This window comes from Ambystoma mexicanum, chromosome 5q (assembly GCF_040938575.1).
Source record: "Ambystoma mexicanum isolate Mex_15411 chromosome 5q, UKY_AmexF1_1, whole genome shotgun sequence".
Lineage (NCBI taxonomy): Eukaryota > Metazoa > Chordata > Amphibia > Caudata > Ambystomatidae > Ambystoma > Ambystoma mexicanum.
Genome location: NC_090933.1, coordinates 914,240,615 through 914,312,703, shown reverse-complemented (window position 1 = coordinate 914,312,703; position 72,089 = coordinate 914,240,615).

Genomic DNA, 72,089 nt, shown 5'->3' with positions numbered 1-72,089 from the left:
TTGTCGGACACCACCTTGGATAGTGCTCTCCATGCATATACACAACTCCATCAATTATGGCCCCTGCCTGACAAGCACTGTCAGACATCGGACCTTCCGTGGCATCCAGCCTGACTTCAAAATGGAGGCCTAGTGTCCCATTCTGGGCGGCCATTTTGGAAACACACTCGTGATCCTGGCGCCATGATAACTATAAACAGAAGGATCTGGCGAGCCACAGCGTCGAAACCTCTCGCGCGCGGCTCGCCAGACCCAGACTGATGCTGCAGGTAATTTTCTTGTGCCTACACAGTAGGCGGTGTCCCCGATCAACGGGAGACGGCTCTTTCGAGATGACCGCGCGGACGGGATTGTGTCAGACCGCATCCCGCCCGCGAGTTATGTTTGCAATTGTGAGCGGGCACGCCATAGGCGGCCACTCCAGCATAGCATTCAACTGCAATCTTTGGTTATGTAAATCAATGAATAGATACTTACATGTACCGAAGCGATTGTGTATATGCACAATCCATATGGCATTAACACTGTCCTTTCTGGCCCCTAGGTCCCAGGCCGCCATTATCCCTCCGTGCGCAAATGAGCAACATGGACAGGGTAAGACTCCCCCTCCATTTTTAGATTTTTTGTGCAGTGTCTTATGTAATCATCACACCATAGGTTCTAAATTGTGACCTCTTTCTCCCTATCCCCTCCTGTCATCCTTACAGGGAGAGGTATATTATTAATGCAGACAATGCTGCACCAGTAATGAAGAGGGCTTTTACCTACTGGCCCATATTTCGAGCCCTGATGAATGTGGCCTAATCACCCCTTACCACAGAAACCGGTCGGCTATGAAATGACCTGACCCAAGAATATAACAACACTAACTGGAGTCAGTGCATTTGGTTCATGGATCACCAATTTAAACAACCCTGAGGATCCCTTGTCTAGTGAAAAAACTAAGAGAAAAAATTGATTGAAAAATTCATTGACAAAGCTATCAAAGAACAGTCCATCAGTCTTCACTTGTTTTTAACACTCTGCACCTGCTTAATAGAGAAAACCCATTAAAAAAATGTGTTTTTCTTTTCATCTAAGAAGCAGCAAACGCATGACCCAGCATGGTCTAATATGTGTTTTTTAGCACGACACTGTGCATGAACATTCGCTTGTGAATTAAACTAGAGACACGTTTGCTCCCTTGCAACTCTCTCTTTTAACAAAGAAACTGTGTTTCGTAAGTGTGAATGCAGTTAATTAATGTCAATGACACACACCTGAGAGGTACTGGCAGGTATTTAAAACCCCCTCAGGTGTGGGTTAGTGGAAGCAGTTGGAGGCGTAGTAGTAGTAGGAGCTGTGAGCGGCAATTGTTGAATGCAGTAAACGCTGCGACCACGACCGATCTGTACACAGAGCCGCGTCCTGAGAAGGTCATCAGAGCAGAAGCTCTGAGCTGCAGAGGCAGCGCAGCAGGAAACAGTGCCGTGACAGACCGTTTTTTCAGAGAGACAGAGAGAGACTCTCTGAAATGCTTGTTCGCTCCGGGTGGCTGGTGAGTACTGTAGTTTCAAAGGGGCAGAGCAAGGTCCTTTTCCAAGCGGCACAGACCGCTGAATAGCAACCAAAGTGGGCAGGAGCCCTTGCAGCAAGAGAAGAAGCAGCAGCGTTTTGCACGGAGGTAAGAAAAGAAATAGGTGAGTTTGCCTATGCGATCGCCAATCTTAAATCAGAATTCTGAATACCGAACTGATATAAAGGAGCCAAATAGGCAGAGCAGAAACATTGTGAACACCAGGAAAGGTTATGGTTATTGTAACAATGATCAAGTGAATTACAAATATAAAAAGCCAAAATAAGACTTGAACAAGTCAACCAGAACTATCATTGCCAAAGCCAAGAGGGAGTGATATAAAAGAAAGCTAACCATAACCCCCATTACCAAGCCAAGAGAAAGTGGTTCTTAAGCAGGCTCCTTTTTACCAGCAATGCAGAGGAAGAGCAATACAACGACAGAATGGTTCTAAACAATGTTGCTGAAGACCAAGATGGGCAAAGGTGATAAATGAAGATTGCTTACAGTGGTTTATTGAAAAAAAGGGGAAACAAGAGTGGCAGGAAGGCTGCCCTTGTGGTAGAGTAGAAAGTATTCAGAAGGAGTGGAGCATAACCTGCATTGCATGGGGCAATCACAAGTGTGTAACAAACAGCATCTGTGTGGTTCTTGTTTCCCTGAAGAGATTCCTAAATTTGATGCCTTGAAGCAAGAGACATTTATAATTTATTGGAAGCTTACATTTACCACAGAAGTACTTGTAGGTAGTAGTTTACTCTGGCCTGGCAGGAGAATACGCCACTATGTCCTGGCAGGGGAGTGCATCAGGTTAGAGGTTCAGTTTGTTCTTGTGTTCTGTTCTGGCTGGACAGTGTACCAGAGCAGACAACCTTGTAGTAGTAGGCCTGGCATGGGTGTAGACCAGGTGGAAGTCGAGGAAGTATAGTGGTGTGGTGATAACATGTTGTAAAGAAGAAATTGCAGAATCACTAAGATGGTTGTATGAATTGCTACATAAACATCCTGGCAAACATCTATTACTGAAGCAAGTATCGTATGAAATGCTGCAGAACTATCCAACATTGATGATACAAGTGTTTTGTGACCTGTTGCAGGAAACTCTTAACAAAGGCTTTTTTTGATTCTAATGAAACAAGAAAGTGTTCTTGGTTTAGGAGAAGAAGTTGCTTCGAGTTCTTTTGTCAAAAGTGAAAAGAGGAAAACCTAGTTGAATACTTTTGAGCTGTTGGTTGAGATCAAGTTGGAACAAGTGGAATTATATTGGAACTTTTGTTGTCAAGTTGGAACCAAAAGAACTGAGTTAGAACTTTATTATAAGACATGATTTGGTTGGTATTTGGACCTGTTGAATAGAATCCTGCTTGAATCTGGGGAAGGGGTATTCACCCATATTGGAAGGAGAAACATCTATCAGATTGTGAAGCTAACTGCTAAATGTGTCATTTTGATTTGCCATATATTACCTTATTGAATTGTTGTATGTATAAGTGTGAGGGACAGACACCTTTTGTTAGAGTTTTTTCCTTTAGTTTATCTTAGGCAGGGAAATCGGTTTTATGTTCCTTCATCCTTAGTTTTGTTTCTGCTGCATTTTTTGCTGAAAATGTTTGCCTGAAAAATCTCATAGAATTTTTTGTTTTTCCCAGCCCCATCATGTATTCCCTATTCTCCACCCCACCCTACCTGTTATAATCAATCCTTTACACCCCTCCCCACCTTATTAAATGATTTATTTCAGGCAAAAATGTACAGCAAGGAATTCAGCGAAAAAGAACCATGCGATGAAAGAACATCATACCAGGGAAATCCTCGTCAGGGTATGGAGAGCGAGACGTTCATCCAACCTTTTAAGTTAATAAAATGACATCTTTTGAAAAATCTTCACAAAGTTGCCCCCCTCACATTTCGGAACCCTGACAACGGCGATGAACTACTAACAGAATGTTGTTACGATTTAGAAACATACTATTAGCTGTCGCATGAGGTTCCAAAATTGTAATCTTCTAAGTTAAATATTTAGTTTCTCATTGATCTTCCAAGGTTTGATGCAGTGTATTGGTTGTAACTTTAGCTGGTATACTTATCGCCCTACTGAAGGGTGGACCGTCAAGATTATCAGCCTCGTTTGTTGGGTAAGCTTCTGATGAATATAACTTTTGATTTTCCAATGGTCATGCCATGTTGTCAATTTTAGGGGCGGATACTTTGTTTTTGTTTTACACAACCATGAGTCCAAAGATTTAAACGGAGGATTCTTGGGTGCACGCTTCATGTCCACTGCCATTATGTCAACTGGAACTATCTCAAAGTGAGTAGAAGCTCTGCGGCAAACTGAATCGATGAAAAGTTTCAGCAAGTGATTGAGAGGATTGCCAAGGACGGCTTGTTTTTATAGACAATAAATCGCTTTCATTATTAATCAGTTTCTTTCTTTTTCCTCGTCTTTTCCGCTGCACATGTTTTAGTCTACTTCATTGCATTGTGCCAAAGGCATGTGAATTTGTAGAAATATGCCTACTCCCACCATCAACCTCAAGAGCAGGCTCTATTTGATATGGCATTGGAGGTTAATTCGTATTGTATACACTTATGACAGAGTGTTGTTCATTAGCACCCTCCAAGTTATTATGATCTTTTTGTTCTTCAAATGCAGACGTTCCTGCTCTATTACCAGCTGGCAAAACTATGTCCACAAGACATAAACGACTGTTCTTAATTACTTGCTGTTCTATAGATAAGGTATTACTTAAAGCAAATAGAGCTTTCAAAATAACGATAATTTCGCCTCACATTATCAGAAACTTCGGCTTGCTGTTCCTCACTCTTTGCTTGAGGCACACTTGTAGCTTCTCTTTTCAAAACTTAGGCAAAGATTTATCAGATAATTATTATCAATTGGATCAAGAGCAGAAATGTCAGCATGAGTCAGGATAGTGGAGGCACCTGCATCACTTAGCTCTTCTAAAGACTTTTCCTGATCAGTTTTGCACGTGTGATTTCAAAAATGCTGTAATTTTCCCCTGAGCATTATTATCCATATCTCTCTTTTCATTTACACTATGCATAATGCTAACCACAGCCGATTTAGTCTGTATCACGTGCCTTTTATTTTTCTTAATGTATTAGTAGCCAGTGCTAGCCAGTGCACGATTACAAGCTGCACGAACCATTCTCTGATCTGAGAAGGCCCTCGTCGGTGCTTCTACCTTTGTACTCGTGGGGTCAACAGTCGTGACGTCTTCTTGCATTCCTGCAGTTTTGAGCCTTCGGGGGTGTCCCTGGACCACCCAGTGGACTGACCAGCTCTGAATTGGGCTCCAGAAGCATTGCAATTCTGCATTTTTGCCCAGAACATCGGTAGCTCGTCCTACAAGTCGCCTTCCTTACAAGTTTCAACTTTCCGACATCAAGGTATCCTGTCCTGGAAGACCGTCTTTGTTTGCGACTGTAGGGACGCTTGATGTTGCCCATATACAGTGAATGTTGCTAGATCCGGTTCCCCTCTGTCTGGTAGAGCATCCAGAAGAGGCCTCAATCGGTGCCTGCTGCATTTCTTCTTTAGAAAGTGTTGCACTCAGCTCCTGGACCTGACCAGAATCTTCGTTGCACCCGCAACTACTGGGCATTTTCTACTGGATCCAATGGCCGGAAAGAAATGCTCCAGCGACTCCCAGTCGGCCTGCCAAGTCACTTGGGAAAACCGAAGAAAGGGCGGTGGGCGGTAATCGCAATACTTACAGCTGCCCCTATCTCCTCTATTTTAAAAGTTTGTGAAGAACTTTGGTTTATTCCTTTCTCTTGTTTTTGAACTGTTTACTTAAAAATCTTTTTTAAACAATAGAAAAGTACATTACTTAACTTTAAAAGCCTTTAAAAGCATTGAGAAGTCTTCTGGAACATTGTTCACCACCAAAGGAACATTTCCTAACTTTGTCCCCTCTCTTAAAGGAACTTTGTGAAAGTGATGTGTCTGTTGTGATTGTGATGTGTGTTGGCAGGTTGACAAAGGGCTTTCCTTTGAACAAATTTCCTTTGTCCACCACTGATGCACCAAAACCACTAGATCGTCCCAATTGCTTTGTGCCTGCGACCATTGTTTCACAAAAAATTCCAGTATTGGACGCATATGTAGCCATGCATGTGATGCAATAAAGGTGCATGATGACATCATACCAAGAAGGCACATTACCTTCCTTTGGTCCAAATCTGCCCAGCGTTTTTCTCACTACGGCGGTATCCAGTCAAATTTTCAAAAACATATTTTCGAATGACCATTATGTCGAAAATATTTTGCCGACATTATTTTTTTTGAGTTTCGTTAGTAAAAAAAGTGTAAATAAAAAAAAGAGGTTTGGCGGGAACCCCCGGATTTAAAAAATAAAATTAAAAAAAAAACATTCGAAAAAAATAATTCTGCAAATTTGGTGTCCAGAAAATGGCGTTCGAAAATAGGGGTTTTGAAAATATCACTATAAACCCACTACGGCAGTTCAGAAATTGCAACTTTTTTGTATAGGAAACATAATGGGCTGAAAACTGTTGTGCTTTGTTTTCTTAATATCTTTTTCATTTTAAAACATATTGTTCCCAAAGTTTGCAGTTCTGGGGCGAGGGAGCGTCATGACAAAATTTCCATTTGGAAGATTTCATCCAACTCCATCCATCAAGTCAAAAGTTATTAGCAATAGAATTTGGGGAAAAATTGGCTGCTTTGTCATTTCCGGAAAGCCTCTGAGCCTCTCTGCTGCAAAGCACAGTGGGAGATATAGCTATAATTTAGGGAGTAGAGGGCACCTCCGTCCCCATCAAATATGTTTTAAACTACTGGCTGGAATAACTCGAGACCTCTCCTGGAGATCTAGTCAACGCTTCTTGGCCAAGTTGTTTTTTATTTGGTCAAATTCTGTCCAGTGGTTTTTGACCAGCGCTCTGCTGAAATTTTGACTTTTTCTCTATGGGAAAATGAATCGGAGTAGGCCGAAAACAGTGTTTCTTTGCTTTCTTAATAACTTTTTAATTTTTTAACAAATCTTTCCCAAAATATCCAATCTGGCGGGGTTGTGGGGTCTTGACATACTCTTTGTTTGCAAAATATCAGCTAAATTCGTCATGTAAGTTAAAGGTTATTAGCAATTAAATTTTCGGGTTTCCTTTGGAACTTGATACTCACTTGCCCTGCACTACCCAGAACACAAGCCCCATTCCGGGAATCATGCCCCCACCACCCAGGGCACATGCCCCATACCTGGCATCCTGCTCCCCACTACATAGAGCACAGGCCCCATACCTGAACGCGCCTTGAAACACTTGTGTATGGGTGCGTTATAAATACCATATCATATATCATATCAACCTACCCTAGAGACGCCACTGGTTGAGGGTCCTGAGTATCAAGACTTAGGAAGTTATGAGTTATTGATGTCAGTTAACTTGTGCCGAAAGATACGCACTGTTCCTTTTGACCCTCACTCCCTCAAAGTCCCGAAAGTCCATTCGGCTTAAACCGTCTCTGGAAATACAACTACGCGTTCTGATGAGGATTCTTTCTTTCAGTTATCATACCCGTTTCACTTCATTCAGCTGCACACGAGTCAGAAGGACCCTGCACCATATTTAAACATTTTGTGGTTGTCTCCCGTGCATTTTACTGCTTCCTTAAGGCTTATGTGCAGGACAGTAGAGGGCCTTTCTGGGTTCGCTGTGGTAAGAAAGCACTGGTACATTTTTATTGCATTACCCTTGATGTCGTTCACGCATTCCAACGGGCGGCTGTCTTAATTTAAACCATGGTATTAATGTTTCTCATCATTTGGGTTTGTTTGTACTTGTGAGTCAAATGCGTGCTTTTTTTAAGAGACGATGGGAAACAGCAAATTGCTTAAAGACAAGCCGTGTTGGGGAGCAATGGAGCGTGACATGCACACATGTCTGTGCTACTTGCCCATCTGTCAGATTCTGTTTTGTGTGTCTTGTCAGAATCTGGCAGTGTTTACTGTGCTCTGAGAGCTGGTGGTCTCAGATAGCAAATGTCCCTGGCTGAGGCAGACTTACACAGAAATTCACATCCCCATGGAGAGATTCAATGTGCAATGTGCATTTATGCATGTATGCCAAACGTTACTGACAACTTTATAATGTACCTCGAGGATGGGGGTGGGGCGAGCCTTATGGCAACCTTTCACCACGGTGATGTCATTGGAAGTGACACCCGAGAAGGGATTTCACAAGAATTGACATCACAGGCATGTGCATCTGCATCAAGTGCATGTGGGAAGCACAGGCTAGACCTGGGTTTATGTGTGTTCTTGCATATCTAATATGTGTTGGGATTGAAGGTTTACATTAGTCATAACCACTGGCATTGTTGTAAGCAATATTCTATACCATAACCTTTTAAGCCTGTCTGCACGAGTACAGAAAGGGTACCAGCCCTTTGTAAACCAGTCGTGGGTCCACCAAAATTGGGAACAGTGCAGTCGGAAATGCTAGATCATTTGACCTGTCCATTCGGGTCTGCTAGGGCATGCACCACTACACACAAAACACAAGCCACCTGAGACACGTGTCGCCCTTGTGGATCCAATCAGTGAGGCACAGCTTGATTTGATTGGTGTAGAAAGTATGGGCTACATGTCTGAGCGTACAATCTCTCACTTAGAGATACAAACTAAAAATAAAACGTGAGTGAATTCATCAAAACATCTGACATTTGCACAGCATTCCATAGCACTGCATGCACACATCAGGATTGGTCCTGCCGACAGTGTGAGCAGTCTGGCACAAACCTCAAGAACACAAGGCATGCCTGTGGTTGCTTGTGTTCCCTTGCAGAGGCACATGTCCTAAGCAAGTTAAATCCAACTCCTCTTTTTGGTGGCAGGATCCAGTCTGATTTGCATAAGACTGGTCGTATTCTGTAATGGCACACGGGGCGGGGGGAGGGAATAATAAATGTTGGGCCACACTGCTCAGAGGAGTAAGAAAATAGGTTATAATTAATCCAAAACCTTTCTTCTATCACTTTTTGATTTAACTCTGCTTTCCTCTCAGAATTGCATTTCGTATGTACCAACCTTATTTTTCTCGCCAATCCTTAGATGGGTAAAACCAAAAAAGAGATGTTTTTAATATAATTTGTAAGGTACATCTGGTTGGTGCATCTGGTTAAATAATTTGTGGGCAAGATGAAGATCACACGTTTGTATCCTATATGAGCTGGCAAAGCATTTAATCGTTTCAGGCTGATAAAATGAGTGAAATTGAGTTGCTGCAAGCCTGTCTGTGGAGGAGGAGTGGCAAGAACAGCTGTTAATATGTTTAAGCCTTGGGGGAGTTTTCTTGAGTGCTCCAGTAGGACCAAGTAGGAGAAGCTGTGCCACTGAGATGTCCTGGATGGCAATAAAGAGGGTAGAAAAAAAAGCAAAGTGTGGCTGGTGGAAAGCCTCAGGTCTACGTCTAGACCCTTGTGCCCCAGTGTTGGGGTTCTCTCAGTTACCATGTTAGCGATTGCTGTGAGCCCCCAACCCCCACAGACTCAGCCGGAGACGTCTGCAATGTTCGGGCTCCCCGGTCGCACTCCCGTGGCCGTGAATGCCCCCTTTATTTATAGTGCACGCGGCGGCGTACAACGTCACGCCGCCGCGTGCTCTTCCCTTAAAGGGGCAGCACTACACTCCTCCTTTTTCATGGGGACAAACAAATGTTCATTAACAATTCCAACGAACACAACAACACATCAAACAGTGCAAATGAAAACATATCCTTCCACGGCACCCCTTTAATCACAGCTGCCCTGGATCACCTTGACGACTACAACGACCCGCGGGCCGTTCAGGATACTTGTCCTACCACGTAGTCGGTGAGACAAGCAGGTTTCCCTCACCGTGTCCTCAGGGGTACCTCCTGCTTGCCTCCAGCACGTGCGATCCGTCAGCAGGCGTTCCCTCTGCTGGAGATGAAGGGAGGGGTCCAGCGCCTCCACCATCGTCAGGTACCTCCATGCTGTCCTGCTCCTGGGGTGAGTCAGTCCTTGTGTCACCTAGTCTCTTAAAGAAACTCACGTTCCTGGTGACAGACGATTTGCCACTGGATGCCGTCACCATTGGCCCTTTGACGGCTACCAATCCAGCAGTTCCGGTTCATACAGGAGGCACAGCTTTCCGTGGGGGTGCCTATTTCGTATCACTACCTCATCCCCAGGGGCAAGGTGTTGTGGGCGGAGCCCTCTCCTCGCATTCTCTTGTTTCGTGCGCAGCCGGCGATCATGCTCCAACTGCTGGTCGTCGGTAACCCCAGGCTCCTTCTCGACAACCTCGGGCAACCGTCCCCAGGGGCACCGTTTGAACAGGGCTTCGGCCGGTGCCACCCCCGTCGATGTATGGAGAGTGGCCCGGTATACTCTCAGAAACTGGTACAGCGCTCTTCGCAGGCATCGTCCTTGGCCTTGCGCTATGCGGAATGTCGTATTCAGAGTCTGCATAAGCCTTTCCGCCTCACCGTTGGCTCTTGGCCAGAGCGGGGTGATCTTCCGATGTTGCACCCCATACCCGTCCATCAATTCTGCGAAGCTCTCACCCTGAAAAGGCGCCCCGTTGTCCGAGCACACAGTATGGGGAAAACCATGAGAGGCGAAGACTTTCTCGAGTGCCACGACCACATGTTCAAAGGCCACAGAGTCCACAAACTCAACCTCATGATATCGGGAGTACTCATCCACCACCACCAGGAAGTGTGTAACCTGTGTGGTGGACCCAAAGTCTGCATGTACCACCTCCCAGAGGTGCGTCCCTCTGAGCATGGTCTCAATGGCAGGTTCTCATTGTGTGGGGGACGCCGCATGGCACCAGACGCATGCGGCCACGTGGTTATCGACCCGCGGCTCCAACTCAGGGAACCACACCTTGAGGCGTAGTCGGGCCTTTGTCTTCGCGGCCCCTTGGTGACCCTGATGGGCCAGACTTATCACCTCCTGGATCTTGGCTTGGGGTATGATGATCCGGTCACCCCTCAACAGGAGGCCTGTGGATGAGAATGACAATTCTTCCCTCACCTTCCAGTTGTTCCAGCACCTCTTTTGCTTCTTGGGTCCATCCCACCAGGGATTCAAGCACGGTTCTCCATGACCCCTGTTGCATCGCCGTCTTCAAGATGCGAAAGCATTCATCCCGAGCCGCTACTGCCTCCAGTTCCTCTAGGGGCATGGCATTCGGGCTGGCTGCTTCCACCATCTGCATGTGGTCTTCTGCTTCATCTGCACATGCTTCCGGTGCCTCTTCGCTGCCGTTCCCCGGGTGACTGGCCAAATAGTCTGCCGCATTGTTGGTGCCGGGTCTGTACACTAGGGAGACCCCGTACTCGAGGAGTGCGAGCATCTACCGTTCAATTCTCGCTGGTGGTTTGGATGAGGATCCTGCCAGGATGGGAAGCAGCAGCTTGTAGTCCGTCACAACCATCATCGGCCAGCCTAGGACGTACAGCCTGAAATGCCTGCACCCCTAGAGGACGGCGAGGGCCTCCCGCTCGATCTGGGAGTAGCGCTGCTCGGTGTCAGACAGCGCCTTCCTGGGATATGCCATTGGGCGAACGCTGTCATCCAGGCTGATTTGCGTCAGTACGGCCCCCAGTCCAAATGGGCTTGTATCCTCAATTATCTCCGACAGGAGTGTTGGGTCGAAGAATGCCATGGTGTTTTCGGCCGTGAGGGCGCCTTTGATATCTTCAAACGCTGCCTGCTTGAGAGGGCCCCACTGCCACACTGTCTATTTCTTAGTGAGGGCCCTTAGAGGCTCCGACCTAGATGCTAAGTTCTTGATGAACCGACCACAGTATGTCACCATTCCAAGAAAACTCCTCACCTCCGATACATTCTCCGGTGGTCGGGCCTATTTGATGTCCTTTATCTTCCTGGGGTCTGGTGACACACCTCCTTCCTTGAACATGAATCCAAAGAATTCAATGTTCGGCCGCAAGAATTCACACTTTTCCCAGCGGAGCGTGAGGCCCAGTGTCTGCAGCCTCTTAAAAGTCCTGGGCAGCTTGCGTAAATGGTCCACCTCAGTCTTGGCGAACACCAGGATGTCATCACTGATGTTCAAGGCTCCATCCAGGTCAGCCACGGCACCTCTGATGATATTTTGAAATACCTCGGCTACCGACGATACCCCAAAACTGAGTCTCTTGTACCTATACAGGCCTCTGTGTGTGGTGGAGGTCGTTATGTACCTCGACTCTGGATGCAGGATGACCTGGTGGTATCCGGCCCTGAGGTCTAGCTTCGAAAAGAAACAAGCTCCCTGCAGTTCCGCAATGATGTTGTCGATTGTTGGCGTCAGGTGTCGTTCCCTCCTGATGGCCTTGTTGGGAAACCTCATGTCGACGCATATCCTTACTGAGTCGGGTTGTTTCGGTTTCCTCGCCACCACTCTCGGTGACACCCATGGTGTGGGACCTTCGACCTTTTCAATAATGTTCAAGATGACTAAATTGTCCAGCTCTTTGTCCACCAGTTCTCTCAGATGAAAAGGCACTCTCCGATGTTTGAAAGCTATGGGCTGCACAGACTCATCTATGTACAGCCTCACTGGATCACCGGCCATTAGTCCGATTCCTTGGAACAGGGCAGAGTATTTGTCCAATAGGTCATGTATGTCTTCCATGTATACGGAGTAAGCGAAGTTACAATTCCTAGGACCTCTGCCGCGGCGCAGCTTAGTAGCGTGTTCGTGCTCACTGATGTTACGTAGAACCTCGCCGTGATTTTTGATCCAGCGTGTTCTACATTGGCCACAAATGCGCCATCCAACGGGATCTGCTCCGACCCTTCCGAATGTGTAGATGCGAGCCCTGGGGGTGACTAGTTTTGGTGGTGTGTCCATCGCACCGTAGTGTCCACGGGCCATCACGTCGACAGACGCACCCGTGTCCACCAGCACCGGGACAGTGGATTTGTTCACCACAACCACGCACCTTGGTTGCCGTCTGCTTTTCGACTTGAGGGCCTACACACTTGACACGAAGAAGATGTTCTCCTCTTCTTCCTCTTCCACTTCCGATTGGGCACCTTCCTCCCCTTGGTTGACCTGGTCCACGTTAGGTGGGCGGGATTGACGCAGGAACCCAGATCGAACTGGGCCCCTGGGCACCATTACAGGCAGAGACGCCTTGCACACCCGTGCATAGAGGTCAGCAAGGCCGCACCGCCCACAGGTTCTTCCCACCGGTGGACACTCGGCGGGTTGGGGCAGGTCATAGCCACTCTTTTGGCACGCTTCTCCAGCTCTCCCGCCCCTGTCACGGAAGCTGGTGCCTGGCCTCCTGGCACCTCTGCCGCCACGCCCCACCGCACATACCTCCTCCGTCTTCACCAGGTGTGTTCCTGCTTCCATCTTGGACGCCCTTGCCTCTGAGACTTCATGGCAGCGCCCCAGTTCCAGGATGCGAGCAAGGGTGGTGCCCGATTCTCTCAGTACCTGTCGCCGTAGTTTTCCCGACGAACAGGCCTGTATCAGGAGTGTCCTAATCATGTCATCTGGGTCACCCCATGGACACGCCAGGGAGAGGCATTTGAGATGACCATAAAAAGTGTTCAGAGTCTCATCTTCCTTCTGTCGAGCCGACAGCAGACAAACCTCTCATAATCTGCGTTGGCCAATGGGATGAAACCCTTCTAGGTTATTCCGATATAGACAGGCAAAAAAAATACTCATTTAGGTTGAGTGATTCACTCAGGATCGCATAGTTTAGTAGTCAAGTGGGGGAGTCTGGCTTCTGGTCCACAATTGTTTAGACTTCAGACTACACATTCATCTGTTACCTCTTTAGTTTTGCAGCGTCATTCAATGTTGTCTACTTAGTAGGCTGCCATGATTTAAGCTAGTACTCTGTTCAGTGTCCCCAACTTCATTTTCCATGTTGTGGGTGACAGTTCAAGCCTAAAGCGCAAACTTTGGCGAAGCAAGAAGTAGCATCACAGGAAATGGCAATCTGGCCCAAACAAGTAAGGTATGCTTAAGGGAGGGGTAGGTTGTGAGAAAAGGTGTGTGCCTAGGCTTTCCAATTCGACCCATTTTAGACTGAACATAAAATGCTCTCTGGTGTGCCTTCCTGTCAGTCTTAAAAATACCACTAGTCCAAATGAAGGGAAATTAAGAACACACCCATTGAAAGTGCCACAGGTTTGCAGTCATTTTAACCAAAGTATGCAGAATCAAATCGGAAACTAAGCTCTTCCATTGTCCTGGGAAAGGGCAGAGATATTTTCCAAATTCTGGCTTTATACCTCACATTCTGTATTCTCGTAAAAATGTTTCATAAATGGTAGGAGGTGCCCCTCTCCAGAAAGAACTCGGCATGATAACCTGTTCTGTGGTTTTTTCCCACTATGAGAGTTCACAGCAATTGCTTTTTGCTCACTGTACCTTTCACAGATGGTAAATATCCATTTATATATCAGTCTTTGTCCCGCCTACATGGGCAGTCCAGCACCGAAATGCTATGGCAATTCACTTCTGAACAAGAGTACCAACAGCAACCCCATACACGTGTTTCAGCCTTGTTGGGCCTCATCAGTGAGGTGGAGCTGTGCCTCTCTGAGCACAGTGAGCAGGGAGTCCACATCTGCGTTCCCCCAGGTAACTCAGGGTGACCAAACCCAACTTCCTTGCAAACATTTTTCATAAATGGCAGCAGGCACCCCTCTCCAGAAAGAACATGGCACGATAACCTGTTCTGTGGTTTTTTTCCCACTATGAGAATTTTCAGGCATCGCTTTAGAGTTTGCAGCCATTGCTTTTTGCTCACTGTACCTTTCACAGATGGGAAATTTCCATTTGCATATCAGTCTTTGTCACTGTCTTTGTCCCGCCCACATGGGCAGACCAGCACCGAAATGCTATGGCAATTCCCTTCTGAACAAGAGTACCAACAGCAACCCCATACACCTGTTTCAGCCTTGATGTGCCTCATCTGTGAGGTGGAGCTGTGCCTCTCTGAGCACAGTGAGCAGAGAGTCCACGTCTGGGTTCCCCCAGGTAACTAAGGGTGACCAACCCCAAGTTCCTTGCAAACATTTTTCATAAATGGTAGCAGGCGCCCCTCTCCAGAAAAGAACACGGCATGATAACCGGTTCTGTAGTTTTTCCCCACTATGAGAGTTCACAGCCAACGCTTTTTGCTCACTGTACCTTACACAGATGGGAAATATCCATTTGCATATCAGTCTTTGTCCTGCCCACATGGGCAGTCCTGCACCGAAATGCTATGGCAATTCCCTTCTGAACAAGCGTACCAACAGCAACCCCATACTCGTGTTTCAGCCTTGTTGTGCCTCATCAGTGAGGTGGAGCTGTGCCTCTCTGAGCACAGTGAGCAGGGAGTCTAGTCAAGTTTATTCTGAAAACCATAGGGGGTCTTGTCAAACAATATAATGTCATCAGCAAAGCCTATCCAATGTAGATTGAGTCTGCCAAGTCTTACCGTGTACATTGCATCGTTGTTCCACATTACATCCAAATCGCTTAAGTATAGATTCAATAATGTTGAGGCAAGGTTGCATCCTTGCTTGAGCCCAATAGCAGTTGGAATAGGGGTAGTTAAGAATCCCTTTTGATATATGCTAATCGTGGTGTTTCGATGCAAGATCACGATAAGATGTACCAAAAAAGGTGAGAAGCCGAATCTGAGCATTTTTGCCCAAAGAAGTTCTCTTATCACACAGTCAAACGCTGAAGACATGTCCAAAGCGCCCATGTAGATGGGACCGGAATGTATCAATTTAGATTTTGCCAAAAGGTGGGCAATAATGGTGGGATTTTAACAGAGTGCCCATGGCTATATGTTGCTGTGACGGCAAGGGTGTTGAATTTTTATTAAACTAATAAAGTCAAATGGGTCATTCCATCGTAGGAAGGGAAATCTGATAATCAGATCCCCTTTTATATGCCCTGCTGGATCAGTGCTCTCACCTACAGCGCCTGCTCTCCAGTGGCACAGAGTGGGTTCAGAGGTCACATGTGCCCATCTGACAGCTGCAGTGACAGTGATAGCCAAGTCTATGCAGTGTAGGGGCTGCTTTTAAGATATGTAGCTCTCATCTAAAAATCACATAACTATGAGAATGCTATCCTGGTGGCATGCTAAACTGTAAATGTACGCCATAACTGAGTTTGGTTTATGGTGGTTAGCAATTCCCATAATTATCCAAGCCACATCAATTGGATAGCACACATGTGTGAGCTCAGCTCAGCTGTAGAAGGAATATGAGTATTCCTCCCATTCAGGCTGTCTGCTGCCAGCAATACTAGATTCTTAGGGGTTGCCTCTATTTGTTCCTTTGTGAGGACAAGTAACACACTCCCCAGTGAGACAGCCACTCCACAGGAAGCTGTTCTGGGAACAGAAATCAAAGGGCACACCCACTCACAAAAGGGGTAGACTGACACATGGGTGATGCACCCCAAAAGGGTCTTTGCTTCTATTGAGAAAGCAAGGGGTGGGGTTAGTGTAGACAAAGGCAGTTATTTACTGCTGGAGGAAAGCTCTGTCATTTTGTTTCTGTCTACCTCTCCACTTCCTGTAGCATAAAGCACTTGGTGTGTGATGTTAGAAGGCAAAGTTAATTTGTTTCAAGAACAGGTATTAGAACCTTAAAGCACACTTGCTTTTGTCCATCACCTGTAGACTTTTGCCTTTAAAAGAATGGGTCAACCATTCTTCCTTGAACAAAAACCTGAGATTGAACAAAAACCTGATTCGCTCTTGAACAAAAACCTGAGAAGAGTTCATTGGACTTCTGTTGGGAGAGTTGATTTTACAAAGTCCTGAGGTTAAGACTGAGTGTTGAAGGCAGAGGCAAGCTCTGTTCCCTAACCATCCACAGGGACCATTGGGGGTGAACTGTGCGCATGGGGGTGACCAGGTGCTTATGTGCTTTCTGTGTTCAATTGTGAGCCTCTTAAATTTGGTGATTCCTCTCAGTTTGGTTCCTTTCTGATTAAATTGTCAGCCACGGATTCTAATAATGTAATTTTGGATGCAGACACCTTTAAACGGCTAGTGGCTTTTTGCACAGATTCAATACTAAACAGACCAATCTAACCATCGAAGAGACCAAAGCCTTAAAAAACGTACAAATGGACCAGACCATAGTTATTAAGGAAGCTGACAAAGAGGGTAAAATAATTATCATGGACCGTGCAGACTACATACAGATGGCAATGAACCACTTAACAACCCCCCTGTGCTATGAAGAACTTCGGTCAAATCCGACTATGGAAATCACAAATCAGATAAAGGAGCAGATCCAAACTTGGGAAAGGAAAGGTCTTATTACAGAAAATGAAAGAGCTTACTTACTTGTCTCGCACCCTGTGATCCCGACCATTTATATCTTACCAAAGGTGCACAAAACATTCAACAAGATACCGGAAGGAAGACCTATTGTTAGTGGTATTGGTTGGGTCACAGAGAAAATCAGCGAGTTCATTGATAATATACTTAGTCCTCGCGTACCTGCAATTAGAGCTTTTTGTAAAGACTCCACTGATGTTATCAAGAAACTTCAATCAATTGACTGGAAGGATACTTACAAACTCATTACCTGGGATGTCCGAGCCCTTTATACTTCGATCAAGCACGATGCAGCAATTGAAACCATAGATTATACGTTTCGTGGGGAAACTGCTTCTCATTAACATTATGTGGCCATGTTGAAAGAAATGCTGACAGCAACTCTGGAAAACAATATCTTTTTGTTCGATAAAAGATACTTCAAGCAAAAACAGGGAGTGGCCACGGGCGTCAAATACGCACCCGCTCTTGCAAATCTCTTTATGAGCCAATTTGAGGACAAATATGTCTACACAGACCTAAATGCACAAGACAAAATTGTGATGTGGACTAGATTTATCGATGATATTCTACTCATCTGGAATGAAAATGACCAAGATTTAACCCAATTTAAAGATCGTCTAAATTGCAACACAGAAGGGATCTTCCTTTCGGGACCATCAAGTGACACGAGTTTAGACTTCTTAGACCTCACACTTTATGTGTTGGATGGCCAATTAGTGACAAAAACTTTCGGCAAACCAACTGAGGCAAACTGAACCCTATTTGCATCGAGTTGTCATCAAAAATCAGTAATAAGGAATATACCAAAGGGTGAATTTGTAAGAGCCTGGATAAACTGCAGCAACGCCAGAGACTTTATTCAGGAATGTGACCTTCTGAAACACAGATTTCGTCAGAAACAAGAAATGCATAGATCTGGCGTATGCAAAAGTTGATACTATGACTAGAGATACAACCCTAACAACCAAAAATCGTAAAGGAATAGAAGAACAAAATAAAATAAGTTTCATTACAACGTTCTCCAATGACAACTTTGAAATTAGAAAAATACTGAACAAAAATTGGCCTTTACTCAAAATAAATGAGCACCTCAAAGACATTATTGATGAACAACCGAAACTAATCTTCAAAAAAGCCAGATCTTTGAAAAACATTCTTAGCCCATCTCTACTCCCAAAACTACCAACACCAAGACAAGAATCATGGTTACCGAATCTTTCAAAAGGATTCAGGAAGTGTGGATCATGTGCCATGTGCAAATTAGCGCATAATAACACAGAGACCTTTTCAGTTTCAAGAGGAACTACTTTCCATATCAATGACATTATGAATTGTCGCAGCAAATACATAGTTTATGCCATTATATGCACATGTGCACGTATATATATTGGTAGTACTATAAGGGAACTTAGGTACAGAATACGGGAACACGTTTATACCATGGGTAAATCTGACTCTACATTACCACTTGCTCAACATTGGCAAATGAATCATCAATTGGACAATACAATGAATGTGAGATTTATTGGACTCAGACAGGCCTCCCTGGGTGAAAGAGGCGGTAATAGAGAAGTCCTCCTACACCAGATGGAAACCCGCACCATTTGTAAATTTAGGGCAACCGAGTTTGGCCTGAACCAAGTTCATGAGATGGCGTATTTTCTCTAAATATTCTAATGTTTATATTGATTTGTACTATGTACCTTTACTTGATGTCTTACCATCACAATGTGTCATCTAAGCTATCATTTTTACCATTGACTACCATTCGCAGGCTCAAACAATGCATTATGGACGTTGGTTTAAAGGTTTTATTCATGCAGCGTAATCAGACATTTGTTCAGTCTCCCCATTAGACACCCGCGTTTACTATCAGCCTTATAGCTGTTATTAGCCTTCTGGCTATACATGATATATATATCACATCTCCTATGGACCGCCACCCCGAATATCAGCTACATAGCTGTTATTTCGGGCTTTGTATTATACATATATTTCAATTATTTGAATAATCAGGTCCAATTTCTATTAACCCCAGAATATTATATCGATATTGAAAACCCTAGGGGTTCTTGCCTAATATCCCACCTATATTCCGCACTAGCGACACTATTTGTGCACGAGCCTAGAACATGGCGCTCGTCTTTTGCCTGACTTTCTCAATAAGACATAATAAAAATAGTAGCAGGACTTAGATCGTTATGACAATCCGATCAAACTCAGGACAGGCCGCTTTTAGTTTGGAAATAGACGGCAGTAGATCTTGTGTGTAACGTGGAGGTAAGCCACATTTACAATTGTTCTCTATGCATGAGCCCAAAACATGGCGCTCGTTTCTTGCCTGACTTTCTAAATAGGACCTAATAGAAATGGTAGGAGGACTAGGGTTGTTATGACAACCCTAGTAAACTCTGGACAAGTCGCTCTCAGTTTGAATCAGACGGCAGAAGATTTTTTGGTGTGCAATGTGGAGGTAAGCTTCAGACTAGTTTGCTTCTCGTATTTAATGGTCTTTTAAACCATACCATGGGGTATTATGAATACGAGCAATACTTTAACGCTGTCCATATTACGAGCGTAATCATAACGCGCACATTTAAATATACTGTACACGAGCGCGTTTGTAGCGGGGTGTACCACACGGCCTTATTTCGCCTACTTTTTGTTTGCCGTGTTTGCTCTAAATTGAATGTTTATGTTACGTGCGCTCTCAATAGCATTTTGTCTGTCACAGGACTACGCTTTAGCAAGCCCCGTTGTTTAATCAACAATGTATAAGATATTAAAGGTTTATCCTATTATTAACAAATAAGACCCCTAACGACAGAACTAATACTATTCATTTATATATCACAAATGATACCTAAAGTCAACCAAATGTATTGGAATTGTTGGTTAACTCGTGGGTTTTTGACCTCGCTTTCGATAGGGGGATTTATCCCATGACAATTTGTTACAATTAATTGAACATTTTCGAATTGGAATATAGGTAAGGCCTCAACGGGCAAAACTGCTTTCAACTTATCTATCTATTAATGATACCTTTACTGAAGCATTCAATTAACGTATTGTTTCTATATATTTTTTTTTCTCTATTGTTTTCTTCTTGCATTTACCTTCAACCTCCTCCCCTTTCCCCCTTCCCTGTATCTCTGTGATTACACTACACCATGTTTATTTTATGATCTGTTTTTATTTATTCGCTCTATTGATTTATAATATATGTTCATTCTAACATAGCTTTACTATTAGCCCTGATTTGAAAAAGACACTGATGTGTCGAAACACATGTTATCGCTAAGGGGCAACACAATAAATATCAACCGCTTAACAACAAGTGTGGCGCAGTTTCTGAAGTGTGGAGCATTATCTCTAACAGTTTGGAAGATCACCTTGCTTCCCCTGCTTTCTCTAACCACAAACTTCTGGTCCTCAGGAATTATTACGTTCAGCTTGACTGGCCCAGTACCGCTGAGCCATCCAGACTGTTGACATTGTTAGCTTCCACTCGCTACATCCCTGCTTTACCTCCAGCTCATATACAGGAGGACACTGCCTTGATGTAATATGTGTGCATAACGTGGCCCTGTCCATTAACTCCACACTTCTGGTTTCCTGGTTTCCTGGTTTCAAGTGTTTGTCAGATACTTTATGTTAAAGCTTACCCATCACACTAATTAACCTTAGTTAATAATCCATCATTAATACCGTGGTTTAATTTAAGATATCTGCCTATTGTAATGTGACTTTAATAACTTCTTTCTTAACAATATCAACATGATTCATAGCAATCTATTTAGTGAGGTGTCTAATGGAACTAATGACCTGTCTTCTGATGTTTTGTCCCCCTATTGCTCGTTTGTTTTTAAAGAAGTCTCAATGATGACATCCTTTCTATACTTTCCACGCTCAGACCTACCTGTTCTCATGTACAAAGGGGGATACCAAGCTAAGACCATAGACCCTGCAGACCATGATGTATCCAAAATAAGGAGAACTGATTTACTGACTCCCAAAATTCGTAGTTCAACTAGCAAACATGTCAAGCTAGGATTTGTCACCAGAGTCAATTCGGATAGTCACAAAGTCTTTGCCATACCAAAGAAACATTGGCCCATATTGCAAATCGATAAAGAGCTCAGTCAGTGGGTATGATATGATATTTTTTATTTGTATCACGCTCATACACCAGTGTTTCATGTGGGTAGATGAAGTGGTTAGATAAAGCACATAGTGTGTCATATAGCAAGGCACCGACCTTAGATCTTTATTATGTCCATCTTTCATGCCAGAGATATCCCAAGAGAAGTCAAGCTGGTTACAATCAGGCAGACCAATGGGATTCCATAAATGTGGTTCATGCTCAGTTTGTCTCTATGTCATGAATACCAACAAGGTTGAGTTTGGCATCGAATTCAACAATTCATAAACTGCTGAACCAAGTTTGTTATTTACTGTATTGTATGTGTATGTCAACTCATATATATTGGAAGTACCAAGAGAGAACTAAAGACCAGGATCCGTGAACATATAAGCACTATCGGAAGTCAAGATGCCAAAGACCCTTTGGCAAGCAAAACATCAGTTGGATAAAAAAAGAGGATCTCAGATTTGTTGCACCGATGACTGTGACTTGTGGCAAAAGGGGTGGAGATTGAGAAATGAAACTCAAACAGCTTGAGGCTAAACTGATCTGTAAATACAGATGTGTCACATATGGTTTGAATTCACATCATGAGTTTGATGTGTTTCTCTAACATTCTTATTGATTGACTCCATCCGTTTGATGTGCTTCTTTAACATTTCAGCGGATTGACTGTATGAAGTTAGATGATTCTGGCCTCAATCGCTCTGTCCCCTCATTCGCAATGTGTTCTTAAATTCACTCGATCATTTATCCAGTGGCGCTCTAGAGGGGAGCTCCCGTCACAATTCATTTGGTTCGGGATTTGACAATTGCTACTCACTATACCCCTTTCCATATAGTGCTTGTTCTCACTGCATTTAAATTTGGTTTCTCCTGTGGTTTGGAATGTTGATACAACTTGATTTTCTGGTTCACTCAGTTGAGACTACTATTTAGGTTCGGGGTCTTGTTATGAGTTTTGTTGCTTATTTCTTTGGCCCGTTGCATTTAGCCATATGCCTTGTGATTGGCTAGTTGTACCTTGTCAGCAGCATTGTTGACAGTACATGATTTAAGTAAGGGGTTTTAGCCACCTTTAATCAGTTTCTTGTAGACTTTTGTCGAAGCTAATCGATTCTCGCATTTACATTTCAAAAGGAGATGATTTTGTATGTGCAGATGAGCATAGCAGTATCTTTAATTACCTTGCCTTACCACTGTGTAGTGTGATGAATCAGAAATGATCAAACCAAGGAATCTGGCCTGGAACCCTTCTTATGTGGACAGGGAGAGGCAGACGCTACCTGATTCTGACCATGGGGCTGGTGTTCTGCGGTAGGATCACGTGGAAGGGTACTCGGGCCAAGAAGAATGGGAGTATCCTCAGAATAATTTCCCTAATAATCCCACTGTATTAATTACTTTTTGTCAAATTGAAGATGTTCATGTTAATTCAACTAAGAACATTATGGACTTCCAGTCCCAAACTGCTCTTAGAACTGAGACGAGGAAGAGGGGTACAGAGCCACTAGACCATAGTGAGTAGTCTAGTTGTTCTAATGTCCCACACCTGAGTGGGATATTGTAATATTTAAATGCCTGTCAGGCGCAGGTAAGTAGAAATCTGTGGCAGCAGGAGCTGCAGAAGCAGTAGGAGAAAGTAGAGGTCAGCACCAGCACTTTGTCGATAGCAGGACACCGTACAGAGAGTTTGTCAGAGGTTGTAGCATCCTGGAGATGCAGAGGATGCACAGCGAGAGGCAATGGTGAGACCAGCTGTCCTGAAAGAGAGACTCGCTCTCTGTGTCTGACTGTGCACTCCAGTGTGAGGACTTCCCTGGAGCGCTCGTGGAGCCATGTGAGCTCCAGCGAGAGACAGCGTGTGCAGCTAGAGGCTGACTGTAGCTGTCGACCGTGAGGGAATACCTGACGAGCAGCAAAGTATACCAAGCAGGTGCAGAGGAGACACCAATAGAAACCAGTGAGTTACCCCTGGTGCGCTTCAACATAGACCGCTTCAAAAGAAAGCACATTTTGAATACCAGACATTTAAAAGCAGATTGAATGTACATTTCCTAAAGAGAGAGGGCGAACAGAAGGATATTGTAACCCACATTTCCCAAACCAAAGGGTGGAAATTTGTTACACAAAGTGAATGCGACTTGCGTGAAAGGAGAGACCTAATAAGAGAACATTGTTACCTGCATTGCCAAAGCCAAGAGACATCAAGGCACATTGAATGTAGCAGTCACAGGAGTTGTGAATGACATTGTCAACAGCCAATAGGTTGTGTGACAGAAATAAGAGAAAGCAGGAAAAAGGTCCTCCTTGTAGAAAGAATCAAGGGGGAGAGAATTGTAATCTGTATTCCCAATGGCACATAAAGGCATGTAAGAATCATTGTCTTTCTGTGCAGCATGTGTATGAAAGAAGTTATAAGCCAATCATGTTACAAGTCTAAAGAGTAATCCCAGAAGCTGTTGTTGGTTTAACTTTCCCCACTGAGGAGTCAAGTGTGGAAAGTCGGGAACAAACCTTACGACGGAGTACGAATAGTAGTAGTAGGAGTTTTATCCTGGCAGGCGAGTGTACCAGGAAAAGGACAAATAGTGGTTAGTCTTGGCAGGCGAGTCAACCAGGAAGAAGAGTAGTTGAAGTACTTTAGATGTGGTAGAAGGTTGTAACTGATTGTGGTGGGAAAGAATTGGTAATTCCACTTCAGTGTTTGATGAACTGTTGTGTAACCATTCTGAAGTAGAACTTCTGAATTATTCAATCTGATTAAGGTGTTATTTGTGAAGAAACATAATGTGATGAAAAGTGATTCATCTCCTGAGAAAATAATCTCTTTGTCATTAACTTTTCAAATTGATGTATGAGGGAAAACCTTTTTGAACTGGAAAATCACTTTGCCAAGTGAAGGATATATTGGAGATAAAATAAACTGTGTATTACACCTGGAGTGGAACTAGTCAAGAGAAAAGAACTTTCATGAAATGAACTTTGGTTTAAATTATCCTGAATTGATCCAGGGGTACGGGATTCAACCCTGATCATAAAAGTTTCTGTTTTTCTTATATTTGAATATATGTTCAGTTAAAAAGTTGAAACTGCCAAATGTTGCCTGTTTGATTTTGTTGTATGTTATAGTGCGAGGGAGAGACATTTTGTGGACACTAAGTCATTTTCCTTTAGTCGTGGTTTTGTTAGGTTAGGGAAAGATAGGCGTTTATCTCACCTTTTATTAGTTCAATCAATGAAAACTCGATCTATGTGTCCGTCTCCCATGTCTGATTCCTACCAGTAGGTACCTAATTTTGGATCTGCCCATGATTAAACATTACAGTTTGCTTGGCACTGGAAATGTTTCTCTATTTCTGTTTTGAGTATTTCTGATAATGCTGAAGGGCCCTTCTCTGTATGTATAGATTGACATTACAGCTTGATATTTATTGTTCCAATATGGCGACCCACAACACCACACTGGCTGATGTCTTTAGCTCACGCACGTCTCCATAAACATTTGATTTATCAGCTGGGGACGCCACCCGGCAGATCACTGTTTGCTCTTGCTGAAAGGCATGCTTGTTGTCGCTGGACACTGCAAACCCTAAGTTTCCCATCTGGGTACTATCCTTCTTGCTTACAGCCTGGCGCCTAACGTTCTTTACAAAGACTATGGTTTCAAATTTGTTCAGGATCTTTTCCGCATTGCCAGCAGCTTCCCCCTTTCAGCCATACAGATAACGTTGCCTCACATCTCACTCGAGTTTCATGGTGTTAAAAACCCAATGGCTTTTCCCTATCAATGCCCTTAGTATCCTCTTCTGGAGCGGCTAAGGAGGGGTCATTGCTGTTGAGTCCGGACCCAAGGAGGAGGAGTCCCAAAGTGAGACATGGTGTCCCCCTTTCCTTTATACCTCCTTACCTGTGTCAAAACTGTCAACTCTGTCCCCTTGTTTGACTGATTCCCCCTTGCTCTCACCTGAAGAGGAGGCTGAGTTAGACTGGTTGGAATCCTCTTTGGTGTTGTTCTTTGAGCGTTGCAAAGGGTTTCCCTTCTTTTCGAAGAGGTAGGGTCTGTTTCTAGAGGATGCCAGACTTTCCTATGGTAGAGACAGGATGGAAGAATGGCGTTACCCCAGGACACAAGCAAAAAGCCAGAAGGCATAAAAAACAGAAGTTGTTGTTCTCCAGTGGTATGTGTCCAGACTGCGAGTTGGTAAAAATCCAGGGTAATCTGCAGTGAGTAAACAGTGAAGAGTTGGTAAGTAGACAATGAAATATTTTAGTGAATGAGCAAGTAAACAGACTGGAGGATACTGCAGCGTAAAATAAGCAGCTCAGGAGAATGGACGAAACAGGAAGGGGTGTTGTACCTAGAAAGCGGGTAAGCAAAAGGAAAACAATGCCGCTGACGAGGACGGCAATGTAGCAGGAGAAAGCAAAAGAAAATTGCAGAGGAAAGTACACACTAGTGTTGCGTTGTGAACCAAAGCAGAACCAAGTTGCAACACGAGGAAGTGGGCGGGGACTGTAGGATACATAGTGTATGATGTGGAAGAGGAAGAAAAAGACTAGACTGACCATCACGTACGGGAACGGGCGTGATGGAACAATCTATGGTGGCCCTTCCATCGGTCCCATAATCTCCACGCCGGAGTATTCATGACAGTATGCCTACTGCTATGGTTGGAAACACCAGGTCCTGGGTGAAGACTGTGGAATCAGCGAATAATGCGTGGAGCTTTGATGTTTGTTAACGGCTCCAAGGAATCTTCCAGGGGGGAATACCGTTCCACCTGATCAGGTATTGTAGTCTTCCCTCCTTATACCTGGAGTCCATTATTCTTTCCACCTCGTATTCTTCCGATGAAGGATCTGTAACAGTACTTCATAGTTTGTTCCTTCTTTGGAAAGTGTCAGGCCAGTAGGATTTCAGTAAAGACGCATGAAAAACCAGATGGATGTGTTGGAGGGCTTTGGGCAACTTAAGTCAAATGTCCACTGGATTGAATTGTGCAGTGATGGTAAAAGGTCCAATATATTTGGGAGACAGCTTGGATGGATGAATCCATCGAGGCAAATACTTGGTCGAAAGCCAGACTTGTGAGCCTTCCTTCCACTCGGGTACGTTCCTCCGATGCGTATCCGCCTATGTTTATACTGAGCTCTACTTTCTTGAAGATTTTTACTAGCTTCTTTTTGGGCCGAAGAGATGAAATCTAAAAGAGAGTTAATGGACGGACTATTAGTAGATGGGAAACAGTAGACGGAAAGACCTTTGGATGTTGACCATGAAGAAAACAAAAGGAGTCATCTTCATGGCTGAGTGGATGGCATTGTTATATGCAAGTTCTGCAGTTGGTAAAAGAGTGACCCAATTGTCCTGTTCTGAGTTGGTGAAGCATCAGAGATACTTTTCCGTTGTTCTGTTGAGTCGTTCTGTCTGTCTGTTGGACTGGGGGTGGTAACCCGATGAGAGTGCCCTTTCAATACCAAGTAAACTGCACAATGTCTTCCAGAAACGAGAAGTGTATTGTGATCCTTGATCAGAAATTATAGATGCAGGTAAACCATGCAACCGGAAAATATCCCTAAGAGAGACTTGAGCCATCTTGGGTGCAGTGGGGATACCCTTAAGGGGGGGATAAAATGTGCAGCCTTACTAAAGCTGACTATTGTCACCATAATGGAGGAATACCCCTGAGACAGAGGGAGGTCCACAACAAATTCTGTGGAGAGGTGAGTCCAGGGTTCTGTAGGTAATTTGGGTTGTTCCAATAGGCCAACGGACTTAGCGATGGAATATTTGCTCCTATTGCTCACAGTACAAGATTGGACATAATGTTTCATATCTTGTTTTATAGTTGGCCACAAGGACCGGGTAATGAGTTCTGTGGTAGCTGTGATACCTTTACGTCCAGCTAATAGGTTATCATGTTCCCACGAGAGGATTTGTCGTTGGAGAGAAGAAATGGGAATGAACAGACGATCATCAAAGAAAAGAAGACCTTCCTTTCTCTTAAGCCGGGAATTATCCTGAAAGGAGAGAAGTGGCGCATTCCGTAAAGTAGCTTCCTTGACATCTTGAAGAAAAGAAGAAACGACAAACACAAATCTGTCTTCCTTTATCAGGCGTTCTCTCGTAAGGACGGTTTCATGATAAACCAAGGGACTCCAGGACAGGCTGTCAGCAACAGTGTTCTTACTTCCTCCGATGTAAGTGATAAAGAAGTCATATTGGGCAAAAGAAAAGGCCCATCTGTCGTGAATTATAGTCCTCCATTTGCTGTAATGCCTTTAAATTATGATGATCCGTCCTTATTTCAAAGGGGTGCAAGGAACCCTGCAGCAATTGTCTCCACTCCACGCATGCTTGTTTGATGGCTAATAATTCTTTCTCAATAACTGAGTAGTTAATCTCGCTGGGGGTCAATGTCTTGGAATAATAAGCAACTGAATTTTCTGACCCATCTTCCATTTGTTTCAATACAGCCCCTATAGCACCAGGCGAAGCATTAGCAACTTCTCAGATCACTGCTCCTTGTACTGTTTCAAGAATGTCCATTATTAAACGCATCAGGTCGCGTATGTTAACCTTATTTAGTCCTCTGAAATCGATGCAATGTCTCAGTTCCTTAGTGTCTTTCTTAGGAATTAAAAATAATGATGCTCCTGCGGGTCATTTGGAAGGACGGATGAGTCTGTTTTGCAAATTGCAATCCGGTAATCTAGGAGAGCTTCCGTTTCTGGAATGAAAAGAGAATACATGCGTTCCAATGGTACTAATGAATCTGGTATGATTTCAATAGAAAAATCCTCTGGTCTGTGAGGAGGTAACTCTTTGTGAACCTTAGCTTCAAAAACATCAGAATACTCTCAATACGTTTGCGGAATGCAATTCACACCTATGATTTTGTGAGATGAAAAGGTTGCCGGAGTGTGAATCTTAAGAGAAGATGATAAGCAGAGTGTATTGCAAAAGTCTGTATGAAATAATTAAGTGTTTAAGGACCCATCAATGAGAGGACTGTGTAGGCGTAGCCATGGAATGCCCAACATGATGGGAAAGTGGGCAGCATGTATGACATCAAAAGACATCTTTTCATGATGGTCAAAAAGTGAGACCTTAAGGGGCACGGAAGTGTGACTGATGGGGCCAGAGATATGTGGTTGACTGCTTGTTCATCAGACTTAGTTGGTAAAGGAACTCCCTCCATACCGGCCCAATGGATATTGAGAAAGTTACGGGCAGCTCCGCTGTCGATTAAGGCTATGACATCCTTGCTTTCTTGATCTTACCACCATTAAACGGTTATCACTCCTCTTGTTCTTGAGATAGTCCTCTTCAGAGGGACCTTTTGGCAAACCCCGGGTGGTGGTCCCTCCTAGTACCGGGGTCTCCTGTTTCCTGATTTCCAAGGTGGCACTTTGGGACAATCCTTTAGTAGATGACCCTCAGAAGCACAATAGAAGCATAAACCCTTGTCTCTTCTCCTCTTCCTTTCAGTGGGCGTCAAAGGTCCCCTGACAGTACCTATTTGCATAGGTTCCTCCATAGCTTGACTTGAGAGATAGAGGATGGTGTAGACATTGTAAGTGGCGCCGTAGATGATCTATTCCGCCTCTGAAAATAGTACCCATGGGATCATTCGGTACCAGTCCTTCGCGTCTTTACCTACTAGTTTCCTCAAGATTAATTTTAAGGTCTTGTTGAATCTTTCTACCAGGCCATCAGTTTGGGGATGGTACACAGACGTTCATAAGGTGGTAATATTAAGTAGCTCTTTGACCTCGGCCATGAGCTTACTCATAAACTTTGTACCTTGGTCGGTCAGTATTTCCTTGAGAAAGCCAACCCTGGAAAAATACGGTAGGAGGTGTTTAAGGATTTGCTGAGTGGTATTATTTCACATTGGGAATGCTTCGGGGTATCTCGTGGCATAATCAACAATCACTAGGACATACTTGTTGCCTAATCAGGATGTTTCCAGAGGTCCAAAAATGTCCATTCTGATTCTTGAAAAGGGGACTTCTATGATGGGTCAAGGATTTAAAGGGGCAGGTAGGGGTATGTGTGTGTTAGACTTTTGACATATTTCACACGTCTAGATAAAGGCCTTTATATCAGCGTGGATACCTGGCCAATAAAACTTTGCACTGATATGCGCTTGGGTTTTCGTTTGTCCCAAATGAACCCCAGTAAGATGAGAGTGTGCGATCTCCAGTACAACCTTTTGGGGGATCCTACTGTGTTTTTATCAATCCTTCACTTGATGGTTCCCTTCTGTATAATAATCCCTATTTAAAGGAGAAAAAGGGGCCTCCCTTTTCTAGACCTTCTCCTTCCGGAATAGCCTGAAGAAGGCCTCAGCAAGAGCAGGATCATATTGCTGGCTGGGCGAAGGCTAGATCGGGATAGATGATAGCACAGCACACTCCTCGGCCTCAATAGCACGAGGTTCACAGTTCAGTTCAACAATATCAAAACCCCTTCAGAGGTTAAGCCTCTTTCCTGTAAAAGTCTCTTGCCTTAGAAGGTTTGCTGATCAGAAGTAACAAACAAACAAAGGTTCTCTCTGTGTTCTTGCACCTTGGGCGATTGTTCTTCACCCCAATTTCACATTGACATACATACAAAAGTTCTCTCAGTGATTTCGTACCTTGGGTGATTACTCTTCGCCCCCAAGATCTCCTTCTGCCGGGCTCAGATCCCTTCTTGCAAATGCAAACCTCCCTCCGTCGGGTTCACTACAGCCTTTCTTCTACACAGTTCATCTATTGCTCAGCTGTATCTGAAAGCTGGGTTTCTTTCTCTATAGCTTTCTTTTGGCATCCCTCTGTCGGGTTCACATTTTCCAATTAACACAGTTCACAATCGTGGAAAATGGGGTCCCCTCCCCCTAGCTTTCCTCTGATAACAGGTCAGAGACTTCAGTTTGTACAAGCAATTTGACATGACCCTTGTAGGACCACTCTGACGCCTCATGCTACCCTCTCCTAGGGCCTTCTGGTTGTTGTAGTTTAAAAAACAGATCTGGTCAGAGCCTTTCGAATGAGCGCCCACGTGGCGCCAGACCCCTCTACACCTGGACCACAACTGGGCTTTCTTTTTTTTCCTTTTTTTTAATAACTTTATTTATAAACACTGCTTGACAATGCAACAGAGCAAAACAATTATACATCGACATTCAGAATTACACGAATGAGTATATAGTGATGATAACCCAAGCAGCCGGGCCCGCACCGTCAAAGCAGACGGGTTAAGAAGTCCAAACAAAAAGACACGGAAACAATCCGAGAGCAATGTGACCCCAAGCAAGGGGAAAACACAGGGGGACAAGAGTCAACGGCATCTTGATCATCATCATACGTTGAGGAAAGTAAATATGAGCGGAAGGGGACCCAGATGTTACGGGCTCTGGTCACTGCCGGTTGTAGGGCGATCCAGCTTTCTTCAGTGTCTGAATCCCAGGTAAGGGCTTGAAGCCATTGGTTGTGGGTGGGGGGCCTTGGCCGTAACCATAGGAGTAGGATACTGTAACGCTCACCTGGTATCCACAGGGATGTCACTCAGCCTGTTCTTTTTCTATGTCTTTTAGGTGCCGCAATGTTTTCAGCGTGGATGCCGGTTATGAAGAAAAAATGCAGTGAGTAAGCACCGTATGCGGCACCTCTAGAGGTTTCCACGCTTTCCATCCAAGATACCTGGGTCCATTCACCGTCACCTCTGTGATAAATCCTGTGGCGGTCAGACTAGCTTTGCCGTCAAACATGCAGATTCATCCTGTGTTCCACGTGTCTCTCCTTAAATGCCACCACAGCCAGTAGTAGAGGTTTCCACGCTAACCTGGAAAGTCTTTTCCTTCTTGCAGATGGATGAGAAGTTCCGGAGACAGAGTTCCCTCAGATCGGCTGGGATTCAAGTAAGCGTTTGAAGCTCGTACAGTCTTTAAAAATAAGCAAAGATTTGCTGAATGCTTACTAATGCCTTTTTTCTGTTCTTTTCCCTTTTTCTTAGGAAGCGGCGTGCCAGGGTGGGAATGACACCATCGAAGATGCCCGCAGAACAGAAGAAGCGATGAATGATGGGCAGAAGCGCCGCAAGGTAAAGCTGTTCCTAATGGTGTTCTTGTTCTTGCAGGAGCTGAGCGCAGAAGAAAGATGCAGGCCTACTGGAGACCGATCCGAACACGTGAGTGTCACGCTGCAGGTGCAGAAAACACAAAGCATGTTTCTCAGCCTGGGCGTGGCTTAAATAGTCTCTGGGCTGAACCACACCCAAAAGACTAGACTGCACATGCAGTTCTGGGAACCAAAATATGTGGGGGCATCCATGTTGTCCCCATCAATGCACTACAAGTCCAATCCCCAATGTTATCCTATGGGAGTGAGTTAGTCTGGTGCCACAAGCGCCAAGTCTGACTCCAAGTGGGTCTTTGGAGGGATGGAGAGGCCCTTGAGGGCCATGTAGGTGATCGTGGCCTGGCTCCAGCCTGACATCTTGGAGGGCTGGGGACATGAGGGGCAGGAATCATGACAGCACTCCCCCCCCAAGGCCCCTCTCAAGGTGGCTCTTCTGTCTGGTCTTGGTTTGTTTGGATGGTTTTGATGAAATCGTTTAAGCAAGCAAGGTGCATGGATGTACTCACAACGCTCCCATGTCCTGTCTTGTGGACCATACCCCTTTCAGTCTACTAAGTAGTATAATTTGGATCTGACATACTTTGAATCCAGGATGTCCATGACTTTGAATTCTGGCTCCCCAGCGACTACTACTGGCTGTGGTGGCATTTAAGGAGAGACACGTGGAACACAGGATGAATCTGCATGTTTGACGGCAAAGCTAGTCTGACCGCCACAGGATTTATCACAGAGGTGACAGTGAATGGACCCAGGTATCTTGGATGGAAAGTTCGGGTTCCTTTAATGGACACGTGTTTAGACGCCAGCCAGACTTTGGGCCTCATTACGAGTCCGGCGGTAACCGCGGCGGTAAAACCGCCTGGTTACCGCCGGACTCGTATTACCATTCCGCCTCCGTGATTCCCGGAATTACCGGGGCATTACAACCCCGGTTTTCCGGGAATCACGGAGGCGGAATGGTGTAAATCCCCATTCCCATTGAGTCCTATGGGACTCAATGGGAATCGGGATCATGGAAACACCGGCAGCATCTCGTAATGCTGCCGGTGTTTCCTCGTCCGCCTGCATGCGGGAGGTGTTAAACCCGCCAGGTCAGACCTGGCGGGAACATCACCTCCCGCCTGCAGGGGTCGGGATCAGGCGGTCCGGAAACAACGGTGGCGGCGGGTTTACCGCCACCGTTATTTCTGGACCGCCAGGGTCGTAATGAGGCCCTTTGTCTCCCACTTGGTAGTTGGGGGCCATTGCTTGGTGTTGATCAACAAACTTCTTTTGGTGATTCTTACCTTGAAGTAGGTGTTCAGCTGCACTTTTAAAGTTTTGAGAAATGGTTGTGTGCAAGGTTTTGACTGCTGGCATTTCCAGGGTTGTAGGAACGTCCAACTCAGAGGTACGTGGGTGCCTGCCATACATGGTATAAAAGGGTGTCTGCCCAGTGCTGGTGTGTAGGGAATTATTATACGCATATTTAGCTATCCATTATAGGTCGAACCAGCTTCCTTCAGCTTGGTGTAACATGCAACGCAGATACTGCTCGAGCGTCTGATTTGTCCTCTCAGTTTGACCATCCGTTTGGGGATGGTGACTTGTGGATAGCCGGATGTCGATCTGGGCCATAGAGCAGCATTTTCTCCAGAAGTTAGATACGAATTGAGTACCCCGGTCTGAGACTAAAACTAAAGGACACCCATGGAACCGTACGATGCCTTCAAGAAATACCTTTGCCAGAGTGGAAGCATTTGGGAGCCCCTTAAGAGGAATGAAATGTGCCATTTTTGAAAATAGGTCCACAACCACAATAATAGTGTTAAACCCTTGACTGGGTGGTAAGTCAGTAATAAAATCGAGGGACAACATGTGCCAGGGTGCTGGTGGGATATCCAATGGTTGTAATAGCCCAGCCGGTTTCTGCTTGGATTAGTTGTTTTGAGCACACACTCCACAAGATAGGATGAATTGGATGATGTCTTTATGCCACGTGGGCCACCAATAATTTTGTTTCACCTTGGCTATGGTTTTAGCGATTCGGGGGTGGCCCTCGATCAAGGAATCATGATAACCGGACATGACTTGTTCTCGTAGTTCTTGGTTTGGTAAGAATAAACGATTCCTGAAGTAGCGCAACTGATCTTTTATCATGTAATGTTCTCCTTGTGCACTCCGCGCTTGTAACTGCTCCGGACTCATCAGGTTTTGGATTTCTTCATGTAATTCTTTCTGAGTTATGGTTGCTGTGATTCCTAGGAGCTTGTCACTCGGGATGATTGCTATTGGGTCAGGGGTCTGATACCCTTGCTCTTCCACCCCCATACGGGAAAGAGCATCGGCCTTCCCGTTTTTCACCCCTGGTCGAAATGTAATCACGTAGTCATATTCAGCAAAAAAAAGAGCCCAACGTAGTTGTCGTGAGGATTGGGCCTTTGCCATTTTTAGGTACTGGAGGTACTGGAGGCTCCGGTGGTCAGTTATTACGGTGATTGTGTGTCTGGCGCCCAAGAGGTGGTGCCGCCATGCCTTAAAGGCTGACTTAATGGCCAGGAGTTCTTTGTCTGTGATAGCGTAATTGAGTTCAGGGGGTGTGAATTTACGTGACCAGAAGGCAACAGGGTGTAACTGGCCCGTTTTGGGGTCCTTTTGTGAGAGGACAGCTCCCATAGCCATGCTTGAGGTGTCCGTTTCCACCAGGTATGGGAGATCAAGCCAAGGGTGGCGTAAGATTGGGGCAGATGTGAATCTTACTTATACTTCCTGGAAAGCTTCCTCAGCTTCTGTTGACCACTGGAACTTTTTGTTGCTTTTCCTTAGCAATGATGTGATGGGATGCACGATTTGCGAAAATCCTGGGATGAACCGGCGGTAGAAGTTTGCAAAACCCAGCATACTTTGAACCCCCTTGAATGAATTTGGGGATGGCCAGTTCAGGATAGCATCTACCTTGTGTACATCCATTCGGATTCCATTTGGGCTGAGAATAAAGCCCAGGAATTCCACCTCGGAGACATGGAATGAGCACATTTCGAGCTTGGCATAGAGGTGGTGTTGACAGAGTTTCTCCAATACGGATCGGTCGTTTTTAACGTGGTCATGCTTTGATGCAGAATATACTAGAATATCGTCGATGTACACAAGAGCACAGACATCAATCAATTCCCGTAGGACATCGTTCATGAAGTATTGAAATGCAGCAGGGCATTACTTGATATTCGTACAAGCCGTATTTGGTACGAAAAGCGGTTTTCCATTCATCCCCCTGTTTTACGCGAACAATGTGATATGCCCCCCTCAGGTCTAGTTTTGTGTAGATTTGGGCATCTTTGACTTAATCAAGCAATTCAGGGATCAGTGGCAGGGGGTAGCGTTTTTTTACGGTAATCTGGTTCAGTGCGCAATAGTCGATGCACGTTCTCAAGTCCCCCTCCTTTTTCGGTACGAAGAATAGAGGACTGGCTGCTGGAGACTTCGAGGAACGGATGAACCCGTTGGCCAGGTATTGGTCAAGATAGGCCTTCAGGTGCTGGTTATCTGGTTCCGTGAGTGCGTAAATTCGCCCACAAGGGATTTGTGCGCCAGGTATCAGGTCGATTTGGCAATCGTATGGTCTATGCGGTGGCAGGGTATTAGCCTGTTCTTTCTGAAAGACATCTTGAAAGTCCTGGTATTCACTTGGTAGGGTGCTGATTGCCACAGTCGCGAGCATGGAGGTTCTGGTGTCTATTGGTTGTTTCTCTTGGCGATAACATGTGTGGGCGCAAGTCTCGGGAAAGGCCAATTCTTTTGCTCACCAATCGATTCGAAGACTGTGAGCTACCAACCATGGCATTCCCAAAATCAACCGGAACTGTGGTGCCTTAATGAGGTCGAAAACGATAGATTCTTGGTGTCCATCCTGGCGCAGAAGGGTTAAAGCTGCAGTGCATTGGGATACTGGACCAGAAGCTATTTCCGTGCCGTCGACAGTGGTAACAGTGTCAGTGGTTGATTTAGGGTGTAACAGAAGCCCCATCTTTGCCGCAAGATCCTGGTCGATGTAATTCCCAACGGCTCCACTGTCAATGTACGCTCTTACTGCGTACATCCAAGATGGTTGTTGGTGATTGATCAAGACCACAGATAGTGCAAAATGGGAGGTCTGTAGTTCACTTTCTTCGCTCGACAAGTGGACCCCTACACTTGCCGGGCTGGGGAGTTTTCCGATTCCTTGATGGCATCTTCCTTGTCCGTGGCCCCTACCGTTGTCAATATGTACACAATAATGGAGGAGAGGAATCGACACTCTCCCCCGAACCACAGAAGCCGAATGAATTCGACCCTCCACCCGTGGTTGGCACAGGCGCCTGATTATAGACACAGGACACCACGTGGCAGCCAATGGGGGGAAGAGGAGTTAGGAAGAGGTTGTGGATAGGGTAGGGATGTAGGAACACCGGATAGAGGGTTAGGGAATTCCTAAGGTGGATAGGAAAGGGGAAGCACAGGGAAAAAACCTCCTTATCTAGTTTTTTTCTTAAACTAAACACATAGGTTATGCGCTATGAATCTTGCCTCCAGCCTACCTCCAAAATCGTATAAACACACCTTAATACGTGTGAACATGTAACAAGATAAACATATAGCAAGCTTAGATGAACACCAACAATGGAATTAGATTCCATACATGAAATACATGACACATGGCCCGTTGGGCAAGCTGAAGCAACACTGAACACATATGGCCATAATGTACACGTGCCAAGACAGGGACACAGAACACTGGTGTGCCTAATCAGCCTTGAACCCTGAATGTCCTGTACTGTATGTTGCTGCTTTAACAATCCAAAACATGGTCCACTCTCTGTCGTGTGCATTTGAACACACGAGTATTAATCATCGACATCCTGAAACACGCACTTTGCTATAAAACTCGTAATGTGCCCAAGACTTATCTGAGTTCCGAGCAGCCCCACGGGACCACTCGGAGTCTGAAGAAAATGCCGTAACCAATGTCAGCCAGCCCGCCCGCATTCCTCCTGCTCTCCAGTATTTACCAGTGTAATGGACCCATTACTTATCTGAGCTCTGAGCGGCCCCACGGGACCACTCAGAGGCTGAAGAAAATGCTGGAGCCAGTTCGCCTGCTTCGTATTGCTCCAAAGTTTTGCGGGCTGTAAGGAACACTTCGCTCGCGTCTCGCTCCGACCGCACCCATCCAGGAACACAAAATAAGCCACACCTGCGGCTGCGAGCGTGTTGGCTTTATGCTGCCCTTCATTACTTGCAGCTGGCAACGCGCGGCAACTTGCGCTGAACTACAGGTCCTCCCCGGAATGCTGGGAAATGTAGTTCTCTTTACCAATGCTTCAATAAGCAAACTTAGTTACTCCCCTGCGGCACCAGCCCTTATTCCTGACATTATCTCCTCTCCCAGGCCTCTTTCCAGGACCGGGTTTTTCTGGATGTCTCAAATGAAATAATTTCACCAATCTGGGGGCATGTACGGCCTCTGCTGGTTCCCATGAACAGTCTTCTGGTCCGTAACCTACCCATTGAATGAGGTACCATAGATGCGTCTTCTTCCTTTTCACGTCCAAAATCCTTTTAACCTCGTATTCCTCTTGTCCATCTTGTACAATGGGTGGAGGCCGTTTGGTTTTCATTCCGGGAGCTGCAGGTTTAAGTAAAGATACATGAAATACCGGATGTACCGGCACAGTCTTTGGCAAACGCAATTTCATAGCAGTATTTGATACTCACTTACATATTTCATAAGGACCAATAAACCGAGGCATAAATTTACGTGATCCTACCAATGAAAGATTGCGTGTTGATAACCAAACCCGATCCCCCACTAGATACTGCGGACTCTCTTGTCGATGTTTATCCGCCTGTTTTTTATATGCTTCTTTGGCTCTCTCCAAATTTGTGCGTGCCCTCTGTCTGACTTGAAGAAGCAACTGTTTTCGCTCTTGCAACGCTGGCATATTTTCCATATTTGGTAGTTGTTCTGGTATCATGTTTTGTTCATGCCCATACAAACATTCATTAGGTGCCATTCCCAAAGAACTGTGAAAAGTGTTGTTATATGTAAACTCCGCCAACCACAGTGCCTGCACCCATGATTCTCTGCCATCCCCCAGGTAACCTCTCAGGTATTGCTCCAATGTCTGGTTCACTCTTTCGGTCTGCCCATCGGTTTGAGGATGATAGCTAGTGGACAGAGCACAATTGATTCCCAACATCCGACAGAAAGCACACCAAAACCTGGATGTAAACTGCGAGCCCCTATCCGACACAATGCTCTTTGGCAGACCATGCAATCTGACTACATGTTGCAAAAACAACTCTGCCAACTTGCCCGCTCCCGGAATTCCCACACATGGAACAAAATGGGCTTGTTTGGACAGAAAATCTACCACCACCCAAATGGTATTGAACTGATTATCGGGTGGTAGGTCAGTAATGAAATCCATTGACAGGTGAGTCCATGCTCTTTCAGGTGTGGCCAATGGTTGTAAGAGGCCTCTCTTTTTTACATGCTCAGACTTATTACGCGCACAATTTTCACAGTGCAATAAATAGTTCTCCACATCCTTTCTTAATTTAGGCCACCAGAAGTACTTCTCTAACATAATTTGCATTTTCCTTTGCCCAGCATGTCCTGCTAAAGGTGACTTATGGCGCCAATACAACGCCTTTTCTTGTAATTCTTTGGTGGGTAAGTACAAATGCCCATTATGGTAAGGCAACCCCTCCCGCACCATGCATGTTGCATCCATATTTTTCCACTTCTGCATTTGACTTGGTGACAACACCTTCTTTATTTGATCAGTTATGTGTTTAGTGACTGCTCCAATAACTTTTTCAGGGGCAATGATTGTTTTGACTTCTTCTACTAGATTGTCTGTATTTTGTTGTCGGGATAAGGCATCCGCCTTCCCATTTTTACTGCCGGGTCTGAATGTTACCACAAAATCAAACTCATTAAAATACTGGGACCATCTCAGTTGTCTCTGGCTCAGGGTTTGTGCAGTTTTAAAATATTGCAAGTTCTTGTGATCTGTTACCACCACCACCTGATGTCGTGCCCCTAGTAAATAATGTCTCCATTCTAGAAAGGCTGCCCGAATGGCCAACAATTCCTTATCAGTAATGGAGTAGTTCTGCTCACAACTGGTCAATTTTCTAACGAAAAACGCCACTGGATGCCATATTCCATCTTCCTCTTTCTGTGACAATATAGCTCCTATGGCCAAATTGCTAGCATCTGTCTCCACCTGAAAAGCTTTCTCAGTGTTTGGATGTCTTAACACGGGTGCTGTAGTAAAGGCTTTCTTTAATTCTTTAAAAGCACTTTCTGCCTCAGAATTCCAAACAAATCTTACTGCCTTCCGAAGTAATTGTGTGAAAGGAGAAACTATCTTAGAGAAATTACTAATGAAACGCCGATAAAAATTGGCGAACCCTAAGAATGATTGGATATCTTTAATGCACTGTGGGGAAGGCCACTCAGTTACTGCCTGCACTTTCTTGGGATCCATAACCACTCCTGCTGGTGTCAAAATAAATCCTAAAAATGCAACCCGTTTTACATGGAATACACATTTCTCCAATTTTACACTCAGTTGGTATTCCTGCAGACGCTTCAACCCGGCCTGTACATGTCCAACATGTTGTTCTGGGGAATCTGAGTATATCAGAATGTCGTCAATGTAAACAATAACAAAAATGTCAATGAAATCTCGCAATACTTCTTGCATAAAAAACTGAAAGGCCGCCGGAGCGTTACATAAGCCAAATGGCATTACAAGGTACTCAAACAACCCAAACTTAGTTCTGAAGGCCGTCTTCCACTCATCACCCTCCTTAACTCTTATCAAGTGATAGGCACCTCTCAAATCAAACTTAGTGTAAATCTTTGCGGACCGTACTTGATCCAACAAGACAGAAATCAAAGGTAAAGGAAACCTATTCTTAATTGTGACCTTATTTAATGCACGATAATCAATGCATGTTCGTAACGTGCCTTCTTTTTTGGGAACGAAAAATAAGGGGGAAGAAACAGGGGAAGTTGAATGTCGGATAAACCCTTTAGCCAACATCTCATCAAGATATTCTCTGAGATGTTTGTTTTCAGTTTCAGTGAGGGCATATATCCGACTGCAAGGCAACTTGGCCCCCTCCTCTAAGTCGATTACACAATCATATGATCGATGCGGTGGTAGTTGTTCCGCTCCTTTTTTGTCAAAAACTTTAGCAAATTCCATATACTGGGCAGGGATCTCTGTTTCCACCACTCCCACTACTGGCATATCCAGTTTCCTTTCCACCAACAATGCTGACGGTCCCGATTCTGATAACATATGTTCCTTACACTCCTGTTCCTCGAACCACAACCTCTGCTTTGCCCAGTCAATTCTTGGATTATGTTCCTTCAACCAAGGCATTCCCAGAATCACACCAAACTGAGGTGCTGCTATCAAATCAAATGTGATTTCCTCTCTATGACCTGCCGCACATATCATTTCCAATTTCTCAGTCTGCTTCCGAATTGGTCCGGATATCAATGGGGAACCATCCACTGACTGCACACCTTCCACCCTCTCCTTGTCTTGCACAGGTAATCCTAACTGTTCAGCCAAAGTAATGTCTACAAAATTTCCCGTAGCCCCCGAATCCACCATTGCCCATACCTCTTTTTTGGACAACGCAAAACATAATGTCACCAGGATATAAAAATGAGAGGTTTTACTTCCAACCGTGTTTGCTACCCATCTGGGGAACCTTACTTCACTCGGGCCAGACACCTGTGTTCCCCCTAAGGCCGGCCCATCTCTTTTACCGTTTCCTTCTTGCTCTTGTCTCACCCGCCCCCTTTCTGAGGAGTAATAGGGCAATTGCGGATAAAATGCCCTGCTTGTCCACAATAAAGACATAGATTGTTACTTTTACGCTGCTCTTTTTCCGCGGTTGATAAAGGTCCTCTGATACTACCAATTAGCATGGGTTCCGCCTCGCTCAACCTTCCTCCTCTACTTCTATCTAGTCTCGCGAATGAAACAGCCTCCGGTCTTTTTCTTTTACCTCTTCTCTCGTTCAATCTGTGATCGAGTCTCAAAGCCAAATCTATCATAGCTGTACATGTTCTAGGTTGCGGCTCCACTTGAGCAATGGCATCCTTTAGTTCATCCTTCAATCCTTGATAAAATAATACTGTCTGTTTAGCCTCTGGCCATTCTGTTTCAATCACCAATCTATTAAATTGGGTCACGTACGTTACCAAATCTTTAGTACCCTGCTTCAACCCTAATAATTCTTTATCTTGGGCCAAAGACACTTCCCGCCGATCAAACAACCTTCCAAATTCTGCCAAAAACCCATCCCAACTATACAACAAAGGATCATCCTTTTGAACCAAGGGCATTGCCCAGGCCGCCGCATCCCCTGTCAAGTATGATATTACAAATGCTGTTCTGGCCTGAATGGTCTCAAACGCCATGGGTTTGCACAGAAAATGCAATCTACATTGTGTAAGAAACATCATATACTTCCGAGGATCCCCAGAAAACCGTTCAGGTGCCGCTAACGGTACATTACTAGGAGATTGAACTATAACGGTAGAATTTTGACTAGTAGATGGTTCTCTAACATTAGACCCACTAGCCCCCTCCAAGGGGGTTCGCTGAGCCATCAAACCTTGTACTTGTACTTTTAAATTGTCTGACTCTTGGCGTGCCTGTGCTAATTCTAACTGAATATCTTGAAGAGCCTTTAGCACATCGGCTAAAGGCGGAGGAGTCGTATCCATTTGGCTTGGGTGGTTTTAGTATCCCAGTATGGGGGTGGCTTATTATGTCAATATGCACACAATAATGGAGGAGAGGAATCGACACTCTCCCCCGAACCACAGAAGCCGAATGAATTCGACCCTCCACCCGTGGTTGGCACAGGCGCCTGATTATAGACACAGGACACCACGTGGCAGCCAATGGGGGGAAGAGGAGTTAGGAAGAGGTTGTGGATAGGGTAGGGATGTAGGAACACCGGATAGAGGGTTAGGGAATTCCTAAGGTGGATAGGAAAGGGGAAGCACAGGGAAAAAACCTCCTTATCTAGTTTTTTTCCTAAACTAAACACATAGGTTATGCGCTATGAATCTTGCCTCCAGCCTACCTCCAAAATCGTATAAACACACCTTAATACGTGTGAACATGTAACAAGATAAACATATAGCAAGCTTAGATGAACACCAACAATGGAATTAGATTCCATACATGAAATACATGACACATGGCCCGTTGGGCAAGCTGAAGCAACACTGAACACATATGGCCATAATGTACACGTGCCAAGACAGGGACACAGAACACTGGTGTGCCTAATCAGCCTTGAACCCTGAATGTCCTGTACTGTATGTTGCTGCTTTAACAATCCAAAACATGGTCCACTCTCTGTCGTGTGCATTTGAACACACAAGTATTAATCATCGACATCCTGAAACACACACTTTGCTATAAAACTCGTAATGTGCCCAAGACTTATCTGAGTTCCAAGCAGCCCCACGGGACCACTCGGAGTCTGAAGAAAATGCCGTAACCAATGTCTGCCAGCCCGCCCGCATTCCTCCTGCTCTCCAGTATTTACCAGAGTAATGTACCCATTACTTATCTGAGCTCTGAGCGGCCCCACGGGACCACTCAGAGGCTGAAGAAAATGCTGGAGCCAGTTCACCCGCTTCGTATTGCTCCAAAGTTTTACGGGCTGTAATGAACACTTCGCTCGCGTCTCGCTCCGACCGCACCCATCCAGGAACACAAAATAAGCCACACCTGCGGCTGCAAGCGTGTTGGCTTTATGCTGCCCTTCATTACTTGCAGCTGGCAACGCGCGGCAACTTGCGCTGAACTACAGGTCCTCCCCGGAATGCTGGGAAATGTAGTTCTCTTTACCAATGCTTCAATAAGCAAACTTAGTTACTCCCCGGCGGCACCAGCCCTTATTCCTGACTACCGTCCTCCTCAGTGGCTTCACAGGGCACTCTTTAAGGAAATGACCTGACCTTCCACAGTACAGACATAACTGCTGCTGTCTCCTTTTATCCCTTTCCGCTTTAGTCAAGGGGGATCTGACCCCCCCCGATTTGCATTGGTTCTCCTGAACCTTCCATTGTGCGGGCAATATTGTCCTTTGAACGCACATACATAGGGCGAGGGTCTGGTCTGGTTCGATCTGCTCTTCGGTCCTGCAACCTATGATCCAGTTGATCAACAAGGTAAATTAATTCTGAGCAGACTTTTGGGGGGTTCACTACTTGTGCGAGAACATCCTTGAGCTCCCCCCGCAATCCCTGATGAAATAACGTGGTTCTATTCTCCACTGGCCATTCTGCTTCAACTAAGAGTCTATTGAACATGGCTATGCATGTTAATAGGTCTTGAGTCACTTGGTGTAGGGACAGAAGTTTGTTGTCTAATGCCTGCCCATGAGTACGACGGGCGAACAGCTTTTCCATCTCCTGCTGAAAGCTCCTGAAGTCATGCAGCAAAGGATCGTCTTGGGCCACAAAGGGTACAGACCAGTCTGCGGTGCTACCCCTCAGGTAGGATAGCACAAAAGCGACCCGTGATTGGTCATTCCGAAATGCCCCTGGTCTACAAAGGAAGTGCAGGCGGCACTGGTTCATGAATGTTGCAAACCTCTTGGGATCCCCCGTAAATTGTTCGGGCGGGCCAAGGGAACTGCCCCAGGAAGGGTTATCTGAATGGGATTGGCTGATGTTGCTGGCATCGAGGGCACGCTTCCTGGCAATGGTGCATTCCCTGCTTGTGACTGGAGAAGTTGCCGGCTTAAACGTGCGTTCTTTGGCTACTATCAGCTCTCTCCTCAGGGTGGAGTTTAACTCCCTATTGTCTCTGTGGGCTTGAACCCCTTCTTCCCCGCGGTCCCAAATGACTAGACTGCACATGCAGTTCTGGGAACCGAAATATGTGGGGGCATCCATCTTGTCCCCATCAATGCACTAAAAGTCCAATCCCCAATGTTATCCTATGGGAGTGAGTGAGTCTGGTGCCACAAGCGCCAAGTCTGACTCCAAGTGGGTCTTTGGAGGGATGGAGAGGCCCTTGAGGGCTATGTAGGTGATTGTGGCCTGGCTCCAGCCTGACATCTTGGAGGGCTGCGGACATGAGGGGCATGAATCATGACAGATACAGCAAGCCGTGAGCAGCATCCATGGACCGGCCAGCTTTCTAGAGTCCCAGCCCATTTGGGGGAGTTCAAGAAACAGGCAGGCGAGCGGGGATGGAGTAATATCACAATCAATCACTTGAGATATGGTATTGCATACTTCTGACCAAAATGGGACAGGACCAAAGTATATGAAGATAGTCTGCATTATCCATCCTGCATCTTGGGCACTCAGATGGGTGATCTGTGGACATGTGGTTAAGCCTGACTGGGGTGTAATGAAACCTATGTAACATTTTTAATTGGATGAGCTTAAATTTTGAGTTTATGGAGACATCCCAGGTGTTGGAACACATGGACTCCCAACGTTGATCTGTTATTTCAACGCCTAGGTCTCTACCCCATGCCGCCCTGAGTCTCTCCTGCGAGCGGACCTTCCCATTCTGTCATGAACCGTCGCCTACGTCCTTTCTGGACTTCGTGGTCCCTGACCCATAGGGGATTGAATGCAGTAATCCTTCCAACATGGCCGCCTGATACGGAACGCTGCTTGCCAGTCCTTGCGCTCCACGCTCTGTGTTCTACTAAACAGACACACCCCCGTGGCTAGGCGCATCTCAACGCTACCGCTTGCTGTAGTTGCCAGAGTTCGCCTGGGGCTTTCTTCTGAATCCTGTTTCCCGGTTCCTTGAATCCCGCTTCCTTGCTTCCTTCCCTCAAAACTTACCTTCGAACTTCCTGGATTTTCACCCGCGCTCGGGTCATGGCGGTCTGTGTCTCCGAGCTCGGACATTGTTCCTTCCTGGTCTCCGTCCTGGACATCTGAACGTATCCTGGAGTTGGATTGTCATCCTCATGCTGGAATCTGCACACGGATTTATACAAATCCCGGACCGTGCGAAAGAAGTCACTAAAGAAGGTCTCAAGCAAACAACAAAAACAGGTGAGAAGGGGAGAGACTTGTGACAGATTGAGACGCCTAAAAAATGATACAGACACAGAGATGGAAGGCACGGTTCAAGACCTCATGCGAGGCATGCAGCACTAACCACAGAAGTCCAGAACCTTAAGGCTGATAATTCTGCTTTAAAGCAGCTAGTCTTGTCACGTGACTCTGCAACTACAGAAAGCGTGTTATTGGGAGGAGTAGTGGGCAAATTTGATGGTTCTTCAAAGACACTCCGTGCCTTCCTTGATTCATGTTTGGTACACTTCACCTTCAAGCCCTACTACTTTTCCACTCCTAGAGCAAAGGTGGGGTTCATGATCTCACACCTCACTGGTATCGCCTTGACTTGGGCAACCCTGCGAGTCAATTCAGGCGACACCCTCCTGGATAATTATGATGGGTTTGTGGAAGCCCTAAAAGCCATGTTTGATCTCCCAGAGCAGGTTTACAGCGCTCAACAACGTTTACTTGAATTTCAACAAGGACCCCAGGATATGCTTACCTATGTGACCCGCTTTAAACTACTTGTGAAGGAAGCTGATTGGTCTCAAGAAGCCAGCTTCACCCTCTTCCGAAGAGGCCTGAATGAAGAAATAAAGGACGAGTTAGCCAGGGTAGCTCACCCAAACTCCTTCCAGGCTCTTATGGACCTTTCCTTGCAAATCGACTTTCGAATCCAGGAAAGAAAGGCGGAAAAAAAGAAGTCTAAGTCAATCTTCCAAAAGGCTGCCACAGACCACCCATCCAGACCAGAGCCCACAGCTTCTCCAACCTTGGATCCAGAACCCATGCAACTGGGGGCCTTCCGTGGACCCATTACCCCACAAGAAAGAATGTGCCGGATTCACACTGGTCTATGCATGTATTGCACCTCTGATAAACATCTCGTGAGAGAGTGCCCTATTGCTCCTCCACAGCGTTCGGGAAACACCAGCTCCCGATCCTAGATGGGGCACAGTTTCGGGAGAGAGGTGTCTGCTCCACATCAATTCCTTCCTTGAACTCTCCTGGACAAAATAATCTTGTGATTCTACAGGCATTCCTATCGCCTCCAAGAAAGAATCTTACCCCATCCTGGCATTAGTGGATTGTGGAGCCATGGGCATATTCATAGATCATGATTGGGTCACTACTCACAACATTCCACATGAAACTTGAGAGACAATGCAACCTGTAGAAGCTATTGATGGGCGACCCCTGTCTTCGGGACCCATAACCCTTCAAACTAAAGAGATCCTACTTTCCATAAACCACAATCAAGAGAGGATTAAATTTGACATTATAAGATCGGCCCACTATCCAATGGTTCTAGGCAGGCCCTGGTTACAGAAGCATAACCCCTACATCAATTGGGCAGCAGGCTCCTTGTTTCTTGGTTCTGAACATTGTGTGTCCCACTGCCTTCCCTAGATACCTTACCAAGGCCCTCTGAAGACTCTCAAGAAACTCAGCAAATTCCAGTCACTGTTTCTAACATCAGCCGGATTCCCGGGGCCTATCAGGTTTACACAGATGTATTCTCGACAGCCATTGTTCAAGCTCTTCCACCACACAGACCTGAGGATTGTGCCATTGATACTGAACCTTCAGCAGTAATCCCTTTCGGGAGAATGTTTATTTTGTCAGAACCCAAAAAAAGGGCCCTCCGGGAATACCTGGATACCAACTTGGAAAATGGAACTATACGACGATCCAAGTCCCCGGTGGGCGCTTCTCTATTTTTCGTCCCGAAGAAGGATTCCAAGGAGCTTAGACCATGCCTAGATTACCGTGGCCTTAACCAGTGTACTCTCAAGGATCGTTACCCATTGCCTCTCATCTCGGACATCCTGGAAGCAGTCAGAGGTGCAGTCATCTTCACAAAATTAGATCTCAGGGGTGCCTACCATCTTATTCGTATAAAGGTAGGTGACAAATGGAAAACAGCCTTTAGAACACCCTTTGGCCACTTTGAATACTTAGATATGCCCTTTGGACTTGCTAATGCCCCAGCAATCTTCCAACGTTTTATGGATCGGGTGTTTTCTGATATGCTGTTTCTCTTCGTCATTGTATATCTGGACGACATACTGATATACTCCAAGGACCAACTGAAACATGAAGAGCACGTAAAGGCAGTCTTACAACGTCTACGTGAACATAAGCTCCTGGCTAAACCCGAGAAGTGTCTTTTCCATGCATCAACTGTTCACTATCTCAGATTCGTTCTTAGCCCAAAAGGAATTGGAATGGACCCCTCAAAGGTTGATTCCATTCTATCCTGGCCTGTTCCAACCACTGTAAAACAAATTCAATCCTTCCTAGGGCTTGCTAACTTCTACCGGAAATTTATACCAGCATTTTCTTAGATTGTGCATCCTATTGTTACATTGTTAAACAAAGATACCCCCTTTCGGTGGACCTCAGCACAAGATTAGGCATTCCTGCGGTTGAAGTCGGAGTTCACACAAGCTCCCATCCTAGCTCAACCTGACATTGATCGACCTTTTCTTGTCGAAACTGATGCCTCCAACTACACCATTGGGGCAGTCCTGAAACAGGAACTTGGTGACAAGTTAGAACATCCCATCGCCTATCTCTCTCGCACCTTGACCCCCAGTGAAACTCATTATTCCGTCCTGGAAAAGGAATTGCTAGCCATCCGTCAAGCCTTCACTGATTGGCGTCATCTTCTTTTGGGAGCCAAACACCCGGTACAAGTCCGCACAGACCATCGGAATCTTCAAGTCCTGCAATCCCTAGAATGTAGAAACGCTCATCAAGCCCGTTGTGCCTTCTTTTTTGCCTAATACCAATTTCAAATCCATCATGTCCCTGGAACACATAACATTGTAGCTGATGCCTTATCCAGACGTTCTGATTATGAACCCCTTGAAGACCGGACCATTCCTAAGATGTTTCCCCACACAATATTTGTTGCCCAAGCAATTACCCTCCTGGAGGATATTCAAATTCAAACCCAGTCCTCTGAACCTTGGAAGGAGTTTAAGAGAAACAATCGATGGAATCTCAAAACAAAGGACGGATACCTGTTCAAGGACAATCGCTTGGTCATTCCCACTCCTGGACTGAGACAAAAGATCACAAGCCTATGCCATGATACTTTCCATTCAGGACATCGTGGCATCACCAACACTCTCCATCTAATACAAAGACAGTTTTGGTGGCCAAAGATGAAGGATGATATCAAGATCCATTTCCAGACATGTGCAGTCTGCAATCAGAACAAACATGATAACAAAAGACCAGCAGGTCTCCTGCGCCAACCAGCAATACCAACAAGACCCTGGGAAATCATTGCCACGGATTTTATCGTGGAACTACCCTCTACACAACTATGATGGTTACCATTGATTTGTTCACTCATATGGCTCATTTTACATCTTTATACAAACTGCCATCCTCATCTGAACTTGCTGGAATTTTCCTGGAACACATATTCCGGCTTCATGGGCTACCGTCCAAGATCATTTCTGACCGAGAACCCCAGTACATATCCCAGTTTTGGAAACAGTTATGGCGTATACTGGAAATCCAACGTGCCTTGTCTTCGGGTTATCACGAATGGAGCCACTGAACGAGTAAACCAAACCCTGGAACAGTATCTTCGTTGCTTTGCCACCAAGGTCCAGGATGAATGGTCACTCTTAATAGCTGTGGCCGAATTCGCATACAACAATTCGGATCATTCAACTATCAAAACCAGTCCTTTTTTCTGTAGTCAAGGATTTCATCCTTCAGTCCTACCGTCCATTCTTCCTCACCCTACCCCAGTTCCTGCGGTTGATTCCTGGATTGAAACACTAATTAATGTGCACAAGGAAGCAAAGGAACACCTAGAAAAGGCCCGAAGAGATGTTAAACATTATGCTGACTCCAAAAGAAGACCTGGGCCTTCCTATTCAGTAGGCGATAAAGTCTGGTTATCCTCGAAACTCCTTCCCTGTCACCTACGACCAAATAAATTGGCTCCCAGGTATTACGGGCCCTTTTCTATAAAAGAAATCGTCAATCCAGTGGCCTTTCGACTCCGACTACCAGAATCATGGAAAAGGATCCTTCCAGTCGTCCACACCTCTCTGTTAAAACCAAATGTTCAGCCCGCTCAAACTGCTCCAAGATCTACCCCAGTGATTGTCAATGACCAACTCGAATATGAGGTCTCCAGAATCTGTGCCTCTAGGTACCGGCGTGGTCAATTGCAATAGTTGGTCGAGTGGAAAGCTTATCCTCCCAGTGAGCGCACTTGGGAACCCGTATCAAACATGAATGCCCCCAGACTGATTCGAAGATACCATCTTATCCATCCAGGCAAACCCAGAGGACCTGGGCTTCAGAGGAGGCATGAACCGTCACCTATGTCCTTTCTGGACTTCGTGGTCCCTGACCCATAGGGGATTGAATGCAGTAATCCTTCCAACATGGCCGCCTGATACGGAACGCTGCTTGCCAGTCCTTGCGCTCCACGCTCTGCATTCTACTAAACAGAGACGCCCCCGCGGCTCTGCGGATCTTAACGCTACCGCTTGCTGTAGTTGGACGTGTGTTGCCGGAGTTCGCTCGGCACTTTCTTCTGAATCCTGTTTCCCGGTTCGTTGAATCCCCCTTCCTTCCTTCCTTCCCTCAAAACTTACCTTCGAACTTCCTGGATTTTCGCCCGCGCTTGGGTCACGGCGTTCCGTGTCTCCGAGCTCGGACATTGTTCCTTTCTGGTCTCCGTTCTGGACATCTGAACGTATCCTGGAGTTGGATTGTCATCCTCACGCTGGAATCCGAAGACCAGCACACGGGTTTATACAAATCCCGGACCGTGCGAAAGAAGTCACCAAAGAAGGTCTCAAGCAAACTACAAAAACAGGTGAGAAGGGGAGAGACTTATAAGCCATTCTGTGGTAGACTATAAAATCGGAGACCCGGCCCTTGATGTCGCTCCTCAACATAACCTCTTCCAAGAGCTGGTCGTCCAGGGGGCTGCAGGAACTACCGCCCATGTACTTTTCAGGATCCGCCGTAAGCCGGCATACTGGAGCCAGCAGGAGGGTCTACCCCGCAGGGGATTGGGAAGTCTGGCCACTTTGTGAAGGTCCCCAAGGTGAAAGCGTCCCGGACCGTGGCAAGTCCCCCTTCCGCCCAGCTGCGGACTGTAGCGACGTCTACCCGAGGGGAGCCAGGGAGATAGTTCCATAATGGGAAGTTACCCTGAAAAGGGCGGGGGGTACCAGTCTTCCCCCAAAGTTTGGTCCATGCTATAATCGTGGATCCGGTGGGGTCCATAGGGTCAAGTTTAAGGACCGAGGGGAGGACCAAGGAGCGTATATCCAAATCACCCGCCACCAGGCGTTTAAGCTTAATATGAGGGGGGGGTGTTTGTGTCAAACCAGAAAGCAGCAAAATGGGCCTGCGCAGCGATTCAGTAGCCCTCAAAGTCGGGAGCCCCAAACCCACCCAAGGTAACAGGGGAGGAGAGTGTGTCAAGTTTCAAGCGGACAGCCCCAGAGTGCCATAGGAAGGTGTTAACGATTCGTGTCATTGATTTAACAAATTCCTGTCCTGGGCAGAGTGGTAAGTTTAGAAACCTGCGTAGTAGTTGTGGTAAAATGTTCATCTTGAGAACCGCCACCCTCTCAGCTAGTGTAATCGGTAATTTTCAGGTCGAGGGAGGTGAGATAGTTGCCACAGTTAAGATCATAGAGAGGGATCCGGTGGCGTGAAACCGAGATTCCAAGATAGGTAATTGACTTCTGGGACCAGGTGAACCCACAGAGGTCATTGGGGGTGGAGGTGGCCTCCGTCAGTTGAAATAGGATAGATTTGGAGCAATTTATCTTTAAACATGATAGTTCCCACGAAAAGGCTAACATCGTCCAGAATAGGCGCTAGATTATTTACAGGAGCGTGGATATAGAGTAAGGCATCGTCGGTCTAGAGAGAGATGATCTCGGGAGACTTCGAGAGTCTGATCCCCCTATGGGCGCAGCATAGGCAGATCCGGTCAGCAAGCGGCTCGATGGCCATTGCAAATATTAAAAGTGAGAAGGGGCAGCCTTGCCTCGTGCCTCTGGCTATCTCAAATAAGCAGAGCATCGGTCCTCCGTACGGGCCATGGGTAAGGCATAAAGATGTTTTACCCACGAGCCAAAATGGGGGCCAAAATTGCATTTCTCAAGAACCAGCCACAAATAATGCCAGGAGATCGAGTCAAATGATTTTTGCATATCTAACGTGGCAGCCACCGCCTGCGTATTTGGATTAATTCGTGCTAGGATATTGAATAGCTGACGGAGGTTAAGAGAGGTGGTGTGCCCGGGAATGAAGCCGGATTAATCTGAATGAACTATAAATTACATGTATGGGGCCAAAAGGAGAGCGAGCGCTTTAGCAAATATTTTCACGTTGCAGTTGATAAGTGATAGTGGCCGGTAGGACTCACATTGTGTTGCTGGTTTACCAGCCTTCAGCATCACCAAGATAATCGCCTCCCTGAGGGAGGGTGGAAGTATACCCGTCTCACAAGCTTTGCTCCAAACGGCTAGAAGGTGTGGGACTAGGCGGGATTTGTAGCACTTGTAAAACTCGGTGGGAAGCCCGTCCGAACCCGGTGCAATACCAGATGAGAGAGAGTCTATCGCCGTGGAAATCGGTTGGTCAAGAAGGTCCCTGGTCCCGGAGGGCAATGTCGACAGGGGTAAGCTATCCAAAAAGGATTCAATGGCATTGGTGGAGGCAGTATCCGTATTGCTATATAGTTGTTTATAAAACAAGCAAAATTCGTCATTGATGCCTTGGGAGGAGAGTGCCAGGGAACCATCTATTCTTTTGATGGCAGGGATATGAGGCACCCTGTTTTTCTGGGTGATTAGCCTAGCTAAAAGGCGACCAGGTCATTCACCCTCTCCGTAGCTCCGAGTGCCCCGGGGGTCGTCGAGGAACTTATGTTCACGTTCTGCCCATTCGCGGAAGGTATCCAATGCCACGTCTATCTCGCCCAGCGTCCCGGAAGACGGGGATATGGCATATTGGGCCTCGAGGACTGAAAGGAGGGACTCACTCTCCCCAATGGTTCTCCGAATTACTTTAAGGAGACCCATTTCCTTGGAAAGAGCAATGCCCCTGATATAAGCTTTAAACGATTCCCATGAAGTGGCCAGGGAACCTACTGATCTGGAATTCAGTGTGAAAAAAGTCATCAATGCTGGACCCGATTTCTGATTCGGAGACCGGGTCCAGTAAGGCATGGGGTTTCAGTCTCCACAAATCGGGTTGTGTCGCGGATCCTATCCCAATCCAATGCTACTATGACCGGGGAATGGTCGGAAAAGGTTCTGGATAGAATGGTCATCCGGGAGATGGTCCTTATGAGCATGTTGGAGATTAGCCATCTGTCAATGCCTGAGTGTGAATCATTGGAGTAGAATGAAAAAAGACGAGAGTCGGGGTGCAACAGCCTACATGCATCCACTACCCCTAGTTGGGATTGTATCTCTAAAATAGTCTTGGCAGCTCTAGAAAGCTGCCTAGGTCTCGTGCCAGATCGGTCCAAGTCCACATCCACAATGGTGTTGAAGTCCCATCCCCACAGGATAGGAATAAGGGGGAATTCTGTTAACAGAGAGGACACATGGGTGAAGAAGGCGGGGTTGTCAACATTGGGACCGTAGATGCTGAGCAGAACCACTTCCCTACCATTGAGAGAGCCAAACAACAATACATAGCGACCCTGGGGATTGATGTGTGACACCTTATGTGTGAATTTGAGGGATTTATTAATTACCGTCATGACCCCCCGATTCTGCATAGAGTAGGCAGTATAATATTGTTGAGGACCCCATGCTCTGGCGAACCCCTCGGATCCTCCAGACATAGCATTTTCTTGTAGAAATAAAATCTTCACCTTGTGGCGTTCCACATACAGTTGCACTTTGCGCATTTTAGTCGGGTTGCCTAGCCCTCTGATGTTCCAGCTCATGCAAATAACATTGTCATCCGCCATATAGTTGGTAAGCGCATATACCTGGTGGCCGGCCCATGTGGCTATATGCCCCACAAGGCAACAGTCCGACTGGAATAGTTACTATGCCGATGTCGTATGCTTGGAGGTACCCTGGACCTCGAGTCTCTGGTTGCGTGTCAAGCAGCTTTTCAAACTTATTTCCCATCCCCTAGCCCAATGAGAGGTGTCATGTCCTGAAAAACCATCAATCAATCACAACTGTAGCAACTTAGCTGTGCGTGGGCCGGTGACGGCTGTTACTCTGGACATGAACGTAACAAGGATCTAGCAAGATGCACAATGAAACTTTAACAGGGAAGGTGAATGACCGTGGGAGCCATCCACTCTGGCCGCAGAATGTTACAGATGAACTGGTGTGTCATAAGAGGCCCTCGGCTGGTTGAGGCAAGTATCAAACATCAGGGTAATGATGGACGCTCCCTGGAAGCAGGGTGCATGGGGGACTCACCGAGGCTATACAAGTAAGCTTCAGCCCGGAAAGTGGTCATTGATGAACTTTGAGGCCTCCTCCGGGATGGTAAAGAAGAAGACGCGATCCAAATGTTCAATCCTGTGCTTTGCCGGCTATAGCATGGAGTATTTAACCCCGAGCCCCCGCAGCTCTTTCTTTTTTTTCCCATTTAGAATTTATTGAACATTTTGAAAGAAACCACCACAGTACAAGTAGAATAGAGATATCCCCCCTCCCTCTCTGAGGACTGCCGAGTTCACATAAGAGAATGCAGCCAAAGTAACCAAAACTAACCAAGACTTAGGGATCGAGAGACAGCTATCAACTGACGCCATGGGTTTCAGATATATCAGCAGGCAGGGTGAAAGAGCACATTGTTCAACATAGGCCGATGGGCAGGGGCTTCACATGGAGAAAGGATCAAAGTCTCAGTGCACCACAGTCCTCGTGAAGGAGCACCAAGGTCCAGTCCAACAGGAAGGATTCCATTGCATCATGGGCTAGCACCGACAACTTCTCGTAGGTGAAAATTGTCCACAGTTTGGCAAGTCATTCTGATTTTGAAGGCGCTGCGCCACTCTTCCAGGTCTGAGCTATAGCTAGTCTACCAGCTCTCAGCATGCTTTGAATCACTTTCGGGAGGGCCTCTGAGTCCGTGTCCGGGGACGGAACACCAAAAAGAAGTTTGAGGGGGCGCTGTTCAAGAGTAATGCCCATGATATCACTAATATAGCTCAACAGTTCTGCCCAAAAGATTTGCACATGCGGACACCCCCACCACAAGTGGTACCAAGTACCTCGCTGACCACACTCTCTGGTGCAAAAGGGAGAGACCTTGGGAAACATCCTTGACAAACTCACTGGGGGGAGGTGCCACATGTGCAGAATCTTAGAATTGTGTTCCATTGTAGCCGTGTACAGCGTACCCGTGAAGATAGCCCCACAGAGTTTAGCCCAAGTGGAGTCGTCTATCACCCTCTCGAGCTTATCATCTCATAGTTTCTTGAACCCTTGCCTACCTGACAAATGCGTCGAGTTTAAGACACCATAGATTCTAGACAGGGATCCCTTCCTCATGGAGGAATCAGCAATTACTCTTTCAAGGGGTTTGGGGGAACGAGCGAGGTGTTCCTGCCATTGGGAACTGGTTAGGAAACCCATAACCTGGAGGTAGTCAAAAACAGACATCGGGGCATCTCCCAAAGCCTCAGCCAGTGGTTCATAGTCAATGAATCTGGTGGAAGAGCTGGGTAGCACGCTCTAGGCCCGCGTCTGACCACTGCTGCATGTTTCAAAGGCCTTTATTTCCTTAATCAAGCGGGAGACCCCACAAGGAGGACAAAGGGGAAGGCCAGGGTGAGAGAGCCCGGTTTGCTTTGGTATTTTTCCATAGAGCGCACAAGACTGGCAATGTCGGGTGAGTTTTCACTCGATTAGGGAGGTCATGGATGACCATAAAACATTTCTGAATTTCCTTGGGTGCGTATGAGTATCTTCAATGTAATCCCAATAGGTACACAACTCATCCTTCATATGTTCCAACATAACTCTAAAATGGGCAGCCTTATGATATAAGCGAAAGTCTGGGTGCCCAAACCCCCCCAGGGATCTCGGGACCGTCAAGGCTGAGTGCTTAATTCTTGGTCTTTTGCCCTTCCATATAAACTGCTGGGTCATGGACTGCAGGGATCTCAAAAAGGCTTCTGGGTTCTTGACCGGGAGAGACATAAAGAGATACAAGAGACGAGGAAGTATATTCATTTTAATGATACCATACGACCAAACCACGATAAGGTTACAGGCGCCCACCGGTCGAGGTCTACCTTAATCTTAGCAGGGATCAGGGGAAAGTTGAGCTCAAAAAGGGTACCCAAGTCCCTAGGGACGAGGACAACCAGATATACAATTGCCCTCCGCTCGACTCTCACCCCCCCAGGCAGCCTCAATCCCCCCAGTGTCTCGGTCACTGATGATGGGTTTATCTTGAGCCCTGAGAAGGTCCCAAAGTTGTGAATCAAGCCCAGGAGATTGGGGAGCGACACGCTCAAATTGGTGAGATAGGCCAGGATGTCATCCGCAAATAACGAGAGTTTAAAATCTAGATCCCTGACTCCTGTAATCCCCTGGTGTTGCCGAATCTCTATAGTGAGGGGCTCCATTGCTAGAACATAATGGTGGGGGGAGAGTGGGCACCCCTAACCAGTTCCCCTGGTACAAGGAGGCAATCCACCCACAGAATTTTTCGCCCAGACCCATCTTTTTCAAGACCTTGCCCATATACGGCCACTCGACCCGATCAAAGTCCTTTTCTGAGTCGACTGACAAAAGGTAGGCTTTGATATTGTTACTCGAGGTGTCGTTGATAAGGTCCAGCGTCTTTCCAATGTTGTCTGACCACTAGAAAATAGTGTTTCTATTTCTTGGAGGAATAGAAAGTGAAGCTTCAATCGGCTGAATTCCTTAACCACTAGAGACCTCTTATGGGGGGGAATTGAAACCTTGAACATTCAAAGAACCCAGCGTCAGAGCTTGAAGTGACTCAGCCATCTGGGGGATGGAGAGTTCTTCCATTTTCTCCAGGGAAGCACATGTTATCCTCGACCCCCTGGCAATTTAAGCTAGCAAGATCCCTTTCCGTAAAAACGACCTTCAAAGGGACAGGGTCCCAACTCGGTAGTGAACTCAACGAACAACAGCAACCCCCCCTAAAACACCCGACCCAAACCCCCAACCTGACCCAATACAGGACCCGCACCAATACTTTCAAACAGTAATACCCCCTTTGCAGATACAAACAATTCCCCAACATACCCCCCTCCTCCCCTCCGGACGCCTGGACAGCCTGCAACATTCTGGATGTCGACCAACCAGGCCACCAACATCTGCCTCCACCAGGGCAGCAAAAGGTAACGAAGCACAAACACTCCGAGCCCCCTCAAACCCCCAGTGACCAACCGGAAACAAAACAGCACAACTCCGCCCGAGCACCTGCACGCAAGACAAGGAACAAATTTCATCTCGGAGCAAGGCGCCTCCGAAGATCTATGCATCGCAAACGGTTCGTGATGAGCTCCAGAAACTTTGGCCGAAACGTCCGCTCCCCTACTCTGTGGGTTTATCCAGCTTACCAAGTGATTAGTCATTGGACAGTCCGGGGAGGGCGGGGCCACCCGCCTACATTTTCTGTGGCCCCTCACTTGGCACCGTTCTGATGGATCTCCCGATCTTCCTTTAGACTTTCGTGGGATCTCTTTGGCATTTTAGCAGCAATCTTGAATGCACGCGCGGGATGATTCGCCCAAGAGCTCTCGGGTGACTCTTTGAATATCGTCTTTGGTGATCAGAGAATATTTATATCCCTCATATTCGAAGGAAAGGGAGAAGGGGTGGTTCCACCTGTATCGGATCCCCTTGGGTTGAAGCCATCTTGCAAGCGGACCACAAAGGCGTCTCCTTGCCACAGTAAGGGCAGGCAGATCTTGGTATATAGAAATATTTGCATCTTCCCAGATTAACGGGCCCTTCCTCCGAGCCAACTCCAAGATCCTGGACTTTTTGACATAGTAATGGAACCTCACAAGAATTGACCTGGGTCTCCTGGAGGGGGCACCCGCTCTATGGGCTCTGTCAATGGTTGGCTCTGTGGTGTTGGATTCATCAAAGAGCTTACTGATCACCTTGTTGACAGCTCTAAGGATGTCCGCCTGCGATTCGCCATCTCGTTCCAGGATCCCCAGGAAGCGCAGATTATTACGACGTACACTATTTTCCAAGTCGTCGAGTTTCAGCATACATTTCTCCTCTCGCCTCTCCAGTTCCACCAAGCGCATATCTATCTTGGTCTCTAAGACATCGACTGATGCCCGATTCCCTTCCAGGGCTTGGACACGATCTTCCACTGAGTCCACCTTTTTGTCCAACGAGTTCAGCCTTTTACCAATGTCGCCCCTGAATCCCCGGATCTCCACCAAAAGAGCCGTCATGCTCTGATTAACAAACTGGGCGTCCATCACACCAGGTTGCGTGGGTGCAGGTGGGGTGGGAGATTCCATGGAGGTCGACGAGGAGTGGCGGAACTTACTCAGAGATTGGGCTCAGGCCATTGGGTAGTAACTCGAAGACGGGAGTGGTCACGGGAATGAAGGCTGTTAGTCAGCTGGGGGGCCCAGCAGGATGCCCTTTAGAGAACTGGACACCTCCAGGAGACCTCTGAGGAGTCAGTAGAAGTAAACCGCTCCTGCAATCCTGGGCCTTCATAAGGTAGCACACCCAACTGTTAAAAGTGGTCTTCCTTCAGACCCCCCGCACCCTGGGGGAAAGGGCCCCCCTGCGCCTCTGGGGCTCTGTTGCCTGCTGGGAAACATTGGAAGAAGAAGCAAGGCCAAAGGGCAGGTGGACGGACCAGATTCCTCTCACCTTACTCTCGTTCAATTATTGCCCAAGGGGGGGCTCCACCACCTTCATACAATCACAGTGGCCTCTGGCGGGTTGCGCGGGCTGTGATTGTGCAGGTCCAAGGGGTGGGGGGGTACGCAGTTGGGTAGGGTACAAGCTGGCAACTCTGCTGACCCCCTCAGAAGTTCTCACTCTCCCCAAAGTCAAAGTGGACTTTGAACAGACCTCTCCTGATGTGTAAGTTTCTGGCACCACATCCGGTCAACCACCAGTCCACTCACGCCCGGGCTAAGCCTCCCAGCACTATTGATCTTTTGACATGTCCACAGACTCACACCCCGCTGGGGGCCAGACAACAGCCCTCCTCCTGACACTGGATCAAAGGGGGGGATGTGTACAACGAGGCTGCGGTCCAGTGCAGCCACGGCCCTACCAACGGCGAGGGAGCAGTGACTGGCGGATTCTAGATGGGGCCCGCTGGGGCGAAATATCCACTGGACTCAGCCTGCACGCTCAGCCCGCACGCTCAGCTTGCAGCTCCCTCAAAGGCCCCACAGTGCTCCGCTGGGAGAAGCAGGTCGAAGGACGCTTGTGCAGAAAGCTGACATGTATTTTCCATTCAGAATTGGGATGCCTGTGAAAGTTAGATATCCACGCTGCTTCCAGAGGATTCTGAAGTTGTGGGCCCCCTTGTGGGCACACGTGGGTTCGATATAGATTCTAGCTGATCTATCTCAAGCCAGAGCACACATGCACAGGTGAGAGCCACGAGCTTGGCAACCTGAGCTGATTTGGCCATAGGTAATCGATATGCTTCTAGAACAGAATGGGGGGTACATACAGTATAGCTGCAAACCAATTTCCCCGTTTCCAGGGACACGAACAAAAGATCCATCAACAAAAAGAATAAGGGCAGGATCAATAAAGGTACAATGGATAGGTCAACACAGGGTGTAAGAGTGTCTCCACAATGACCTGACAGTAATGCACTCCCCATCGTCAGAGGTGGGTAACAAAAAGACAGGATTTAGAACTGAACAGCGACTCTGAGTTACATTGGCATCATAAATTATCAATGTTTCATATCTGGTAAGGTGGGAATTTGGCACATGTTGTGTCTTCCCCCTTAGCAATAATGACAATACAGCTTGGTCAACTCAATCGTGACAGGATGCCCTTGTACCAGAAAGTCCATCTTCTCTATCAATATGGCAGCAGCAGCGATGGCTTGCAGACAAGCTTGTAGTCCCGCGGCTCCTGGATCTAACGCTACACTGTGATATGATATGGCCAGTGCTTATCACTGTGTACTTAAGTCAACACACCTTCAGCAAACCCATTGCGCTTATTGCAAAACATGACACATGGCTTGCTGTAATCTGACAGACCTAAAGCTGGAGCCATTACAAGTGCTTGCTTAATGGTGACAAAGGCACCATCTGCCTCCTGGGACCATGGCAGGAGTTCGATGGTCGAATCATGCTCGAGGTTCCGAAGGGGCTTAACTATGGATACATATCCCAGGACCCATTGCATGCAGTAACTGACCATCCCAAGGAACCCCCGGATCTGCTTCTTTGTCTGGGTTTTAGGGACTTTCTGGATCGCTGCAATCGATACCCAGACAAATATCATTCCCCAGCAGAAAACTCATGGCCCCAGATTATGCACACAGGGCAGACACAACGTCAATTTGTCTTTAGATGCCTTGTGACCCTTTTCAGGCAGCGCTTTCAACAGAATGAGTGAGTCTTAACACGCCTCGAAGGAGGGGGAGGCTAGGAGCAGATCATCTACATAATGCACAAGCATCGACCCTCCTGGAAACTGAACCGAATCAAGATCTTTCTTTAAAATTTGGGGGAACAGGTTAGTGCTTTCTACATACACCATTGGAAGACGAGTGAAAGTATATTGCGTGGATTTATGGGTAAATGCGAAAAGATACTGGGCCTCATTACGAGTCCGGCGGTACCGTCTGGTTACCGCCGGACTCGTATTACCATTCCGCCTCAGTGACTCCCGGAATTACCAGGGCATTACCGCCCCGGTGTCCTGGGAGTCACGGAGGCGGAATGGTGTTAATCCCCATTCCCATTGGGAATGGGGAAGTGGAAACACCGGCACCATCTTGTGATGGTGCTGGTGTTTCCACGTCCGCCTGCAGGCGGGAGGTGTTCAATCCGCCAGGTCAGACCTGGCGGGAAGATCACCTCCCGCCTGCAGGACTCGGGATCGGGCAGTCCGGAAATAACAGTGGCGGCGGGTTTACCGCCACTGTTAATTTCGGACCGCCCGACCCGTAATGAGGCCCACCGTCTATCAGGATGTTTGGGTATGGAGAAGAAAGCTGAACACAAATCTGCAACAGTGAAATACTTGGCTGTATAGGGAATACATGGAAAAATTGTAGCTGGATTGCCTGGAAAATCCGGTAACACAGCTACTTTAACTGCACGCATATCCTAAATGAAACTATAAACCTCCTTACCTGGCTTCTTAGTGGTCAAAATTGGACTATTGCCGGTGCTGCGGGTTGGTACAATGATACCCTGTTGAAGAAGAGATTCTGTTATAGGACGAATACCTTCTTCAGCCTGTCGAGAAATAGGATACTGATGTACACCTGGCAAGGGCTTGGCAGGATTCAAAGTAATTCTGACTGGCTCTGCATTAACCATATATCCACTGTCATTTGCTTGAGTTGACCATAATTTGACTGGGACCCGGTCCAACAGCCCCTATCTTGAGCAATAAGTGCTAGCCCAGTCTCCACGGTTCGAACTGATAATTTCCTGTAATACTGCCAGCACCTTGTGTGCTCTATGAGTGAGAATATCAAGGTATACATCAGGGCAACAGTAAATAGAACATCTTAGTTTACACAATACATTTAACCCAAACAAGTTCACAAGTGAACAAGGGCTCAGTCATGGGCGTAATTATAGGGGGGCAGAGGGTTTTGTCCCCCCCAACTTCTGTGGCATGCCTTTTTTTCCCCCCCATCTTTTGGAGTGAGGGCAGGGGGGTCACAATCATCAATTATGTAATTCGACAGCGCAAGCCCAGCTGGGGTGCCCAGCAAGGCTTGCGCTGTCTCATTACATAATGCTGAGATGCCTGGCAGCCGCGCTGCAACACATCCAGGGCCGGGATGCCCTGCGTGGCTCAGTCCCTCACCCTGGCTGGCCTGACTCAAAGTCAGCAGCCAGGGTGCTGAACTGGGTGTTGCAGGATAGTGAGGGGGGGGCGGTCATAGGGAGGGGGAGTGAGCAACGAAATGCAATGTGTGGAATTCCACATGGTCTCATTGGCGCCCACCCCTGCCAAATCTACTTTTTTGGTAACATTAGTTTAAAATGGCATTTTAACACACAACAACAAAAATAAAACTGCAGGATCATTCCAGATGCAGGATACCCCTCTATTAGAGCTCTGTCCAAGCCCTCTGGGGCAAAATACATGCAAACTTCCTAATTATTATATGGATTACACCAACAGAACTGCCTTCACAGAAAAGGACATTGCAAGGCGCATCATCAGTCTGATACATGGAGGCACCTGGAAGTGACTTTAGAATAAGTTGCCATTAATAAGCAAAGTGACAAATAACTTTGTGGTGCAAAATACCTAAAATGCACTATTGTTATATGTGAAGAAACTCTATAATCATTAGGCTTTAACATTATAATACCATGATACATTGACATAAGCTTTGAAGTGAACCAGAGTCACTTGCAGAGCTGCAGATAAGGCACAATGTGATTAAATGACTTGCTCAGGATCACACACTTGGTTAAATGATGAAACTGGGATGTGGACAATTTAAGCGACCGCGCACATCTTTCCAGGTTTAGTTGATATAGATATTTATTAAGGTTTTGCTTTACATTTCATGTGCTTTAAATATTTATAGCAATGCCTTGGAAGGAAACCACATTGCATAATAAACTAGCCTTTCATAGTAAACTAACCATACACTATATACATTGTCATAGAAATATTTTGAGCAATGGGAGTATGGCTTTAGTTTTATTCTCCCCGTTCTGCATGCAAAGTCAAAATAGCATCATGTAGATTAAAGTGAGCAAAACAGATCCCCCTTGGGTTTTAAAGCCATAGACATTATTTAATAAAGCATGAAACATTATGCACCCTTCTCACTTCTGATCACTCCCTCCCATTCACATTTATAAAGGGACAAAAGTCCCTGCTAATAGTACCCCCCTCCCTCCCATCAGTGCCTAATGGCTCACATTGTAATGCTCTGTTGATAAAGAGCAACCTGAGGACTCTCTGCTGCCCAGAGCTCCTTGGGACATTGTCCTGGCAGCGGCAAACCTCTATCATTCTGAACGGGTAAGGTGTCCTGCTGCCAGGACAATGAGTGTTCTGAGCAGGAATCGCTCAGCACACATTGTCCTGCCAGTGGGACACCTTTGCTGTTGGGCACCCTCTTTGAGGTTCCGAATGGGAGAGGTGTCCCAATGAGAAATGTTCCCGTCTGGCTCTTAAAAGAGCCATGGGGGCAGCTTGCCCCCCTGCCTCTCCCACTCAGTAGTCAACTGCTTGGAGCCATTTGAACACAGGAAAATATACCTTAATTTTAATCAGCCAGAATCTTGTAGAAAAAATTCTATCAGCATGTACACATATAAGGTGCTGTGCAGAACCCAAGTTTGGAGATATATGGCATTTAGAAATTGATACCAAGTATACTTGGTCATCCAGTGCACTGCATTAATGGATGGCTTCTGCCTTTGAATGAAAGGGAAAATCAAGGGAATTGCTGACATTCCAGTGAATCTGTTCCTTTCGGCCAAGGCTTTATAGTTCAGCTAGGTCAAGTCAACTTAGCCCAAAATTTCAGGGGTCAGGGGTAATAAAGTCTGGTCTGCTCAATGGACCTTGTGCCACTGTTTCCATGTGTTATGGTATATGTACATATAAATGTTGTGTGCACACAATGTATGTCAATGGAGGTGCTAGGTGCATTTGTGTGAGTGTATGAAAGCATATGTGTGTTGACTTTTGTGTCTGAATGAATGATAAATAATGCATTGGGCCTCATTACGAGTGCGGCGGTTAGGGGTTAACGGCACCGGTAAGGATGCCGGTGCCGTTAACCCCTTACTGCCACATTCCGAGGTGGTCAAACCAGCCGCCCTTAGCGGGAGCCGCAAAAGGACCAGGGAGCTAATAACGGGCCCGTTATTAGCTCCCTCCCCATTCCAATTGAGCCCTATAGGGGCTCAATGGGGATGGGTAAATTGAATGAGGAATTACCGTGTCCTCCAAGGTTGGAATGGCCCGTTAATTCCTCATTCAAGGAACCCGAACCCGAGTTTGGATGCAGCCATGCCGCTAATAGCGGCATGGCTACCTCCAAACTCAGAATAAGGCCTATTGTTTGTATGTTCTTTTGGAATTAAGTTTGTGAATGTTATGTTGTGTCACTGGGTGCATAGCAGGCTGGCTGAAGATGTGTGGGGGACCAATTGAATTTTAAAGATACGCCACCAGTCTTATTATGAAAGTTATAACAGAGCGTTGGCAATGGACTCTTGTGGTGTAGTAGTCTATTGTTATCCCTCAGTGATTTAGGTTGTTTGACTGAGGTACAAAATCACAGCAGAATTGACCATAATCATTTTAGCTGCGAATACGTTTTTACCTCGATGCAAAAAAACAAACCCAAGGCCCCCCAAACCACATGTACACCCATAAAACTCCCCTACTTACCTTTTCTCCATCCGCCGTCTCCCCTGCAGCATCAGATCCATCCATCAAACGTGGGTTGGATCTGACGCTGCAAGGACATCCCCGCAACCGCCAAAGCCAAAAATACCAAACATGGGGAGCGGGGGACATCCCTGCAACCCCAGCTCTTCATGTTCAGTCTCTTCGGCTTCAAACTAATGGTGGTGACCGAATTCTGTTAAATCTACCATTCAACCACATGTTTTCGAACAATTTGGCCGAAACGATCCCTAAGAGCCACCATCCACCCTCCCATCACCCCACCTCTGCCCCCCCCAACATTTTCAGCAAAGTTACTCCACTGGGCTCAGCAAAAATGCTTGTTGGTCAGAAATTTAACTCATTATGACCATAAGTGTAGTGGACACAGGATGAGGTTTTGGAGCACCTCCTATACCTACAGCATTTACTACATCATCAGAATGCTTTGTCAGGGGAAACATTTAGTTTGGAGCGTGATGCTCCAGTGTCAACCAAACATGACATCTTTTGACCAGCAACAATACAGTCAATATACAGGACAAAAGGATTAATTGATATGTGTTGCAACAAGCTCAGAGACTCCTTGGCAATCCTAAACATCGGTTGGAAGTAGTGGCGGTGGAGGCAGAGACCTTACCATCCTGCTCGGTGCGGTTTGTTGTCTGCCTCGATTGTCATACTGAGGCCGAGGTGGGCACTCGGCTTTCCAGTGGCCAAACTCTTTACACTAATTACACTGATCACTGTACGTGTTCTTGTAATACTTTTCAACAGTTTGCCCTGGCTCAAATAACTCGGGTGCTCCTCATCCCATCCCCACCCTCACCCTCCTGGAGTGGGGCAGAACCCTCCCCTTCCCTGGGGAGGCTGTAAAGTCTTTATTTGCAATACCATAAGATTGGCTTCAGTGGTTTCTTTTTGTCTCTCAACCTTTTCATGAAAGTGCTGTGCAGGCAATAACACTTCAACCAATCCCTTTCCTTCCCATCCTATCAGTACTGCCTTAATTCCATCAGATTACTTTGGTTGCAGACCCATAACAAACAGAGCCACCATGACCTAAGGCGCTATAACCGTGGCATCAACAATCCCAGAATATTGTTCAAAGCATTGTTTCAAACGTTAAAGATATTCCACAGGATTTTCTCCCTTGGCTCGTTTACATGCATTAATCTTAGAACAACCTGTCTTTCGAAGACACATTTCATTAATAGTTTGCACCAGTCTATCAGTTAATGTTTTCAAATGCCTAACAGTAGCAGGTTCTTCAGATGGCCAACTGGTGTGTATCTTAAGCAAAGTAAATTTTATATGTGGCCAGTATTACTCTCAATAACTGATTCAAATCAACACACATGGGATGATAACAGTCTATGATGACCTGAAGTTCTTCCTGGAACTTAACAGGATCTTCTCATATCTTTGAAAATCTCTAAACAATATTAATCAAATCTGAAGCTCTCCATGGGGCATATACAGTAACTAGGGTATCACCTCCTTCCTTGAGCAGGAATGCACCAGTATTGGTATTGGCTGTCACATTCGGGAACTCTTCAAACTGGGCTAATTTTTCTGGAGTATGATATGATATGATATGGCATTTATAACACGCCTATACACAAGTGTTTCAAAGTCGCAAGGTGGCAAGGGAGGGGAACAAAGGGAGGGCGCACAAGGATCCTACTAGGCCAGGTGTCATTCAGATCGCGCAAGTGCGTGGGAAGGGGGCAGGTACAGTGCAGTACATGGCAATAGATAACAATAAGTAAAGTGACAGCCAGTATGTGGCAAGTGCATGGGCAAGTGCATACATCCGCTGTCAAGAGCTGGTAGGGGGACTGAAGGGGTAGAGAAACAGTCTCCAAGTGTGGTGGTTGCCAGGTGGGCAGTGCAGGTGTGATGCTGGCGGTGGAGGGACCTGGGCCCGAGATCAGAGGGTGGCCAGGTAGCCAATGCAGTTCCAGTTACAGCCAAGAGGTCAGCAGAGGAGAGGAGGAGAAAAAGCAGAAGCCAAGAGAAAGGGTTTGAGGTGCTTCCGGAACCTCAGATGGTTCTCCTCAAGTCAGAGGGAGGCACCAGCCGAAGAAAAAGATCTACCACCAACTTGTTGCTTGGAGAAGCGACTGACCCTGAGGGAGTTGGAGGCGGATGAGTGAAGAGTTTGAGAAGGAAGATACTTAGGAAGAGAGAGTTGAAGGTATTGTGGCCCCAGGCCCCAGAAGGCCTTGTGGACGATGCAGAGGGTTTTGAACTTAATCCTTGCAGCCACTGCAGAGATTTCAGTCCTGGAGAGATACGATCCCTGGGCTTGAGGCCAAGGACAAGTATCGCAGTCCTGTTCTGGATAAGTTGGAGAGGGCATAGAGTAGAAGCAGGCAGATGTAGAAAGAGGCTGTTGCAATAGTCCAGCCTAGAGAGAACCAGAGCTCTGGAGACAGTGAGCTTCTGGGGGAAGGAGAGGAAAGGAAGAATACCTCAAAGGAGGTGTAGCTGGTAGTGTGACTTCTTAGAGATGTCAGAGATGTGAGGAGAGAAGGAGAGCGTGGAGTCGAAGATGACTCCGAGGTTTTTAGCGTTGCAGGTGGGAGCATGAAGAGAGCCAGTCATAGGGCCTCATCATGAGTTTGGTGGTAGCCCTTAAATCCAGCTGTAACATTATTAGTGCCGCCAATACCACTCAGCCGGATCACGACTGTGATCCAGCCGGTGCTATTACAGCCGGTGCTATTGCAGCCAGCTGTAATAGCGCCGACAACACACAACGCTAACACAGACCTATCAAAAGTACGGTACCAGCGCTAATAGCGCCGGAAAACCAGACCCAGATGACAGTAATAAAGGCACAGGTGCAAAGAATGTGCACAGAGGACTACAACGGACCCACCCATACCCCAAACACACTTCCCAACACCATGATGCCATTTGGAGAAGGGAGCTTTGACATTGATTTCCATATGCTGCGCCTGGAGCTACAGAGAGGCTTGACAACCATCCCAGGGCACAGGGAGCACGGGGGAGAGGGGGTAGGGGTGAGGAGGAGGAGGAGGAGGAGACCAACCCCAGCAAGGCATTCAGCCATTCCCAGGGTCAGGCCATCACCCTGGGCCCTGACTGATGGCCAGTTGGTAGCAGAGTACAGGCTGGACAGGGCTACCATCACACAGTTGCTGGGCACAATTCAAGGGGACATTGGGAGCAGGATTGTCATCAGCACTGCTGTACCCCCACTCGTTAAGCTGGTTTCAGTCCTGCAATACTTTGGAATGGGAAGCTTTCACAGTAGCTATGATGCATGGCATGGCCCAGTCCACATTTAGTGCAGTCCTGGGCCAGTTGCTCGATGCACTCCTGCGCCACGTGAACAAACATATGGCATTGCCCACCACCCAGGCACAGATGAATGAACTGAAGGCACAATGTTATGCAATAGCACAAGTGCCCAACGTGATTGCAGCCCTAGACTGCACACATGTTGCACTGGTTGCACCCCATGACCACAAGGCAGCGTACCGGAATAAAAAACATTTCTATTCATTGAATGTACAGATGACTTGTAGCCCGTCCTCACCATCAGCCACTGCTGCACACATCATTAACCTGGATCCACCCACAACTCCATGGTGCTGCGCAACAGCACACTGCCGGCCTACATGGAGAGACACAGAGTACAACGTACATGGATAGTGGGTGAGTACAAACCCTGCCAGAAATGCATGCCAAAGCACAAGAAATGAAGGGTGGGGCATAGCCACAGGAAGACTTGCTTGCCACCATGAGCCAGAGCCAGCACAATCCCAGCACCATTATCATGTACAGGAAGCAGACATGGACACCTGCACACGGCCACTACAACTTGACACACACCTGGTGAAGGCCACACACTGTTGAAAACACCATAGCACATGGGACCATGACAACTGCAATGCTGCAATGCACCTTGTCTGTGCAGCATTACACTCTGACACCCAATAGCTACTCCACCCAGGGCATGACACATGAATGCAAAGTGAGAGGAATCCACTCCCCATCCCCTAAACCACTGTAGATGATCATGAGCATACACGGACATGAACATCCCAAAGAGAGAGACCCATGCCTGCACATTTACATGCATGCCAACCCAAACGAAAACTGAGGCCATGTTGCTAAATCTCTACCATCCACCGAGACAGCCACATCCAAATACAAATGACAACTCACCCTGAACAGGCAGTCCTGACGATAGCCTCATCCTGAGGGTCTGGATGCACCACAGTGCCAATCACATCCAGGGAGTGTGTATGTGAAAAGTGGGCTACAAGGGTCATGTCGCCCATTGCAGAGCAGACCCATGCAACATGACTACACCATATTCCAAGTATAAGTTGTTACATGACGGCCCTTGATGAGCAGGAGAGGCACACACAAACCCATCCACATAGTGCATGATTCACTGGTATCCCATGTGCAGCCAACTCACACCTGCCACAGAACAGCCCACTCAACCACACAGGGTGCATGCGTGGGTCAGATGATGCATGGCATGAAAGATGATGGATGTATACCTATCAGCCAATCACATTGCATGTCCCTGTTGCACACAGGTAGGACCACAGTGCATAGTGTATTGATGTTTGTCCTTGCACACCCATTGAAGGGACCTAGGCCTCATGTACTCATTTAATCCCATGCAGGTGACTCAGGAGACCCCTGTGCAGAATCCCCAAACACCGGCAGAGCAAGCATACAACAATGCCCACAGTAGGACATTCATACGTATAGAACAGCATTTGGACTAATGAAGGCACGATTCAGGTGCCTGGACCGTACTGGAGGGGCACAAATGTATGCATCCGAAAAAGTTGGCAAGATTGTCCTCACTTGTGCTATGCTGCACAACATCTGCTGCCGAAGGAATGTGCCACTACCCCCTGACGCAGAGGGCAACCCCCAGGGGGTGAGAGTGGAGGATGAGCATGTGGCAGGGGCTCTTGCACCCAGGGATGGGGTGCAGGAGGGGAGGTGGGCCAGACAGGCATAGATCGACAATTTCTTTAAACATGGTGAATGGGCACATACCACGACCAGCACTTATAAAATAAATAACACTTGTACACAATCATGAATGTCCTTGCATTATGTCAGGTATGAACATGCTTTAATGATTGTTGAACTAACACCCTACCCCACCAACTCCCCCAGCACACATACCTCCTTATCCCCCCACACAGTGCCAATGGGTCCATGTGCCCGGCACTCAGGCCAACAGTGCATTGTTCATCTAACGGGGACATGGACGTTTCCCATGTGCACCGTCATCAGGTGAGCGGTGTTGCAAATGACGCAGTGACTTCTCCCTGGGCGAACCCTGTAGGGACCCCTTTGTGGGGGTGGTGGAGGTGTATGGTACCAATGCAGCCAACTACATTTGCTGGCGGAGAAGATTGTTCGACTCACGCATCTGTTCTGCATGTGAAGATTGCCCCTTGCACAATTCGCAGACTTGCTGGCCAAACCCTGTGAGGGCCACAGAGCATGCCTCCATGACCTTAGGTGTGCATGCATTGTCACTCTCAATGGACTTGGCTGCCCAACTTGATTGGTTGTGTGGCCATGCCCTCGATCAACATCTGGCATGCCTCTATCACATCCAGTCATGCCATGATGGTGCTGGCGGAACCTGATACTCTGTCCCGTGTGGGGCTGCTCTGCCGGGCAGCGCTGGACAGTGTTGTGGGGCTGCTGTGCGGGGCATGGCTGTGCAGTGTTGTTGGACTGCTCTTGCTGGAGGTGCTGGGCTGTCTGGTGGGGCTGCCGTGGATGGAGAGCTGCCAGTAGATGACCCATATGATGGTGTGTCCTCATCCGCCACCGTTGTGTGTGCGTGGCTGCAGCGTGCACTGACCTGTGTACTGTGGCTGTGCATCAGCACATGGTCAGGGGTCCCTTCGGGAGTGACTATTTGCTGCACAGGACTGTGTATCAGTGTCAGGACAGATACAGCCTGCTGCTCTTCACCGGATGATGCTTCCTCCTCTGGGATGGTTGTACTCGTGGCAACTTCCACATCCTGGTAACCCCCGGTGCCTTGGGACGGGCTTGGTGAAGCACATCTGGTGGCTTGGGTGCTCTGAGGTGGTGAGGCCCTGGTGGCTTTTGTGCGTTGAAGTGGTGAGGCCCTGGTGGCTTGGGTGCGCTGAGGTGGTGAGGCCCTGGTGGCTTGGGTGTGCCGAGGTAGTGTGACACTGCTTTGGTGGGGTGGGTCCTCCGCCTTGGTGTGTCCTGCCAGGCCCTTTGCGGGGTGGTGGTGCTGGTGGAGGTGCGGCTGGGCATACGTTGGGATGGGCCTGCTTCCTCGTCATCCACCTTGGCCTTGGATGATGCCTGTATGCCTGTAGGGAACATAGGATATGGCATGAGGACGGACCTCCTAAAATATTTGTTCATGCATTTCAGGTTTGGGGGTTGTACAGGGCAGTTTCACTCATGCTTGGCCCTGATCTGTTTTGATTGGTATCAGGTAATAATATCGCCATATATATGGTCGCCGTAAATAATATTGGTGGGAAAATGTCGTGGCAATATTATTTGGGTAACCATATATATGGGGACAGGGGCAAAAAAATAAAAAAAATAAAAAAACTTTGGGGGTTGTGGGGGTGTCCCCCACATGTTCCATGCAATAATGTCGCCACAAAAAAACGCCCATTTTTCAGCGATATTTTTGCATGGCGAGATTTTTGTGGCGACATTATTACATGGAACCTTTTGATTTTGTCATGGATTGGTATTACTGGGGCCTGCTATGTGAGGGGGACACAGTTTGGAATTGTTGGCCTAGCCATTTCACGCATATGATGCACATGCACAGCTGGCATGCCGCAGTCATTGAGGGGGGCTGGTACTACACACACCCACCTGGCAATGGGGTGATGCTGTGCCCCCGCCACGGATGTGTGTAGCATAATGCTTGCATGTGTCCATTGGCTGTCCTACCCACGACTCTGGCTCACAGGGGTCACCTAGGTGCAATGGCACATGGGTGCTGTCGTGGGTCCCTGTGGTCACTCCCATGCACTGCACCCACTCACAGTGCCTGATTGTCGGGTATTCACACTGGTGATGGACTCTTCACAATGCAATTTGCAAGAGGGTGACTCAACTCCAGCCTCCTGGGTGCCAGTGCCTGCCTCTGCTCCTTCCACTCCCGCAATGGAGGCCATATCGATGAGGGTGGTGCACTGCTCTCCCCATGGTGCCAGGTCCTTTGGTGGACCTCCCCATTCACCAGGCTCTCACTCCTGTGCTGTGCCAGGAGGCCCCGGACATGGACCTGCAGATTTATGAATCTCTTGCGGCAGTCCTCGCCATCCCTGGGGACACAGCCAGCTGCAGTGACCTTCTCGCTGATGTCCGCCCAGATCCGGTTACGCCGCTGTGACCCTGTCTTCTTCTGTTGGGGACCATATAGTTCATCCTGGTGGGAAATCATCTCCTCCACCAGCATAGTGACTTCACAGTCCGAGAACGTGGGCTTGCGCAGCCTATCCACGGCAGACTTCCCACTCACATGCTCCTAGGACATTTTGAGGTATTTGTTGGAGTGGGTGGCTTACAGGGGCTCCGATTTTAGGTGGATTGTGATTTCCAAAATAGCTTCTGCTTTGTTTCCCATTGTGGCGGTGGCACATTTCCTGTGTCGCTAATATCACGCACTATTAGCGCTTGCCGCCAATGCTAACGCAATGTTTGTTGGGTTTTCGGATTTCCAGCCACTATTACCGCTGGACGGTATTAGCCTTAACGCCAGGGCGTGTGCGCGTGCCCACCGACTCGTGATGGGGCATTGTTTGTGCCACAACTCACGGCATTAGCGCAAATACCGCTCCGCGGTATATGCACCCAGATACCGACCAACTCGTGATGAGGCCCATAGGATTTATTGGAGTGGACTGATGATAAGTTGGCGGTTGATTAGAATCTGGGCTAGCCAGTTGATCGGGTATAACATTTGTTATAAGTGTCCAATATATCTTGGGGGCTTTCCTTTAATGGGGGTTTACAGTATATATTCGTTTGTACCCAGTTTTATAGGTCGGTACCAGCAGGTTTGAGTACTCGGTTATCAAGGATTTAACCTGCTCTTGGAGCTTTTCTTGAGTGTCTTTCAGTGCCTGTGTCTTAGATTCAGTTTGTTTCTTAGTAGCTCCGGTATACCAATCTAGATAACTGTCCCATTGGCGTTGGTGTACACATGCCCCTTTTTTCTCTAATGCCTTACGTAAATTCGTTATCCTATCTAAGTTGAATGTACCTTCCTGAGGAACATTTTTAGGTGACTCCCTCTGTGTATATTCATGCAATTCTTTCAGATACTTACATGCTTTTGGCGAGTAGTGAGTAAACATGAAGTGTTTGGGCTTTCTTTTGGAGGAAGTAGCACTTGTCTAGACTGCCCTGAATCCATTCTCACAGGGGTAAGACAAGGTATGGCATATTACATATCCAGGTCTGTTCCTAACTCTGTCTGCATTAGGACGCTATGGAGTCCCGAGGCTGGTGGCGTGGGTACGGCTCATTAGCTTTCACCTTGATGCTCCGTATCATCACCCAGCCTCTGTTCTTCCCCCCTTACCGACATTTGAGAAACACCCGCAGGTGTTGGTCAGATTCAGATGACTGCTGGTTCACAGTCTATAGCCCCCATTAAGCTACTCACAATGCAAAATGGTATTCAGTTTTTTTCAGAGACATGGGTAGGTAATAATAATAATTATTTATTTTTTAGGACATATTTACATTACTATTATTACACAATCGAAATTGATACTCAGTGAGCGGAGTGTGGGCAGAGTGTGTTTGGCTGTCAGAGGAGCTGCACCTTATTTCGTTTCTCCATGCTGCAGTGTTTCTGGGAGTATTTGTTCCCTGTCTACTGCTTGATATTCTTGCCTGGACTACTAACACTCTATAATCCCATAACCCCACGAGTAGCATGAGCAGATTGTGGGCAGAGTGTGTTTGGCTGTCAGAGGAGCTGCACCTTATTTCGTTTCTCCATGCTGCAGTGTTTCTGGGAGTATTTGTTCCCTGTCTACTGCTTGATATTCTTGCCTGGACTACTAACACTCTGTAATCCCATAACCCCACGAGTAGCATGAGCAGATTGTGGGCAGAGTGTGTTTGGCTGTCAGAGGAGCTGCACCTTATTTCGTTTCTTTG